This window comes from Zea mays, chromosome 2 (genome assembly GCF_902167145.1).
Source record: "Zea mays cultivar B73 chromosome 2, Zm-B73-REFERENCE-NAM-5.0, whole genome shotgun sequence".
Classification (NCBI taxonomy): Eukaryota; Viridiplantae; Streptophyta; class Magnoliopsida; order Poales; family Poaceae; genus Zea; species Zea mays.
This window is the reverse complement of record NC_050097.1, coordinates 192762770-192834691: the sequence shown is the minus strand read 5'-3', so window position 1 is coordinate 192834691 and position 71922 is coordinate 192762770. Positions and strand designations below refer to the sequence as shown.

At 47.3% G+C, this 71922-nt stretch overlaps 3 protein-coding genes across 3 annotated transcripts; all 3 read left to right on the top strand.

Moving 5' to 3' along the window:
* Positions 1-33538: 33538 nt before the first annotated feature.
* LOC100280705 (uncharacterized) lies at positions 33539-36405 on the top strand. The gene is made up of 2 exons (XM_008669672.4): positions 33539-34398; positions 35761-36405. The coding sequence occupies exons 1-2, from the start codon at positions 33577-33579 to the stop codon at positions 36100-36102; spliced, it is 1164 nt and encodes a 387-aa protein (XP_008667894.1). The 5' UTR covers positions 33539-33576; the 3' UTR covers positions 36103-36405.
* Positions 36406-38804: 2399 nt separating this feature from the next.
* LOC100857059 (uncharacterized) lies at positions 38805-42156 on the top strand. The gene is made up of 4 exons (NM_001254922.1): positions 38805-39136; positions 41286-41529; positions 41624-41803; positions 41926-42156. Exons 1-4 carry the CDS (start codon positions 38805-38807, stop codon positions 42154-42156), a joined length of 987 nt encoding a protein of 328 aa, NP_001241851.1.
* Positions 42157-45376: 3220 nt separating this feature from the next.
* Positions 45377-47072, top strand: LOC109944588 (zinc-finger homeodomain protein 1). The gene is made up of 2 exons (XM_023301678.2): positions 45377-45657; positions 45755-47072. The coding sequence occupies exon 2, from the start codon at positions 45854-45856 to the stop codon at positions 46712-46714; it is 861 nt and encodes a 286-aa protein (XP_023157446.1). The 5' UTR covers positions 45377-45657; positions 45755-45853; the 3' UTR covers positions 46715-47072.
* The last annotated feature ends 24850 nt before the right edge of the window (positions 47073-71922 follow it).

Below are 71922 nucleotides of genomic sequence, written 5' to 3'. Positions count from 1 at the left end.
TAACCGGTTGATGGCGTAGCAAGCGGTGTTGACCGTCTCGGCCCAAAACCGATCCGAAGTCTTGTACTCATCAAGCATGGTTCTAGCCATGTCCAATAGAGTTCTATTCTTCCTCTCCACTACACCATTTTGTTGTGGCGTGTAGGGAGAAGAGAACTCATGCTTGATGCCCTCCTCCTCAAGGAAGCCTTTGATTTGAGAGTTCTTGAACTCCGTCCCATTGTCGCTTCTAATTTTCTTGATCCTTAAGCCGAACTCGTTTTGAGCCCTTCTCAAGAATCCCTTTAAGGTTTCTTGGGTTTGAGATTTTTCCTGCAAAAAGAACACCCAAGTGAAGCGAGAATAATCATCCACTATTACAAGACAATACTTACTCCCGCCGATGCTTATGTAAGCAATCAGGCCGAATAGATCCATGTGGAGTAGCTCAAGCGGCATGTCGGTCGTCATGATGTTCTTGTGTGGATGATGGGCACCAACTTGCTTCCCTGCTTGGCATGCGCTACAAATCCTGTCTTTCTCAAAATGAACATTTGTTAATCCTAAAATGTGCTCTCCCTTTAGAAGCTTATGAAGATTCTTCATCCCAACATGGGCTAGTCGGCGGTGCCAGAGCCAACCCATGTTAGTCTTAGCAATTAAGCATGTGTCGAGTTCAGCTCTATCAAAATCTACTAAGTATAGCTGACCCTCTAGCACACCCTTAAATGCTATTGAATCATCACTTCTTCTAAAGACAGTGACACCTACATCAGTAAAGAGACAGTTGTAGCCCATTTTGCATAATTGAGATACAGAAAGCAAATTGTAATCTAATGAATCTACAAGAAAAACATTGGAAATAGAATGGTCAGGAGATATAGCTATTTTACCAAGACCTTTGACCAAACCTTGATTTCCATCCCTGAATGTGATAGCTCGTTGGGGATCTTGGTTTTTCTCGTAGGAGGAGAACATCTTCTTCTCCCCTGTCATATGGTTTGTGCACCCGCTGTCGAGTATCCAACTTGAGCCCCCGGATGCATAAACCTACAAAACAATTTTAGTTCTTGACTTTAGGTACCCAAACGGTTTTGGGTCCTTTGGCATTAGAAACAAGAACTTTGGGTACCCAAACACAAGTCTTTGATCCCTTGTGTTTGCCCCCAACAAACTTGACAATTACTTTGTCGGATTTGTTAGTCAAAACATAAGATGCATCAAAAGTTTTAAAAGAAAGACTATGTTCATTTGATGCACTAGGAGTTTTCTTCTTAGGCAACTTAGCACGGGTTGGTTGCCTAGAGCTAGATGTCTCACCCTTATACATAAAAGCATGGTTAGGGCCAGAGTGAGACTTCCTAGAGTGAATCCTCCTAATTTTGCTCTCGGGATAACCGGCAGGGTACAAAATGTAACCCTCGTTATCCTGAGGCATGGGAGCCTTGCCCTTTACAAAATTTGACAATCTTTTAGGAGGGGCATTAAGTTTGACATTGTCTCCTCTTTGGAAGCCAATGCCATCCTTGATGCCAGGGCGTCTCCCATTATAGAGCATACTTCTAGCAAATTTAAAATTTTCATTCTCTAAGTTATGCTCGGCAATTTTAGCATCTAATTTTGCTATATGATCATTTTGTTGTTTAATTAAAGCCATGTGATCATGAATAGCATTAATATCAACATCTCTACATCTAGTACAAATAGATACATGCTCAACAATAGATGTAGAGGGTTTGCAAGATTTTAATTTTACAACCTTAGCATGTAACATGTCATTCTTAGTTCTAAGATCGGAAATAGTAGCATTGCAAACATCAAAATCTTTAGCCTTGGCAAACAATTTTTCATTTTCAATCATAAGGCTAGTAAGCGAAATGTTCAATTCTTCAATCCTAGCAAGTAAATCATCATCATTATTTCTAGAATTGGTAATTGAAACATTACAAACATGAGAATCAACCTTAGCTAACAAATTAGCATTTTCATTTCTAAGGTTGTCTATTGTCTCATGGCAAGTGCTTAGCTCACTAGATAATTTTTCACATTTCTCAATTTCTAGAGCATAAGCATTTTTAACCCTAACATGTTTCTTATTTTCCTTAATTAAGAAGTCCTCTTGAGAATCCAAAAGGTCATCCTTTTCATGAATAGCACTAATTAATTCATTTAATTTTTCCTTTTATTCCATGTTAAGGTTGGCAAAAAGGGTACGCAAATTATCTTCCTCATCACTAGCATTATCATCACTAGAGGACTCATATCTAGTGGAGGATTTAGATTTAACCTTCTTCTTTTTGCCGTCCTTTGCCATGAGGCACTTGTGGCCGACGTTGGGGAAGAGGAGTCCCTTCGTGACGGCGATGTTGGCGGCGTCCTCGTTGTCGGAGGAGTCGGTGGAGCTCTCGTCGGAGTCCCATTCGCGGCACACGTGGGTGAGAGCACCTAGAGGGGGGTGAATAGGTGATCCTGTAAAACTTAAACTTATAGCCACAAAAACTTGTTAAGTGTTAGCACAATTGTTGCCAAGTGGCTAGAGAGAAGTCTCAACAAAACACAATACCACAAAAGATCAAACACAGAGATGACACAGTGGTTTATCCCGTGGTTCGGCCAAGACCAACGCTTGCCTACTCCACGTTGTGGCGTCCCTACGGACGAGGGTTGCAATCAACCCCTCTCAAGCGGTCCAAAGACCCACTTGAATACCACGGTGTTTTGCTTGCTTTTTCTCAATCCCGTTTGCGAGGAATCTCCACAACTTGGAGCCTCTCGCCCTTACAATTGAAGTTCACAAAGAAACACAGAGCAAGGGTGGGAATGAGCAACGCACACAAGACTTCAAAAGATCAGAGCAACAACACGCACACAAGCAGCAACAAGAGCTCGCAACACAACTCAAAGAGTTCACAACTCCACAAGAGCTCTATATGCTATCACAATGAAACGAATGTGTGAGATCGATGTCTTGGTGCTTAGGAATGTTGTAGGAATGCTTGGTATCCTCCTCCATGCGCCTAGGGGTCCCTTTTATAGCCCCAAGGTAGCTAGGAGCCGTTGAGAACAAATCTGGAAGGCCATCCTTGCCTTCTGTCGTCGGGCGCACCGGACAGTCCGGTGCACACCGGACACTGTCCGGTGCCCGATTTCTTTCCTTAACCGGCGCAGCCGACCGTTGCCGACCTTTGCAGATCTGGCGCACCGGACAGTCCGGTGCACACCGGACAGTCCGGTGCCTCCTTCCGACCGTTGGCCAGACCACGTGTCGCGCGCAGATTCCGTGGCCGACCGTTGGCTCGGCCGACCGTTGGCTCACCGGACAGTCCGGTGCACACCGGACAGTCCGGTGAATTTTAGCCGTACGCCATCGGCAATTTCCCGAGAGCGGCCTCTTCGCCCGAGGCAGCCTGGCGCACCGGACACTGTCCGGTGCACCACCGGACAGTCCGGTGCCCCAGACCGAAACAGCCTGTTGGCTGTACACAGCCAACATTCTCCCTTTCTTCTTCTCTCTGTTTCTAACACTTAGACAAATATATTAGTACACAAAACCAATGTACTAAGGCTTAGAAACATACCTTTACTTGTGATTTGCACTTTGTTCATCCATGGGCATAGATTCACATTTAAGCACTTGTGTTTGCACTCAATCACCAAAATACTTAGAAATGGCCCAAGGGCACAATTCTCTTTCAATCTCCCCTTTTTTGGTGATTTATGCCAACACAACATAAAGCAACTAGAACAAGTGCAAAATCACTTCAAATAGAACTCAAATCTATTTTGATTCATTTTTGGCATATATGGATCATCCTTTGCCACCACTTGGTTTGTTTTTGCAAATCAAACTCAAATCTCTATCTCTAAGTCAAACACACATGTTGAAGCATAAAGAGGGTCATTCCACAAGAGATTGATCAAAGATTTCAAAAACTCCCCCTTTTTCCCATAATCAATACTTCTCCCCACAAGAAGCCAACTTTTGAAAGAGATAATGCAAGAGTTTTGAACAAACCAAAAGCTCTATTCTACTATTTTCAAAATCTCTCAAGTGGTAGCTGATCCATTTATTGCTTTGGCCTTTATTTTCTCCCCCTTTGGCATCAAGCACCAAAACGGGATCAACTTTGGCCCTTTCAACCCCATTGCCTCACCAAAATCTTCAATTAAGAGCAAATGGCAATAAGAGTTCATGAGATGGACTTGGAATAAGTTACCCTCTCATCGGAGTGCAGTGGAAGTCTTTCATGGTCCAAGTCCACCTTTTCCCTTTCAATTCTCCTTTGAGACTCCTTTGTTGAGGTCGGTGTGTCCGTCGGTTCCCATCGGAGTCTTTGCGGGCTTGGCGTCCTTCATCCCAAACCGCTTTAGCAGATCTTGCGTGTACTTCGTTTGGGAGATGAAGGTGCCGTCCTTGAGTTGCTTCACTTGGAACCCAAGGAAGTAGTTCAACTCGCCCATCATCGACATCTCGAATTTCTGCGTCATCACCCTGTTAAACTCTTCACAAGAATTTTGGTTAGTAGAACCAAATATTATGTCATCGACATAAATTTGGCACACAAACAAATCACCATCACATGTCTTTGTAAAAAGAGTTGGATCGGCTTTTCCAACCTTGAAAGCATTAACAATTAGAAAGTCTCTAAGGCATTTATACCATGCTCTTGGGGCTTGCTTAAGTCCATAGAGCGCCTTAGAGAGCTTACACACATGGTCGGGGTACCGTTCATCCTCGAAGCCAGGGGGTTGCTCCACGTACACCTCCTCCTTGATTGGCCCGTTGAGGAAAGCGCTCTTCACATCCATTTGGTACAACCTGAAAGAGTGATGAGCGGCATATGCTAGCAAGATACGAATTGATTATAGCCTAGCCACAGGAGCAAAAGTCTCCTCGAAATCCAAACCTGCGACTTGGGCATAACCTTTTGCCACAAGTCGAGCCTTGTTTCTCGTCACCACCCCGTGCTCGTCCTGTTTGTTGCGGAACACCCACTTGGTTCCCACAACATTTTGCTTCGGACGAGGCACCAGTGTCCAAACTTCATTTCTCTTGAAGTTGTTGAGCTCCTCCTGCATGGCCAACACCCAGTCCGGATCTAGCAAGGCCTCCTCTACCCTGAAAGGCTCAATAGAAGAGACAAAGGAGTAATGCTCACAAAAATTAACTAATCGAGATCGAGTAGTTACTCCCTTACTAATGTCACCCAGAATTTGGTCGACGGGATGATCCCTTTGAATCATCGCTCGAACTTGGGTTGTAGGTGCCGGTGCCGCTTCTTCCTCCATTACATGATCATCTTGTGCTCCCCCTTGATCACACGCCTCCTGTTGATGAACTTGTTCATCATCTTGAGTTGGGGGATGCACCATAGTTGAGGAAGACGGTTGATCTTGCTCCAATTGTTCCCTAGGCCGTACGTCTCCAATCGTCATGGTGCGTATCGCGGCCGTTGGAATGTCTTCTTTATCTACATCATCAAGATCAACAACTTGCTCTCTTGGAGAGCCATTAGTCTCATCAAATACAACGTCGCTAGAGACTTCAACCAAACCCGATGATTTGTTGAAGACCCTATACGCCTTTGTATTTGAATCATAACCTAACAAAAACCCTTCTACAGCTTTGGGAGCAAATTTAGAATTTCTACCCTTCTTCACTAGAATGTAGCACTTGCTCCCAAATACACGAAAATAAGATACATTGGGTTTGTTACCGGTTAGAAGCTCATACGACGTCTTCTTGAGGAGGCGGTGAAGGTAGACCCTGTTGATGGCGTGGCAAGCCGTGTTCACGGCTTCCGTCCAAAAGCATTCGGGGGTCTTGAATTCTCCAAGCATCGTCCTTGCCATATCGATTAGCGTCCTGTTCTTCCTCTCTACCACACCATTTTGCTGTGGTGTGTAGGGAGCGGAGAACTCGTGCTTGATCCCTTCCTCCTCAAGGAACTCCTCCACTTGAAGGTTCTTGAACTCGGACCCGTTGTCGCTCCTTATCTTCTTCACCTTGAGCTCAAACTCATTTTGAGCTCTCCTGAGGAAGCGCTTGAGGGTCCCTTGGGTTTCAGACTTATCCTGCAAAAAGAATACCCAAGTGAAGCGGGAAAAGTCATCAACAATAACTAGACCATACTTACTCCCTCCTATGCTCAGATAGGCGACGGGTCCGAAAAGGTCCATATGCAGCAGCTCCAGGGGTCTTGAAGTTGTCATCACATTCTTGCTGTGATGCGCTCCTCCCACTTGTTTACCTGCTTGACAAGCTGCACAAGGTCTATCTTTTTCGAATTGCACGTTAGTCAAACCTATCACGTGTTCTCCCTTTAGAAGCTTGTGAAGGTTCTTCATTCCCACATGTGCTAAGCGGCGATGCCATAGCCAGCCCATGCTAGTCTTAGCAATTAAGCATGCATCTAGACCGGCCTCCTCTTTTTCAAAATCAACTAAATAAAGTTTGTCGTCTAATACACCCTTAAAAGCTAGTGAACCATCACTTCTTCTAAAGACAGACACATCTACATTTGTAAATAGACAGTTGTATCCCCTATTGCATAATTGACTAACCGATAGCAAATTATATCCAAGAGACTCTACTAAAAACACATTAGAGATAGAGTGCTTATTAGAGATTGCAATTTTACCTAACCCTTTTACCTTGCCTTGATTCCCATCACCGAAAATAATTGAATCTTGGGAATCCTTATTCTTGACGTAGGAGGTGAACATTTTCTTCTCCCCCGTCATATGGTTTGTGCATCCGCTGTCGATAATCCAGCTTGAACCCCCGGATGCATAAACCTGCAAGGCAAATTTAGGCTTGGGTCTTAGGTACCCAACTCATGTTGAGTCCTACAAGGTTAGTGCAAATATCCTTAGGGACCCAAATGCAAGTTTTGTCTCCCTTGCATTTTGCTCCTAACTTCCTAGCAACTATTTTCTTGTCCTTTCTACAAATAGCAAAGGAAGCATTTAAAACATGATATATTGTAGAAGGTTCATTAACTCTCCTAGGAACATTAACAACATTTCTCCTAGGCATATTGTGAACAACATTTCTCCTACCAACATTTTTATCATGCACATAGAAAGAACTAGAAGCAAACATGTCATGAGAATCAAAATCATCATTGTAACTCCTATAAGCATTTCTAGTTTGTCTCTTATCCTGGTACATAAACGCATGATTCTTTTGCACACTACTAGCCATAGGGACCTTCCCTTTCTCCTTGGCGGGAATGGGAGCCTTATGGCTTGTTAAGTTCTTGGTTTCTCTTTTGAAACCAAGTCCATCCTTAATTGAGGGGTGTCTACCAACCGTGTAGGCATCCCTAGCAAATTTTAGTTTCTTAAAATCACTTTTGCTAGTCTCAAGTTGGGCATTAAGACTAGCTAATTCCTCAGTTAATTTAGAAATTGAATCTAAATGATCACTACAAGCATCAACATCGAAATCTTTACACCTAGTGCAAATCTCAACATGTTCTACACAAGAGTTGGATTTATTTGCTACTTCTAATTCAGCATTTAAATCATTGTTGACACCTTTCAAAGTAGAAATAGTTTCATGACAAGTAGATAGTTCAAAAGAAAGCATTTCATTTCTTTTAACTTCTAAAGCATAGGATTTTTGTGCCTCTACAACCTTATCATGTTCTTCATATAAAAGGTCCTCTTGTTTTTCTAATAGCCTATTCTTATCATTCAAGGCATCAATGAGTTCATTTATCTTATCTATCTTAGATCTATCTAAGCCCTTGAATAAGCATGAATAGTCTATGTCATCATCATCACTAGACTCATTATCACTAGAGGAAGCATAAGTGGAGTCTCGAGTACTCACCTTCTTCTCTCTTGCCATGAGACAAGTATGATGCTCGTTGGGGAAGAGAGATGACTTGTTGAAGGCGGTGGCGGCGAGTCCTTCATTGTCGGAGTCGGAGGAGGAGCAATCCGAATCCCACTCCTTTCCGATATGTGCTTCGCCCTTGGCCTTCTTGTAATGCTTCTTCTTCTCCCTTTTGTCCCCTTTTTCCTGGTCACTTTCATTATCGGGACAGTTAGCAATGAAATGACCAATCTTACCACATTTGAAGCACGAGCGCTTCTCCTTTGTCTTGGTCTTGCTTGGCTGTCCCTTGCGACCTTTAAGCGCCGTCTTGAAGCGCTTAATGATGAGGGCCATCTCCTCATTATTTAGCCCGGCCGCCTCAACTTGCGCCACCTTGCTTGGTAGCGCCTCCTTGCTCCTTGTTGCCTTGAGAGCAATGGGTTGAGGCTCATGAATAGGACCGTTCAACGCGTCGTCCACGTATCTTGCCTCCTTAATCATCATTCGCCCGCTTACGAACTTCCCAAGAACTTCTTTGGGCGACATTTTGGTGTACCTGGGATTCTCACGAATATTATTCACCAAATGAGGATCAAGAACGGTAAAGGACCTTAGCATTAGGCGGACGACGTCGTGGTCCGTCCATCGCGTGCTTCCATAGCTCCTTATCTTGTTGACAAGGGTTTTGAGCCGGTTGTATGTTTGGGTTGGCTCCTCCCCCCTTATCATAGCGAATCTTCCAAGTTCGCCCTCCACCAACTCCATCTTGGTGAGCATGGTGACGTCGTTGCCCTCGTGAGAGATCTTGAGGGTGTCCCATATCTGCTTGGCATTGTCCAAGCCGCTCACCTTATTGTATTCTTCCCTGCACAAAGATGCTAAAAGAACAGTAGTAGCTTGTGCATTTCTATGGATTTGTTCATTTATAAGCATAGGACTATCCGAGCTATCAAATTTCATTCCATTCTCTACAATCTCCCATATGCTTGGATGAAGAGAGAATAAGTGACTACGCATTTTGTGACTCCAAAATCCGTAGTCCTCCCCATCGAAGTGTGGAGGTTTGCCAAGAGGAATGGAAAGCAAATGCGAATTCGAATTATGTGGAATACGAGAATAATCAAATGAAAAGTTCGAATTGACTGTCTTCCTGTAGTCGTTGTCGTCGTCCTTTAGGGAAGAGGAAGATTCGTCGCTGTCATAGTAGACAATCTCTTTGATGCGCCTTGTCTTCTTCTTCTTCCCATCTTTTCGTCTATGACCCGAGCCCGAGTCGTTGGAATTGTCATCCTTTGGCTCGTTGACGAAGGACTCCTTCTCCTTATCGTTGATCACGATTCCCTTCCCCTTAGGATCCATCTCTTCGGGCGGTTAGTCCCTTTCTTGAAGAGAACGGCTCCGATACCAATTGAGAGCACCTAGAGGGGGGGGGGTGAAAGGGAAATGTGCCCTTGGGCCATTTCTAAGTATTTTGGTGATTGAGTGCCAACTCAAGTGCTTAAATGTGAATTTATGCAATGGATGAATAAAGTGCAAATCAAGAGCAAAGGTATGTTTCTAAGTCTTAGTACATTGGTTTTGTATACTAATATACTTGTCTAAGTATTGGAAACAGGAAGAAAAAGAAAAAGAAAGAGGTGGCTGTATACAGCCGAGGGGCTGTTTCGGTCTGGGGCACCGGACTGTCCGGTGGTGCACCGGACAGTGTCCGGTGCGCCAGGCTGCCTTGGCCGAACAGGCCGCTCTCGGGAATTCGCCGACGGCGTACGGCTAAAATTCACCGGACTGTCCGGTGTGCACCGGACTGTCCGGTGAGCCAACGGTCGGCCAAGGCCAACGGTCGGCTGCGGATTCTGCGCGCGACACGTGGCCAAGCCAACGGTCGGAAGGGGGCACCGGACTGTCCGGTGTGCACCGGACATGTCCGGTGCGCCAACGGCTCCCGCATCTGCAACGGTCGGCTTCGCCATTTAAGGAAAGGAATCGAGCACCGGACACTGTCTGGTGTGCACCGGACTGTCCGGTGCGCCCGACGACAGAAGGCAAGATCAGCCTTCCAGATTTGCTCTCAACGGCTCCTGGCTGCCTTGGGGCTATAAAAGGGACCCCTAGGCGCATGGAGGAGTACAACCAAGCAACTCTTGAGCATTCTTGATCATCCACACTCAGTCTTTGCGCATCCGTTTGTGATTCTAAGTGATTCGAGCTCTGTTCTTGTGAGAAACTGTGAGATAGTCTTTGAGCTCGAATCTTGGCCGTGTGTGTGCGCGTTTCGCTGTGGATTTGTGTGTGTTGCTTCCCTCCCTTACTCCGTGCTTCTTTGTGAATCTTAAGTGTAAGGGCGAGAGACTCCAATTTGTGGAGATTCCTCGCAAGTGGGATAAAGATAAGCAAGGCAAAATACTGTGGTATTCAAGTGGGTCTTTGGACCGCTTGAGAGGGGTTGATTGCAACCCTCGTCCGTTGGGACGCCACAACGTGGAGTAGGCAAGTTTTGTACTTGGCCGAACCACGGGATAAATCACCGTGTCTCCTCTGTGTTGAATTCTCTGTGATTATCGTATTGTGCAAGATCTTCTCTTTAGCCACTTGGCAATTATTGTGCTAACCTCTAACAAGTTTTTGTGGCTATAAGTTAAGTTTTTACAGGATCACCTATTCACCCCCCCCCCTCTAGGTGCTCTCAATTGGTATCAGAGCCGTTCTCTTCAAGAAAGGGACTAACCGCCCGAAGAGATGGATCCTAAGGGGAAGGGAATCGTGATCAACGACAAAGAGAAGGAATCCTTCGTCAACGAGCCGAAGGACGACAAGCCTACCGACTCCGGCTCGGGGCATAGACGGAAGGAAGGGAAGAAGAAGAAGACAAGGCGCATCAAGGAGATCATCTACTACGACGATAGTGATGAGTCTACTTCTTCCCAAAAGGATGATGACAACGACTACAAAAAGACGGTCAATTCGAACTTTTCATTTGATTATTCTCGTATTCAACATAGTTCGAATTCGCATTTGCTTTCCATTCCTCTTGGCAAACCTCCACACTTCGATGGGGAGGACTACGGATTTTGGAGACACAAAATGCGTAGTCACTTATTCTCTCTCCATCCAAGCATATGGGAGATTGTGGAGAATGGAATGAAATTTGATAGCTCGGATAGCCCTATGCTTATAAATGAACAAATTCATAGAAATGCACAAGCTACTACTGTTCTCTTAGCGTCTTTGTGCAGGGAAGAGTACAATAAGGTGAGTGGCTTGGACAATGCCAAGCAGATATGGGACACCCTCAAGATCTCTCACGAGGGGAACGACATCACCATGCTCACCAAGATGGAGTTGGTGGAGGGCGAGCTTGGACGATTCGCCATGATAAGGGAAGAGGAGCCAACTCAAACTTACAACCGGCTCAAGACTCTTATCAACAAAATAAGGAGCTACGGAAGCACACGTTGGACGGATCACGACGTCGTCCGCCTAATGCTCAGGTCCTTTACCATTCTTGATCCTCATCTCGTGAACAATATTCGTGAGAATCCCAGGTACACGATGATGACGCCCGAGGAAGTACTTGGAAAATTCGTGAGCGGGCGGATGATGATCAAGGAGGCAAGATACGTCGACGACGCATTGAACGGTCCACTTCATGAGCCTCAACCCATTGCTCTAAAGGCAACGAGGAGCAAGGAGTCGCTACCTAGCAAGGTGGCACAAGTTGAGGCGGCCGGGCTCAATGATGAAGAGATGGCTCTCATCATCAAGAGATTCAAGACGGCGCTAAAAGGTCGAAAGGAACAGCCAAGCAAGGCCAAGACCAAGGGAAAGCGATCATGCTTCAAATGCGGTAAGCTTGGTCATTTTATTGCTAACTGTCCCGAAAATGATAGTGACCAGGAGCAAGGGAAAAATGGGAAGAGAGAGAACAAGAAGGTTTACAAGAAGGCCAAAGGCGAAGCACACCTTGGAAAGGAGTGGGATTCGGATTGCTCTTCGTCCGACTCCGACGACGAAGGACTCGCCGCCACTGCCTTCAACAAATCGGCTCTCTTCCCCAACGAGCATCACACTTGCCTCATGGCAAGGGAAAAGAAGGTAATCACTCGTAATGCAAATACTTATGATTCTTCTAGTGATGATGAATCTAGTGAGGATGAAATTGATTACTCTAGTTTATTCAAGGGATTGGATAGAACTAAGATAGCTAAGATTAATGAGTTGATCGATGCCTTAAATGAAAAGGATAGAACCTTAGAGAAACAAGAAGACCTCTTATATGAAGAACATGATAAATTTGTTAGTGCACAAAATTCACTTGCTCTAGAAGTTAAAAGAAATGGAATACTTTCTTGTGAACTTTCTACTTGTAATGAAACCATTTCTTCTTTAAAAGGTGAAATTAACGATTTAACTGCTAAACTAGAAGTAGCAAGTAACTCGTATGTTGAAAACATTACAATTTGCACTAGGTGTAAGGATTTTGATGTTAATGCTTGTAGTGAACACTTAGTTTCAATTTCAAAACTAAATGATGAAGTGGCTAGTCTTAATGCTCAACTTAAGACTAGCAAGAGTGAAGTTGATAAAATAAAATTTGCAAGGGATGCCTACACAGTGGGTAGACACCCCTCAATTAAGGATGGTCTTGGCTTCAAGAGAGAAGCCAAGAACTTAACAAGCCATAAGACTCCTATCTCCACCAAGGAGAAAGGGAAGGCTCCTATGGCTAATAGTGTTAAGAAGAATCATGCTTTCATGTACTATGATAGGAGATACTCTAGAAATGCTTTTAAAAGTAATGATGTTTTTGATTCACATGCTTATGACTCTTATGCTATGACTGCTTCTAGTTCTCATGTAATGCATGGTAGAAATGTGTTTAGAAGAAATGTTGTTCACCAAATGCCTAGGAGAAATGTAGTTCATAATGCTCCTAGGAAAGTAGTGAATGAACCTTCCGAAATTTATTGTGCTCTAAATGCTTCCTTTGCTATTTATAGAAAGGATAAGAAAATTGTTGCTAGGAAGTTAGGGGCAAGATGCAAGGGAGATAAAACTTGCATTTGGGTCCCTAAGAATATTTGTGCTAACCTTGTAGGACCCAACATGAGTTGGGTGCCTAAGTCCCAAGCCTAAATTTGCCTTGCAGGTTTATGCATCCGGGGGTTCAAGCTGGATTATCGACAGCGGATGCACAAACCATATGACGGGGGAGAAGAAGATGTTCACCTCCTACGTCAAGAATAAGGATTCCCAAGATTCAATTATATTCGGTGATGGGAATCAAGGCAAGGTAAAAGGGTTAGGTAAAATTGCAATTTCTAATGAGCACTCTATCTCTAATATGTTTTTAGTAGAGTCTCTTGGTTATAATTTGCTATCTGTTAGTCAATTATGCAACATGGGGTATAACTGTCTATTTACAAATGTAGATGTGTCTGTCTTTAGAAGAAGTGATGGTTCACTAGCTTTTAAGGGTGTATTAGACGGCAAACTATATTTAGTTGATTTTGCAAAAGAAGAGGCCGGTCTAGATGCATGCTTAATAGCTAAGACTAGCATGGGCTGGCTGTGGCATCGCCGCTTAGCACATGTGGGGATGAAGAACCTTCACAAGCTTCTAAAGGGAGAACACGTGATAGGTTTGACTAACGTTCAATTCGAAAAGGATAGACCTTGTGCAGCTTGTCAAGCAAGTAAACAAGTGGGAGGAGCACATCACAGCAAGAATGTGATGACCACCTCAAGACCCCTGGAACTGTTGCATATGGATCTCTTCGGACCCGTCGCCTATCTGAGCATAGGAGGAAGTAAGTATGGTCTGGTTATTGTTGATGACTTTTCCCGCTTCACTTGGGTGTTCTTTTTGCAGGATAAGTCTGAAACCCAAGGGACCCTCAAGCGCTTCCTCAGGAGAGCTCAAAATGAGTTTGAACTCAAAGTAAAGAAGATAAGGAGCGACAACGGGTCCGAGTTCAAGAATCTTCAAGTGGAGGAATTCCTTGAAGAAGAAGGGATCAAGCATGAGTTCTCCGCTCCCTACACACCACAGCAAAACGGTGTGGTAGAGAGGAAGAACAGGACGCTCATCGATATGGCGAGGATGATGCTAGGAGAGTTCAAGACCCCCGAGTGCTTTTGGACGGAAGCCGTGAACACGGCTTGCCACGCCATCAACAGGGTCTACCTTCATCGCCTCCTCAAGAAGACGTCGTATGAGCTACTAACCGATAACAAACCCAATGTATCTTACTTTCGTGTATTTGGGAGCAAGTGCTACATTCTAGTGAAGAAGGGTAGAAATTCTAAGTTTGCTCCCAAAGCTGTAGAAGGGTTTTTGTTAGGTTATGACTCAAATACAAAGGCGTACAGAGTCTTCAACAAATCATCGGGTTTGGTTGAAGTCTCTAGCGACGTTGTATTTGATGAGACTAATGGCTCTCCAAGAGAGCAAGTTGTTGATCTTGATGATGTAGATGAAGAAGATGTTCCGACGGCCGCTATACGAACCATGGCGATTGGAGACGTTCGGCCCCAGGAACAAGATGAACGAGATCAACCTTCTTCCTCAACTATGGTGTATCCCCCAACTCAAGACGATGAACAGGTTCATCAACATGAGGCGTGTGATCAAGGGGGAGCACAAGATGATCATGTGATGGAGGAAGAAGCGCAACCGGCACCTCCAACCCAAGTTCGAGCGGTGATTCAAAGGGATCATCCCGTCGACCAAATTCTGGGTGACATTAGCAAGGGAGTAACTACTCGATCTCGATTAGTTAATTTTTGTGAGCATTACTCCTTTGTCTCTTCTATTGAGCCTTTCAGGGTAGAGGAGGCCTTGCTAGATCCGGACTGGGTGCTGGCCATGCAGGAGGAGCTCAACAACTTCAAGAGGAATGAAGTTTGGACACTGGTGCCTCGTCCGAAGCAAAATGTTGTGGGAACCAAGTGGGTGTTCCGCAACAAACAGGACGAGCACGGAGTGGTGACGAGAAACAAGGCTCGACTTGTGGCAAAAGGTTATGCCCAAGTCGCAGGTTTGGATTTCGAGGAGACTTTTGCTCCTGTGGCTAGGCTAGAATCAATTCGTATCTTGCTAGCATATGCCGCTCACCATTCTTTCAGGTTGTTCCAAATGGATGTCAAGAGCGCTTTCCTCAACGGGCCAATCAAGGAGGAGGTGTACGTGGAGCAACCCCCTGGCTTCGAGGATGAACGGTACCCCGACCACGTGTGTAAGCTCTCTAAGGCGCTCTATGGACTTAAGCAAGCCCCAAGAGCATGGCATGAATGCCTTAGAGATTTCTTAATTGCTAATACTTTCAAGGTTGGGAAAGCCGATCCAACTCTTTTCACTAAGACATGTGATGGTGAATTGTTTGTGTGCCAAATTTATGTCGATGACATAATATTTGGTTCTACTAATAAGAAGTCTTGTGAAGAGTTTAGTAGGGTGATGACGCAGAAATTCGAGATGTCGATGATGGGCGAGTTGAACTACTTCCTTGGGTTCCAAGTGAAGCAACTCAAGGACGGCACCTTCATCTCTCAAACAAAGTACACGCAAGATCTGCTAAAGCGGTTTGGGATGAAGGACTCCAAGCCCGCAAAGACTCCGATGGGAACCGACGGTCACACCGACCTCAACAAAGGAGGTAAGTCTGTTGATCAAAAAGCATACCGGTCAATGATAGGATCGTTACTTTACCTATGTGCTAGTAGACCGGATATTATGCTTAGTGTATGCATGTGTGCTAGATTTCAATCCGATCCTAAGGAGTGTCACTTAGTGGCGGTGAAGCGAATCCTTAGATATTTAGTTGCTACGCCTTGCTTCGGGCTCTGGTATCCAAAGGGGTCTACCTTTGACTTGATTGGATATTCAGACTCCGACTATGCTGGATGTAAGGTCGATAGGAAGAGTACATCGGGGACGTGCCAATTCTTAGGAAGGTCCCTGGTGTCGTGGAAATCTAAGAAACAAACCTCCGTTGCCCTATCCACCGCTAAGGCCGAGTATGTTGCCGCAGGACAGTGTTGCGCGCAACTACTTTGGATGAGGCAAACCCTCAGGGACTTTGGCTACAATCTGAGCAAAGTCCCACTCCTATGTGATAATGAGAGTGCTATCCGCATGGCGGAAAATCCTGTTGAGCACAGCCGCACAAAGCACATAGACATCCGGCATCACTTTTTGAGAGACCACCAGCAAAAGGGAGATATCGAAGTGTTTCATGTTAGCACCGAGAACCAGCTAGCCGATATCTTTACCAAGCCTCTAGATGAGAAGACCTTTTGCAGGTTGCGTAGTGAGCTAAATGTCTTAGATTCGCGGAACTTGGATTGAATTGTAGCATACATGTATTTATGCTGTTGATCATGTTCCTTTTTGCATTTTGTTGTTTATTATGGTGCTCAAGTTGTACAACCACTCCCTGGACCTCACAAGTCCGTTGCAAAGTGATGCACATGTTTAGGGGGAGATGTGTTACAACTTGACCCTTTGAGACTAACCATGTGCTTGAGTTGATGATTTAGTCTCGGAGGAGGATTGAAAGGGAAAAGGTGGACTTGGACCATGAAAGACTTCCACTGCACTCCGATGAGAGGGTAACTTATTCCAAGTTCATCTCATGAAATCTTATTGCCATTTGCTCTTAATTGAAGACTTTGGTGAGGCAATGGGGTTAAAAAGGGCCAAGATTGATCCCGTTTTGGTGCTTGATGCCAAAGGGGGAGAAAATAAAGGCCAAAGTGATAAATGGATCAGCTACCACTTGAGAGATTTTGAAATTAGTAAAATAGAGTTTTTGTTTTGTCAAACGCTTTTATTGTCTCTTATTGTCTCTCTTGTCAGAAGTTGGCTTCTTGTAGGGAGAAGTGTTGATTATGGGAAATAGGGGAAGTTTTTGATCAATCTCTTTTGGAATGACTCTCTTTATGCTTCAACATGTGTGTTGGACTCAGAGATAGAGATTTGAGTTTAATTTGCAAAAACAAACCAAGTGGTGGCAAAGGATGATCCAAATATGCCAAAATTGAATAGAACTCAAATTTATTCTATTTGAAGTAATTTTGCACTTGTTCTAGTTGCTTTATGTTGTGTTGGCATAAATCACCAAAAAGGGGGAGATTGAAAGGGAAATGTGCCCTTGGGCCATTTCTAAGTATTTTGGTGATTGAGTGCCAACTCAAGTGCTTAAATGTGAATTTATGCAATGGATGAATAAAGTGCAAATCAAGAGCAAAGGTATGTTTCTAAGTCTTAGTACATTGGTTTTGTATACTAATATACTTGTCTAAGTATTGGAAACAGGAAGAAAAAGAAAAAGAAAGAGGTGGCTGTATACAGCCGAGGGGCTGTTTCGGTCTGGGGCACCGGACTGTCCGGTGGTGCACCGGACAGTGTCCGGTGCGCCAGGCTGCCTTGGCCGAACAGGCCGCTCTCGGGAATTCGCCGACGGCGTACGGCTAAAATTCACCGGACTGTCCGGTGTGCACCGGACTGTCCGGTGAGCCAACGGTCGGCCAAGGCCAACGGTCGGCTGCGGATTCTGCGCGCGACACGTGGCCAAGCCAACGGTCGGAAGGGGGCACCGGACTGTCCGGTGTGCACCGGACATGTCCGGTGCGCCAACGGCTCCCGCATCTGCAACGGTCGGCTTCGCCATTTAAGGAAAGGAATCGAGCACCGGACACTGTCCGGTGTGCACCGGACTGTCCGGTGCGCCCGACGACAGAAGGCAAGATCAGCCTTCCAGATTTGCTCTCAACGGCTCCTGGCTGCCTTGGGGCTATAAAAGGGACCCCTAGGCGCATGGAGGAGTACAACCAAGCAACTCTTGAGCATTCTTGATCATCCACACTCAGTCTTTGCGCATCCGTTTGTGATTCTAAGTGATTCGAGCTCTGTTCTTGTGAGAAACTGTGAGATAGTCTTTGAGCTCGAATCTTGGCCGTGTGTGTGCGCGTTTCGCTGTGGATTTGTGTGTGTTGCTTCCCTCCCTTACTCCGTGCTTCTTTGTGAATCTTAAGTGTAAGGGCGAGAGACTCCAATTTGTGGAGATTCCTCGCAAGTGGGATAAAGATAAGCAAGGCAAAATACTGTGGTATTCAAGTGGGTCTTTGGACCGCTTGAGAGGGGTTGATTGCAACCCTCGTCCGTTGGGACGCCACAACGTGGAGTAGGCAAGTTTTGTACTTGGCCGAACCACGGGATAAATCACCGTGTCTCCTCTGTGTTGAATTCTCTGTGATTATCGTATTGTGCAAGATCTTCTCTTTAGCCACTTGGCAATTATTGTGCTAACCTCTAACAAGTTTTTGTGGCTATAAGTTAAGTTTTTACAGGATCACCTATTCACCCCCCCCCCCTCTAGGTGCTCTCAGGGGGTGAATAGGTGATCCTGTAAAACTTAAACTTATAGCCACAAAAACTTGTTAAGTGTTAGCACAATTATTGCTAAGTGGCTAGAGAGAAGTCTCAACAAAACACAATACCACAAAAGATCAAACACAGAGATGACACAGTGGTTTATCCCGTGGTTCGGCCAAGACCAACGCTTGCCTACTCCACGTTGTGGCGTCCCTACGGACGAGGGTTGCAATCAACCCCTCTCAAGCGGTCCAAAGACCCACTTGAATACCACGGTGTTTTGCTTGCTTTTTCTCAATCCCGTTTGCGAGGAATCTCCACAACTTGGAGCCTCTCGCCCTTACAATTGAAGTTCACAAAGAAACACAGAGCAAGGGTGGGAATGAGCAACGCACACAAGACTTCAAAAGATCAGAGCAACAACACGCACACAAGCAGCAACAAGAGCTCGCAACACAACTCAAAGAGTTCACAACTCCACAAGAGCTCTATATGCTATCACAATGAAACGAATGCGTGAGATCGATGTCTTGGTGCTTAGGAATGTTGTAGGAATGCTTGGTATCCTCCTCCATGCGCCTAGGGGTCCCTTTTATAGCCCCAAGGCAGCTAGGAGCCGTTGAGAACAAATCTGGAAGGCCATCCTTGCCTTCTGTCGTCGGGCGCACCGGACACTGTCCGGTGCCCGATTTCTTTCCTTAACCGGCGCAGCCGACCGTTGCCGACCTTTGCAGATCTGGCGCACCGGACAGTCCGGTGCACACCAGACAGTCCGGTGCCTCCTTCCGACCGTTGGCCAGACCACGTGTCGCGCGCAGATTCCGCGGCCGACCGTTGGCTCGGCCGACCGTTGGCTCACCGGACAGTCCGGTGCACACCGGACAGTCCGGTGAATTTTAGCCGTACGCCATCGGCAATTTCCCGAGAGCGGCCTCTTCGCCCGAGGCAGCCTGGCGCACCGGACACTGTCCGGTGCACCACCGGACAGTCCGGTGCCCCAGACCGAAACAGCCTGTTGGCTGTACACAGCCAACATTCTCTCTTTCTTCTTCTCTCTGTTTCTAACACTTACACAAATATATTAGTACACAAAACCAATGTACTAAGGCTTAGAAACATACCTTTACTTGTGATTTGCACTTTGTTCATCCATGGGCATAGATTCACATTTAAGCACTTGTGTTTGCACTCAATCACCAAAATACTTAGAAATGGCCCAAGGGCACAATTCTCTTTCAGTGGGCATCGCCGCTCCTCTTCTTGTGGTACCTCTTCTTTTCTCTCCTCTTGCCCTTCTTGTCGTTATCCCTGTCACTGTCACTTGATAATGGACATTTAGCAATAAAGTGACCGGGCTTACCACACTTGTATCAAACCTTCTTGGAACGGGATTTGTAATCCTTCCCCTTCCGTTGCTTGAGGATTTGGCGAAAGCTTTTGATGATTAAAGCCATCTCCTCGTTGTCGAGCTTTGAAGCGTCGATTGGTTGTCTACTTGGTGTAGACTCCTCCTTCTTTTCCTCCGTTGCCTTGAAAGCCACCGGTTGTGCTTCGGACATGGAGGGATCATCAAGCTCGTTGATCTTCTTTGAGCCCTTGATCATACATTCAAAGCTCACAAAATTCCCGATAACTTCCTCAGGGGTCATTAGTGTATATCTAGGATTACCACGAATTAATTGAACTTGAGTGGGGTTAAGGAAGATGAGTGATCTAAGAATAACCTTAACCACCTCGTGGTCATCCCATTTCTTGCTCCCGAGGTTGCGCACTTGGTTCACCAAGGTTTTGAGCCGGTTGTACATATCTTGTGGCTCCTCCCCTTGGCGAAGACGGAAGTGACCGAGCTCCCCCTCGATCGTTTCTCGCTTGGTGATCTTGGTGAGTTCATCACCCTCGTGCGCGGTCTTGAGTAGATCCCAAATCTCCTTCACATTCTTCAACCCTTGCACCTTGTTATATTCCTCTCTACTTATAGAGGCGAGGAGTATGGTTGTGGCTTGGGAGTTGAAGTGCTCGATTTGGGCTACTTCATCCACATCATAGTCTTCATCCCCTACGGATGGTACCTGTGCACCAAACTCAACAACATCCCATATACTTTTGTGGAGTGAGGTTAGATGAAATCGCATTAAATCACTCCACCTAGCGTAATCTTCACCATCAAAAGTTGGTGGTTTGCCTAATGGGACGGAAAGTAAAGGTGTATGTTTGGAAATGCGAGGGTAGCGTAGGGGAATCTTACTATACTTATTACGCTCTTGGCGCTTAGAAGTGACGGACGCCGCGTCGGAGCCGGAGGTGGATGCCGATGAAGAATCGGTCTCGTAGTAGACTACCTTCCTCATCCTCTTTTTCTTGTCCTCACTCTGATGCGGCTTGTGGGAAGAGGACTTCTCCTTCTTCTCTTTGTGGTGTCAAGAAGATTTCTTCTCCTTCCCTTTGGAGGAGTCCTTCTTCTTCTCCTTCCTTTTGGAGGAGTCCTTCTTCTTCTCCTTCCTCTTGGTGCGGGACTCTTCCGATGAAATGCTCCCATGGCTTGTAGTGGGCTTTTCGCCGGTCTCCATCTCCTTCTTGGCGTGATCTCCCGACATCACTTCGAGCGGTTAGGCTCTAATGAAGCACCGGGCTTTGATACCAATTGATAGTCGCCTAGAGGGGGGGCGAATAGGGCGAAACTGAAATTTACAAATATAAACACAACTACAAGCCGGGTTAGCGTTAGAAATAAAAACGAGTCCGCGAGAGAGGGTGCAAAACAAATCGCAAGCAAATGAAGAGTGTGACACGCGGATTTGTTTTACTGAGGTTCGGTTCTCGCAAACCTACTCCCCGTTGAGGAGGCCACAAAGGCCGGGTCTCTTTCAACCCTTCCCTCTCTCAAACGGTCCCTCGGACCGAGTGAGCTTCTCTTCTCAAATCACTTGGGAATCAAACTTCCCGCAAGGACCACCACACAATTGGTGTCTCTTGCCTCAATTACAAGTGAGTGTTTGATCACAAGAAAGAATGCCAAAGAAAAGAAGCGATCCAAGCGCAAGAGCTCAAATGAACACTACAAATCACTCTCACTAGTCACTAAGGCTTTGTGTGGAGTTGGGAGAGGATTTGATCTCTTTTGGTGTGCTTTGCAATGAATGCTAGCTCTTGTATAGTGGTTGGAAGCTGGAAAACTTGGATGCAATGAATGGTGGGGTGGTTGGGGTATTTATAGCCCCAACCACCAAACATGACCGTTGGTGGAGGCTGTCTGTCGTATGGTGCACCGGACAGTCCGGTGCACACCGGACATGTCCGGTGCGCCAGCCACGTCACCAATGCCGTTGCGATTCGACCGTTGGAGTTCTGACTTCTGGGCCCGCCTGGATGTCCGGTGGCGCACCGGACATGTACTGTAGAGTGTCCGGTGCGCCAGCCTGGGCGTGCCTGACTTCTGCGCGCTTCTGGCGCGCATTGAATGCGCCTGCAGGTGACCGTTGGCACGAAGTAGCCGTTGCCCCGCTGTTACACCGGACAGTCCGGTGTACACCAGACATGTCCGGTGAATTATAGCGAAGCGCCCGCTGCAAAAACCCGAGGCTGCCAAGTTCCAGAGCCGCGTCCCTTTGGAGCACCGGACACTGTCCGGTGTACACCAGACAGTCCGGTGAATTATAGCGCGTCGGCCTCTGAAAATTCCCGAGGCTGAGGAGTTCTGCGCGAGGTCCCCTGGTGCACCGGACACTGTCCGGTGCGCCACCGGACAGTCCGGTGCGCCAGACCAGGGAGCCTTTCGGGATGCGTTTAGCTCTCTATTTTGAACCCAACTTTGGTCTTTTTAATTGGCTTGTTGTGAACCTTTGACACCTGTATAACTTATACACTAGAGCAAACTAGTTAGTCCAATTGTTTGTCTTGGGCAATTCAACCACCAAAATTATTTAGGAACTAGGTGTGAGCCTAATTCCCTTTCAATTTCAATAAATAAAATGAGAGTACAATTACTTAACATGATATCGACAACATCGCAAATAACACTAATGCTTTCTTTGTCCTCATCTATGTCTTATGTGTATCCATATAGATATGAAGATACCTTATTCATTAGAATAAAGATATAATATAGTATAGAAGATGTATAATAGTATGGCAAAAATAAAATATTGTACACACGCGACAATAGGATATGACAATATAATAACCCGTTCCTTTAGAGAATTAATTCATATTTATGTAATAATCTAGATGCTATGTCTGAATGGAGACCTCTCCGGACATGAACTATTGCATCGCCGCATCATCCAGGGCACAGGTCACATGGGCTAGGAAGCGCAAGCAATGGTAGAGGGAAGCTATTTAGAGAGCCTGAGCACACAATATATAGATAGTAGGGTTTTATATGTCTGGAATATTCACATCAGCATGGAATGAAAAAGAGGGGTAAAGGAATGATACATCATACCCGTGGGCATCACTGAATGAAACAAATGTCTAAAAATGGAACTTCATTCTCCTTTGAGGATGCTTTACCTCAAGACCTCTGTCCCTGTGAAGGATGATCGTCAATAATGGACTGTCGACTGTTTCTAGCTTCGGTGGAACAACCTGGATGTGATCGATATCTTCCCAAAGAGAGAAAAACTTGGTTTTCCAGCAAATATATTGGATAAAATCCATTTATTCTTGGGGAAAGAAAGGGACATCCCTATAAAAAACGATATTGTCTCAGTTTTTTATCTGACCAAAACTGGATGCAAAAATTCAAAATAAGATAATAAATTGTGGCAAGTACCGGTGTGCAATACATAATCAAAAGTGTCTGTACATCATATCATCAAATAAAAAAATGTTTAGAAATGGCACCTATGTACCATTAAACATGATAAAACATAGCACATTCGTTATGTTGTTCTTATCTTAATTTTTAATGAACTAACGTTCCAATGAGACAAAAAAGGAACTTCATATGCATAATGTACATGAGTACATTGGTTTATTTCACATGGAAGGTATCAAGTATGGCACTGTATATTGGACGATAAAAATAAAGGAACATATTTCAAAATACTATTAACTATTATGAGTAAATTTCAGTAGTACTATTAACTATTCAAGACATCGTAAAACTCTAAGTTAAATACCTAGTGAAGCCTGATTATCTGAAGTGGCTGTTTCTTTTTTAGGTGGCAGGTGAAATAGTACATGGGGAATTTTTTAGAGGAATCTTGAAGAGCATACAAAATGCAGAATTTGTCAGATGAGCGCAAGTGCATCTGAACATTACAGTTCGCTAAACAAATGTACTATGCAACACTTAGTCCGGTGAACGTCTGCCGAGACACCCGCGCAGAGAGCTTCAGTCTGCGGCTCGACGCCGACTCCACCGTGCCGGTGCGGATGCGGGCGCGGTCCATGCGGTGGTGTGAACTGCAGACGCGACGCGAACCAGTGGCGGCCAGGAGCGCCGGAGCCCGTGCGGTGGGGGGAGCTGGGAGCCAGATTCGAGTCCAGTAGTATGAGAGCAAGGAAAGACGTGGCGACGCAGCACCAGTCGGCGGTGCGTGGCGGCATGGCTACTGGGGCAGTGGGAGGAGTGGACATGGAGCGCTGACCATCCTCACCGGCGCGCACTGCTCTCTCTGTCTTCACTTTTACCCACCGCCTATCTGTTTGCTATCGCGAACCATCGCAGCTATTCGAGGAGTCATTCACTGAGACCTTTCACCTTTTCTGGACACCGCTCATCTGATACTTGGAGGGAGCACCACTAAAATATAATCGAACGGCTAAAAATTTTAGAGTAGACGTGGAAGCATAGGAGAGCAGCATTGCTCCCGGCTTTAATATATAGAAATATGGATATTCTGGTCAAAAATAAAAGGGAAAATGATACTAATGGCCATGTTATTGGAAAAGAGATTTGATTTGATTTGATTTGTGAGCACATTCCTACCACATGGAGCTTCAACTGTAAAACTCTGATTCTAGGTGCATGGTTTAGCAACCTCAAAATTCAGATAAACAACATACGAAAATGAAAGATGATGATTTTTTGTTAGCTCTAGTAGCAAAAAAAACTATCCATTCATACCATTATTTAATATGACTAAATCAAGGGGAGAAAGGAAATCATAGTGCAACAACATTGTGAGATTGCCCCTTTGGCTTCATCTTTATCTAGCAAAGTAATATCGTGATTGAAGCAAGTTTAACTAGAAGCCTCCCCAAAGAGAAGTGATGCCACCTCTAGAAAGCAGGGACATAGATCAGCTAAGCAGTTTTCCAGTTCATGCTTAGAGGAATTAATGTTGGAGAATATACTTGATTAGTCATGGTCTAAAAATTACATGTTTCGAAACCATAACTAAAAATGCAGAGTTAGTAGTACCTTACATAACTCTCAAACAGAAATAATCTGAGGCTAGCACCAAAAATTGTTATAGAGCCAAATCATCGAACATGTGGTGTGCTTCACTCATGAGTGAGGCATTCGTGAGTAGATGGAATTGGAGAGAGATAACCACCATGGTGTACAATGTTGGACCTTAGCAGTGACTTTGCTAGGGCGTAGCCTATGAAGTTAGACTCACCCATGATAAGACTTTCTGTCTTCGTTGCCATTGGAGGTGCTGCACGGGTGCGGCCACACCGAGACAAGAGAGGAGAGCAAAGCGAGCCGCAAGCAACATACCTGATCGTGCGAGCAGCAACGAGGACAATGCCGGTGTTGTCTCCGACGAAGCACTCGACGACTCGAGCTTGTAGAGAACAGAGCGGTACAGGGTCTTGGTGCCCGCGATTCTAGCTTAGCCCTGCAGCACAAGCACCTCACCGTCATCCGACACGCCGCCTAGCTCGGGCCCAGGGCGAAGATGAGGAGAAAGGAAGCTGAAGGCTCCTGTCTTGCAGATGAAGCTCCAACTAATGCAAGTTGCTTGGAGCTCGTCGTGCGCGTGCTAGCCTATGTGGTGCATCGCTGGAGAGGCTGGAAAGTAGAAGAAGAGAGAAAGAAATCACAGGCGACGCGAAGTGAATTAGCAAGAACCTTATGCGGTTACAGATGTTGCCGGCGGCGGAGAAAGATGGCATCGTTGGTGGAAAGAAAAGCGACGAAGCCGCTTCCAGAAGGAGCGAGGGCAGCCTAGCAGAAGTAAGCGGAAGAGTAGGAACAACCATCAGATTTTGTAAATCAGATGGCTGATATAAAAAAGGCGATGTGGTGTTACTGGTGAACATTTTGTTGCACGGCATTGTATATGTAAATAAATAAATAAACTAGACAGCTCGTGGAAGCTTCGCAGCGCGACACGAGAAGGTTGCCTCGGAGGTTTTCTGCGGAACCATTGATGCCTGATCGTACGACTGATGTTCTACGTCGTTCAAATTGAATATGACGGTTTGTGTTTTGTTGCCGACGTGGATAGGCTAAATGGCCACGTTTTGGATCCGCTTTCATATATAGGAAATGTTACGTAGTTCCCAAAAGAGAAAAACGACATGGGAAGGTCAGAGAATATCATTTGTTCTCGCGCGCTGATCTGTGACGGTCGAACGGCTTTATCGAGGTGGTGTACGCAGAAAATGGGTGGGCCATGTATAGCTGCGGATAAAAACGACGGAAACAAGCGGAAAACTCCCTCCCCTATTTTCGTTATCACAATTTTGCTGAAACAGTAACGGGATAACGGAAACAGTTGTGAGATATATGAGTGCACAAAAACGATTAAATACGGACGAGAATGTAACGAAAACGTAATATTAGTCTTGTTGTAGTTATGTGTCTGTGTTGTTGCGGTTGCATGCCGTTGGTTTAGTGATGTAGAAAAAAGGCTAATAAATGATATTGGTACTTAGTATAGTTGATCACATCTAACATAGCATCAAGATTTATTCTAGAAAGTGTTTGTATGGTAGCATCTGTTTTGGTCATTCCAACCTAACAAAATATATGAACCGAATATAGTCATGGTCCGATATGAATTACATCCTTGCAGTCATACAAAGCAGTGAACATAAGTACTTCAACATGAAAATTGTGTAGGCGTAAAACAAACAACCACAAGAGGTAAGACAAACACATAGCATATTGTCCTAAAAGCACACTTGTTCTAGACAAAAGAACAACCTATTCATAGGTTTTCTCCGAGTTGAACTTCCCCATCTGCATGTGCTAAATTATCTTTCCATGTATCATGTGATGAAGCTACAATTTGTCTTATGTTTTTCCACATATGACAATATAGCATATTAGTATATCATAAATTCACAATGCAAACATATCCTATCTAATTTAAAATGTGATGAAAACAGAAATATCCCCGGTCAAATATGGGATACCTCAAATATGGGCGGGAAACATTCTTAACCGTTTTCGCTCATGTTCCTTATCAACCTTGTTTTTGCATTTTCATCAACGAATAAGAGTTTTTTAGATAAATTAAGGGGGTGTTTGGTTGCTCCTGCTAAAGTTTAGCCCGGGTCACATCAAGTGTTTGACTTTTAAATAGGAGTATGAAATATAGACCTAACCAACTGGACTAAATTCGTCTCGTCTTTTAATCTTCGGCTGACAAATTAGCTTTATAATCCGACTACATTTAATACCCGGAACGGAGGTTCAAACATTCGATGGGACAGGGGCTAAATTTTAGCGGGGTGTAACTAAACACCCCCTAATTAGGCATAGGAGCTGATCTCACGCAGAAGGCCACCCACCAGTTAACGTGGCAAACACAGCAGAACCGACGAAAAGCGTAGATAGACGCTAGAACAGCTAGCTAAACAACCAGACAAGTTTTCAGTTTTGGCCATCATCCCTCGGGTCATCGAGTCCTGTAGTGCATTCCCATCCGTCCCGAATGTGCTAGCGTTATTGGGCCGCGTTTGGCGAACGATACGGCACGACAATATGGCCCACGTCCTCATACGCCTCACGTGCCCGGGGAGGCTGGAGCTGCTGACTGCTCCCATGACTGACATGTCGCCGCTACACTAAACACCCACCATGAAACAAAACGGCAGTCCAAGCGTCCACGGCAGATATTGCAGGAGCCAGCCTGAAAACAAAATTGCCGGCAGAAAACGCTCGAGTATATAATCAGCAAGTCGATCGGGTTGTAGACGAGTGGGACGCGCACGCTAAATCCCGGTACCCAAGACGTCAAAAGCAGAAAAGGCATATATATCCTTTCGTGCATCTCGCCGATCAATATATAATAACATGCTCGAAACTCGCACATCCGTCCGTGTCCATCCCGGCAATTAACGGCACACGTACATCCTTCATACGCCAGCTCGTCGTCTCATTCTCATGGAGGTGGAAACTGTTAGGATTTATGGGCTTGGCCCAATTAAGATATTCAAATAAATCCCAGGAAAATCTCAAAAGCCCATATAAGTGGATGGCAAAGGGATAGGTGGAACCAATAGCACCATATTGCTAGCTCTTGTGGAGTAGAGCTAACTTAAATATGGAAGCCACACTCACTCACCAAGTCATGGATGAGAGGAGAGAGTGTGGAGAGCCACACGCGCGCGCGCGCGCTCGCCCCGCCTGGCCTGGCCGGGCCGGGCCGGGCCGAATGGCGCGGGCGCACGACATGCGCGTGAATGGTCCGCCGAAATCCGGCCCCTCGCCTTGCGGGGGCGCGGCTACCTTTTGCCGTTTGATTTTTTGGTTTCTTGGCTGTTACGCTTATCCTAACCGATCCCTATAAAATCTCAACTGATTGCGAGATTTTCGTGGGCGGATAAGCACGGGGGTCGCGGACTCGGCCCTATAAAAGGAGCCCGGCAGCCAGCCTCCAAATCATCCCAGATCCCAGTTCGCTTTCGCCTCTCTTCATAGCTGAGCCGCCTTTTAGTTCCCTTCGTCCCGACCGCAGAGGTGCATCTGCGATCAGGAGAGCAGGTCTCCGGAACCCTTCGTCTTCTAGATCCTGCACCGGGAGAGGGCGAATAAGGTTTTTGGAAGCGTCTTCACGCGACTGCTCGTGATCTTCTGACATCGTCGACCCAGCTGATCCTGGCGCGCGCCAACAATCAGTAAGTCTAATCAGTACGCATCATCTGATTTGACTTTTATTTCAGTTCTTCTGATTTGGTCATGATTTACATTCGGAATTTAATTTGGAATTTGTCTACTTATTCAACAATCCAAAAACCTTATTGTAGACAATTTCCTAGTTTTTCTATGGCTGCTTTTGCCGATGCGCTCAAGCCAGAAAAGTTCAATGGTATGCACTTTAAGAGATGGCAAGTCAAGGCCACGCTCTGGCTTACTGCTATGAATGTCTTCCATGTTAGTAAAGGCAGACCTGAGGGTCCACTGACTCCTGAACAGGAGAAAGAGTACGACCATGCCAATACTATGTTCACGGGAGCCGTTCTTAGCGCCCTTGTTGACCGTCTGGTTGATGCAAATATGCAGTACACAGACGGGAAAGAGTTGTGGGATGCACTTACTACTAAGTATGGTGCATCAGATGCTGGCAGTGACCTGTATATCATGGAGAGCTTTCATGATTATAAGATGGTTGATAATCGCTCTATTGTAGAGCAAGCTCATGAAATACAGTGTATAGCCAAGGAGCTCGACCACCTTAAGATAGTCCTTCCTGACCGATTTGTGGCTGGGTGCATTATTGCAAAGTTGCCTTCTACATGGAGGAACTTCGCCACAGCTCTGAAACACAAGAGACAGGAGATATCAGTTGAAAATCTGATAGCGTCTCTGGATGTTGAGGAGAAAGCTCGGGCAAAGGACAAGGGATCTAAAGGAGGCGAGGGCCACTCCAGCGCCAACATGGTTCAGAAGAACCACAACAAGGGCAAAGGAAAGCCAAAATCTAACAAGCCCAACAAAACTACCAACTTCAAGAAGAAGAAGAACAAGGCTGAATTGACATGTTTCGCATTTGGCGAGGCGGGTCATTTTGCCAAGGATTGTCCTGATCGAGCGGATCGCCGTGGCAAAAAGGGCAATGTCAACACAGTGATCGCTAGCAATGAGGAAGACAAAGGGTATGGTAATCTACCTTTCATCTTCTCAGTATTTCAATCACCTAGTTGGTGGCTTGATACTGGTGCTAATGTTCATGTGTGTTCTGACATTAACTTGTTCTCTTCTTATCAGGGCGCCCGGGATTCTTCCGTGCTAATGGGGAATGGGTCACATGCTTCTGTTCATGGCACTGGCACGGTGGATCTGAAGTTTACTTCGGGAAAGATCGTGCAGCTGAAGAACGTGCATCATGTCCCTTCTATACATAAGAATCTCGTTAGCGGAACCCTTCTATGTAGAGATGGGTTCAAGGTAGTTTTGGAGTCCAATAAATTAGTTGTGTCCAAGTCTGGACAATTTATTGGTAAAGGCTATGATTGCGGAGGCTTGTTCCGCTTTTCTTTGTTAGATTTCAATAATAAGTCTGTGAACCATATTTGTGCTAATGTTGATGATCTTGCGAGTATTTGGCATTCTCGTTTGTGTCATATTAATTTTGGCTCTATGTCTCGGCTTGCAACCATGAGTTTAATTCCGAATATCACCATAGTCAAAGGTTCTAAGTGCCATAGTTGTGTGCAGTCGAAGCAACCTCGAAAGCCTCATAAGGCTACTGAGGAGAGACACCTGGCACCGCTAGAACTCATACATTCTGATCTTTGTGAGATGAATGGTGTGTTGACAAAAGGTGGTAAGAGATACTTCATGACATTGATTGATGATGCGTCTAGATTTTGCTATGTATACTTGCTTAAAACTAAAGATGAGGCTTTAGACTACTTTAAAATCTATAAGGCTGAGGTTGAAAACCAATTAGAGAGAAAGATCAAACGTCTTAGATCAGATCGTGGTGGCGAGTTCTTTCCCAAAGTCTTTGATGATTTCTGTGCAGAACATGGCATTATTCATGAGAGGACTCCTCCCTATTCACCCGAGTCAAACGGGATTGCTGAAAGGAAAAACCGTACGTTGACTGACCTGGTGAATGCCATGTTAGACACTTGTGGTTTATCTAAGGCATGGTGGGGGGAGGCAGTCCTGACTTCATGTCATGTTCTGAATAGAATTCCTATGGGCAAAGAAGAGAAAACCCCTTATGAGAAGTGGGTTGGGAGAAAACCATCACTTTCATACTTGCGCACTTGGGGGTGCATGGCGAAAGTCAATGTACCAATTAATAAAAAGCGCAAGCTTGGTCCAAGGACAGTGGATTGTGTCTTTCTTGGATATGCTTCGTGTAGCATAGCTTATAGATTTTTAGTAGTTAAATCTGAAGTTCCTGATGTGTATGTTGATACTATTATGGAATCACGTGATGCTACTTTCTTTGAGCATATATTTCCAATGAAAGACATTCATAGCAATTCTAGATACTCTTCTGAGATAATTCCTGAACATAATACACCTACTGAGAGTTTTAAACAGCCACATGAAATTGTCCTAGAGGAGGATGACAATGATGCTCCTAAAAGGAGCAAGAGACAAAGGGTTGAAAAATCCTTTGGTAATGATTTCATTGTGTACCTTGTGGACGATACTCCTACTACCATTGCAGAAGCATTTGCATCTCCAGATGCAGATGATTGGAAAGAAGCAGTTCATAATGAGATGGACTCCATTCTTTCAAATGGTACGTGGGAAGTCACTGATCGACCCTATGGATGCAAACCCGTGGGTTGTAAGTGGGTGTTTAAAAAGAAGCTCAAGCCTGATGGTACAATTGAAAAGTACAAGGCTAGGCTTGTGGCTAAAGGCTATACTCAGAAAGAAGGAGAAGACTTCTTTGATACTTACTCACCTGTTGCTAGAATGACCACTATTCGAGTACTACTTTCTTTGGCTGCCTCGTATGGTCTCCTTGTTCATCAGATGGATGTAAAGACAGCTTTTCTTAATGGAGAGCTGGACGAGGAAATATATATGGAACAACCTGATGGATTTGTAGTAAAGGGTCAAGAAAGCAAGGTGTGCAAGTTATTGAAATCTTTGTATGGTCTGAAGCAAGCACCAAAGCAGTGGCATGAGAAGTTTGACACGACTCTAACGTCTGCAGGCTTTGCCATTAATGAGGCAGACAGGTGTGTATATTATCGCTGTGGTGGGGGCGAAGGAGTTATATTGTGCTTATATGTTGATGATATATTGATATTTGGCACAAACATTGATGTGATCAATGAAGTCAAGTCTTTTCTATCAAAGAGTTTTGATATGAAAGATCTGGGAGAAGCTGATGTGATTCTAAACATCAAGCTGATTAAGGCAGATGGTGGGATTACTCTCTCGCAATCTCACTATGTTGAAAAGGTTTTGAAGCGATTTGGCTTCTCTGAGTGCAAACCTTCTCCAACACCTTATGATCCCAGTGTGACACTGCGAAAGAACAAGAGAATTGGTTTAGACCAATTGAGATACTCTCAGATTGTCGGTTCACTCATGTATCTTGCTGGTGCAACAAGACCCGATATCTCGTTTGCTGTGAGCAAATTGAGTAGGTTCATGTCAAACCCCGGGACTGATCATTGGCATGCACTTGAGCGGGTTATGCGCTACCTGCAAGGTACAATGAGTTATGGGATTCACTATTCTGGTCAGCATGCAGTACTTGAAGGATATAGTGATTCGAACTGGATATCTGATGCAGACGAGCTTTATGCCACCAGTGGTTATGTCTTTACTATTGGTGGAGGTGCGGTATCATGGAGGTCATGCAAGCAGACCATTTTGACGAGGTCAACCATGGAAGCCGAGCTAGCTGCACTTGACACAGCAACCGTTGAGGCAGAATGGTTGCGTGAACTCTTGATGGACTTGCCGGTGGTTGAGAAACCAATACCAGCTATCCTTATGAACTGTGACAATCAGACAGTGATTGCTAAAGTGACGAGTTCTAAGGATAATGGAAAGTCATCAAGACATGTCAAAAGACGATTGAAGTCTGTCAGAAAGTTGAGAAACTCCGGAGTTATAAGTGTGACTTATATTTCAACAGATAAAAATCTGGCAGATCCTTTTACCAAGGGACTACCACGTAATGTGATAGAAATCGCATCAAGAGAGATGGGTATGAGACCCGAATAAAGTTGCCATGGTGGAAACCCAGTCTATGTGATCGGAGATCCCGTGAATTAGGTCCTGGGAAGAACAAGCCATTGGTGAACTGAGGAGAGTAATCTTTGACCCTCTCTAAGTAAAGATGCAATACTCTCAAATGCTGTAAGGCAGGTTGGCTTTGTGCCTTAATGTGTTCTGTTGGCTTGTATTAGCGAAGATGTTGTCCTGCAGAACATTCTTTGAAAGAACACACCTATATGAGTTAGACTGTCTAACGTCGCAGTCTATGAGATTTGGGTGATCTCTAGTAAACTTATGAAGAGACCTTGGAGTACGACGTATATGCTCCACCCGAGAAGGGGACTACTGGTAGCCAAGTACTGGTCATGACTTCAAGTGAAACCCATCCACGCAAAACTTGCAATTCAAGGCATAGTCCATTGTCCAAGTTGTGGGTTGGTGTAACTTGGAGTTCTAGGCGGAAGTTCAACTTAACAGTCTCTGCTGAAAAACTAGTATATTAAACAGTAGTGAACAGTGGCGAAAACTGCAGATGGGCATTTGAGATCTGGTGGGGGATTGTTAGGATTTATGGGCTTGGCCCAATTAAGATATTCAAATAAATCCCAGGAAAATCTCAAAAGCCCATATAAGTGGATGGCAAAGGGATAGGTGGAACCAATAGCACCATATTGCTAGCTCTTGTGGAGTAGAGCTAACTTAAATATGGAAGCCACACTCACTCACCAAGTCATGGATGAGAGGAGAGAGTGTGGAGAGCCACACGCGCGCGCGCTCGCTCGCCTCGCCTCGCCTGGCCTGGCCGGGCCGGGCCGAAGGGCGCGGGCGCACGACATGCGCGTGAATGGTCCGCCGAAATCCGGCCCCTCGCCTTGCGGGGGCGCGGCTACCTTTTGCCGTTTGATTTTTTGGTTTCTTGGCTGTTACGCTTATCCTAACCGATCCCTATAAAATCTCAACTGATTGCGAGATTTTCGTGGGCGGATAAGCACGGGGGTCGCGGACTCGGCCCTATAAAAGGAGCCCGGCAGCCAGCCTCCAAATCATCCCAGATCCCAGTTCGCTTTCGCCTCTCTTCATAGCTGAGCCGCCTTTTAGTTCCCTTCGTCCCGACCGCAGAGGTGCATCTGCGATCAGGAGAGCAGGTCTCCGGAACCCTTCGTCTTCTAGATCCTGCACCGGGAGAGGGCGAATAAGGTTTTTGGGAAGCGTCTTCACGCGACTGCTCGTGATCTTCTGACATCGTCGACCCAGCTGATCCTGGCGCGCGCCAACAATCAGTAAGTCTAATCAGTACGCATCATCTGATTTGACTTTTATTTCAGTTCTTCTGATTTGGTCATGATTTACATTCGGAATTTAATTTGGAATTTGTCTACTTATTCAACAGAAACACCGGCGCAGGCGCAGGCGCAGGGCACCACTCATGTCGCCGGCACTACGACTACGAGGACACTCCGCAACCCGCTCCTCGTCGTCAACTTCGTCCTCATGGTCGTGGGCTCAGCGGGCGGCCCGCTGTTCCTCCGCGCCTACTTCCTCCACGGCGGCGCCCGCAAGTGGCTCTCGGCCTTGCTCCAGACCGCCGGCTTCCCGCTCCTGCTCGTGCCGCTCTGCGTCTCCTTCTCCCGGCGCCGCCGCCGGCGCGACGACGGCGCGCCGGCGAAGGCGCCGTTCTTCCTCATGACGCCCCGCCTCCTGGCGGCGTCCGCGGCCATCGGCCTCATGACCGGCCTCGACGACCTCCTCTACGCCTACGGCCTGGCCTACCTGCCGGTGTCCACGTCCTCCATCCTCATCTCCACGCAGCTGGCCTTCACGGCCGCCTTCGCGCTGCTGCTCGTGCGGCAGCGGTTCACGGCCTTCTCGGTGAACGCCGTGGCGCTGCTCAGCGCCGGCGCCGCCATGCTCGGGATGAACGCCGGCGGGGACCGCCCCGCGGGCGTGTCGCCGGCGCAGTACGGCGCCGGCTTCGCCATGACGCTCGGCGCCGCCGCGCTCTACGGCCTCCTGCTCCCCGCCATGGAGCTCAGCCAGGCCCAGGCGCGCGCCGGTACTGCCGCGGCTGTCACCTACACGCTCGTCATCGAGATGCAGCTCGTCATCGGCCTCACCGCCACCGTCTTCAGCGCCGTCGGCATGCTCGCCAACCATGATTTGCACGTAAGCTCTATTTTGGCTGCCAGCTAGCTCTTTGTTTCGCGATTCCCGGGCACACCCCAGCGCTCTCTCCATCACTACCATATCTGCACTGTACTACGACGTTTGCGGGCACAGCAACCATCTTTCTTTCTCGGAAACTTTTGCCACTCATGAGCCCCCCACCTAGCATTTTGCATATCCACAGTCGGCGATGCCCAAAAATCACCTAGACAGACAAGACAGTTGTGCCAAAATTTGCAAAAAGTTGAAGTAGCGTTTCTTGGAACAGTACCAAATGGTGCCTCGGCCCTTGGCAGCAGCTAGGAACGGTCATCGAGATAGTTTCCGCGTTTTCAATGAAGTAATGGAGTGAGCTCCTTTTGTCATCCTCAGTGATCTCATCAGTAGACTACACGTAGTAAAAAGTTTAGTCCACAAAAGACAGATATTGTAAACTACTGGTCCACTTAGGAATTGAACCTTAATTATAAGCTATCCATATAAAGCTACCTGTGCTTGTTGAGAGCTTGTGTGCACCATTGAACGCTTTTGTTAAAAAAAACAAGAAACGTGTGGAGATCAGAGCACGTTTTTGAAAGACAGACACTCAAACAGTGACATAATATATAATCAGTTCCTAACAGCAGATGTAAATAGAGAAAAAGACAAAACAATAAACCCCCTCATTGGATATTGCAGATTTTCTCTTTGGATTCAGCAAATTGTATGCATATATATAGGCTAGCATAACGCAGTCATGGATCGATACTGCTAGAGTATATATATATATATATATATATATATATATATATATATATATATATATATATATATATATATATATATATATATATATATATATATATATATATATATATATATGCTTGTATTCTTTCTCGAACCGGAAAGCTTAGCCTTAGGCTATCCGCAACGGTTACCTCTAAATTTTTCCCCCTATATCACTTTCCCCCCTATTTTTCCCCATATTTTTTCATCTCCCGCAGCGGTTCCCCCTAAATACTCCCCCTATACCCCACTACCACTATAAAATATCATTTTCTATACCAACTATTAATTTTTTATCTACTAACAATTACTCGTGGACCCACAACACAGTGTTTAGGGTGATGAACAGTGACACGCTAGATCTGGGGGGAGAGAGAAGGGGACCGACACGTAGGGGGCGCTGTAGGGGGCACCGCTGCGGCCGTAGGGTGCCCCCTACGCGTCGCATGCAAGGGGAGGGGGAGAGGCAGCGGTAACCGCTGCGAACAGCCTTAGGAGGGAGTGTAGAGCTGAAAAGGTTCTTGCCAATCCATAGCTCCAGTTGTCAGATCGCTACGACTGCAGGACTGCTCGCTCACGCTGAAAAAAAAAACGCAGGCAATCCCCGGAGAGGCGCGGGAGTTCGATCTCGGCCGGTCAGGCTACTACCTACTGCTGGCCGGGTCAGCCGCCACGTACCAGTGCTTCTTCCTCGGCACCATCGGCGCCGTCTTCTTTGGCTCGGCGCTGCTCGCCGGAGTGGTCATGACCGTGCTTATCCCGGTCACTGAGGTGCTCGCCGTCGTGTTCTTCCACGAGCCGTTCAACGGCACCAAGGGCGTCGCCCTCGCGCTCTCGCTCTGGGGCTTCGTCTCCTACTTCTACGGGGAGGTTCAAACATCCAAGGCGCACCACCACCTGCCTGACAAGCCAACAAATGTCGAGCGTTTGGACCCATAGATGATGGTGATATGGCGTTCCCGGGAGTAAGTTTTCACCCCGTATTTGAGGAATAAGCAAGCCATATCAAATCATATTATACAACAATCTATATAGGGGAGTATGAATTTTCTTGTACAGTCTAATGTCTCCCATGCATGGACCTATAGAGCATACTATGTATATATGTTGGTGTATATGTACTTAAACAAACTTGACCATGCAAAGGTAAGATTAATCCTAGCCATTGCATCAAAAGGATGACTTTGAAGGACCGGATCAAGCAACCGGAAAGGGGTGAATGGAAGTCAATAAAAATATTTACACTCGGTGTAACTTTGGCTCGTTTCCCAATATTATACCCTAACCTTTAAAAATTCAAATGACACACAAGTGATGTGGAAAATTTTCTAGGACATACACGACTCCAACGAAACAAATGGATCGCAGGACAAACATTGAAAAATCCGAAACGACCTAAAAATATGTCACTAACTCAGATTGTTTTCAACATCTCGAATTTTAGTTTTAGAATAAAAAATCATAAAATTTTACATACACCTTCAGAAGGGAGTTTCTAAGGTGTACACAAAATTTTGAACTCAAACGGGTTTAAACTTCAAAGTAAGACCAGAAAACTCAAACTTGCCTTGGAGTTTTGTCAAAATAACATCTATTAGAAAAAATATCCATGAATTGGATCGACTCATACCAAAAGGTTGCAACGAATCCAGGACGATTTCTAAACCATAAATTAACCCCAACACACTTCCCAAACAAGTGAAGACAAGGATCAACTCAAAACTCAAAGTAGAGGGGTTGGGAGTAGAAGAAAACAAATCAAAAGCAAATACCATCAGATGTGATACGAAATGAAAAACCAAGATGGCAACATGTGGTTATGGCCACACTTCCTCAGAACTCTATAAACTTAGATGACGAGGTTCAAAACATCTAAAGATCTCTTAGCTAAAATGAGAAAGACTAAGTGATGGAAATGAAAATGGTAAAAGAGATAGCTAAATGATCCGGCCCTCCCCTCCTTTTATAGAGGGTTGTTCATTATTCCTAAACTATTCCTAGATATAGAGTTGTGATGCCAGATTCCATGAGTCGTGGCGTAATGCCCCAACACAATGCAATCTCTCTAACTCTCCCTCAGCCCAACAATAGTACCATGTCTAGTCCTCATTCTATTTCGGTCGATCTCTCATAGTCGCACAAATGGGCAATGGGACAGACGGTGAGTCAATGTTAAGGATCGCAAAATTTCCTACAGGAACGAGGCCTATGGGGAACCTCTCCGTTCGAGACGGGGACATGACTAGTTTCTCATTTGTGAGGCTAGTCGAGCGGGGCCCGTAAATAAACACGGCAGGGATGGGGAATAATTTTCCCCTTGGGAACCCGAATAGCCATGAAATCAAGGTTCAACCTAACTATATTTATAGACACACACAATTACATGTCTTTTATTTTTGTCTTGTTGTTGCCTCTTAATAATTGATATAACTATAATTGTTATGATGCAGTGATGCCCTTATTGTCCCTGTATTAGAGAACAATTTTTGGGGTGCAGTGTTCTCCACGGGACAGAGATGGGGATGGATTTGTCCCTGTTAAGGCTTCCGAGGCAGGACAAAGAATTGGTTTTCGAGAACGGGACATTCTCTGCTCGTCCTGCTCCATTGCCATCCTTATTCATTGATGTTTAGTGACTACATGAGGAATGAGGAATTGTAGCCCCGATGCTCGTTGAATGGTTTGCGCCTAGGCCATCGGACTCTAACTTTGAATAATAGAGGACTCTGGATTATAACTTTTTCTTTAAATAGATCTTAAAGATAAAAATAAGAAAATATATGCATAGAAATAAAACCGAATTAATCCAGTAAAATAAATTTTTAGTGTCAATAGTGTTAATAGAGTTAGTCATGTGTAACAAATACTCGCTCCTTTCTAACTTATAATTCATTTGACTCTTGTCTTATTAAAAAATCATAAATACTTTTTATTATTACGGTGGTATCATTTAGCATATAATATACTTGAATATTTTTATTTTCGCGTTTTTTTGAATTGCAACGAATTATAAATTGGAACTGAGGGAGTATCTTGTACGTTGTATTGCTTTCTTGATGGTATTGAAGGGAATAAATTGGCTATATAGATGTCAATGAAGGAAATAGAATAGAACCTGCCTATGCAACACTGGTTGCAACGAGAGAACAAAAAAAACTAAATGAATGATAATGAGATAAATGTATAGTTTTAGATATTAACAAAGAGATTTTTATAGATTTTGGTTGGCAAAAGGAGCAATTTGCTCTTGGATCTCAAACTCAGTTTTCGGGCACTTCCACAACACTTGTGTCAATTTTCGGCATCAACTCCGAGCGATCAATCACATCTGGACAGTTGACAAGTGTGATCGTTCCCTTCCACGCGGCGGCTCACACAGTCACACTAGCCTTTCTATACACAATAATCACACGGAGTAGTTGTATCGTGAGGCCACCAAGAATCCACGCCGGTTAGCCGGCCGGCCGGCTCTTTCTAGAAGATCGTTACGGCTTATTATTCCCTCCGATCCAACCGAGTCGCGCGGGTCAGCTGTTTACAAAAATCTCGCTGTAGCGGCCGACTCGTCCGACGTGACCACACGTCAGTGCAACTGAAGCCCAACTCCGCCGCTAAGCCTCAAGCGACCGCGACGCAGAGCCATGGCCGCCACGAGGAGCACGACGGCGGTGCCGGAGCTGGCCCTGCCCTCCGGGAACGCGAGGCCAGTGCCGGTGATTGGCCTGGGGACAGCGGTAATGTTCCAGCCGCCGGAGACTACCAAGGACGCGGTGCTTGCGGCCATCGAGCTGGGCTACCGCCACTTCGACACCGCCTCCTTGTACGGGACGGAGAAGCCGCTCGGCGAGGGCGTCGCGGAGGCGGTGCGGCGCGGCCTCATCGAGTCTCGGGAGGAGGTGTTCGTCACGTCCAAGCTGTGGTGCACGCAGTGCCACCCGGACCTCGTCGTCCCCTCCCTCCGGCAGACCTTGGAGTAAGGAATCCGATCACGTACTTACATGGAGTACTGTATATGCAGACGCATGCGAAATAATATTTACTATTACAGATTTTAACAAAGCGTAGGAGTTGACAGTTGAGTGAGCCCGACAAGCCTATGTCTTAACCTCCGTCTTAGCCTCACTTCTGGAAGAGTGAAAGTGGAGTAAAGAAACCTAGAGGTAGAACCCATTTGAAACTATGAATATTCAATCTGAATGAGCAAGCCCTCAAAAAGGCTAGTTTGAGGAGTCTAGAAATACAAAAAGAAATCAAGCTAAAACGCACATGATCCTTCACAGTACAGTTTTCAAGGACTAAATTTTAGAGGGTTCTTGATTTCTAGGACTAAATTTTAGTTCATCTATTTTATTTCATTTGTCCCTAAATTGTTAAATATGGAAACTATAACTTTATTTTAGTTTTTGTATTTGTCAATTTATAGACTAAAACAGCATAAAATGAAGGGACTAAAAATTAGTCTCTAAAAACCAAACGAATAAAATAAAGGGACTAAAAATTAGTCCCTAGAAACCAAACACCTCTTTAGACCCTGTTTGGTTTCTTTAGTCACTAGACTAAACTTTAGTAGTCGTTAAATTACCCCGTTTGGTTCCATTGACTAAACCAGACTAAATAACATTAATTGTTGTGAATAATGACTGTATTGCCCCTATTAATTAGTGAATGTTTGCTGCAACCAGAAAGTAGAGAAGACAAATAAGGTATAAATCTTACTTTAGTCCTTTTTAGTCACTCCCTTGGTGACTAAAGAGTTAAAGTTTAGTTAACTCACTTTAGTCGTCATGTTTGCTTCTTTAGGGGTTAAAAGTGACTAAACTTTAATCACCCTAAACTAAATGGGGTCTTAGAGCAACTCCAAGAGTTAATGTATAAATCCTAGTTAAATGTAGAGTTTAGAGAGGACTCTTTAAAATAAACAATATCCTATTAAGGGTGGAGTACCAATAGTCTCTCTACATTTAGCCTTTGACCAGTGTTTGTGCGTGTTGACTCGAACAAGCAGGCAAGTTGTGAGGGCTGAACGCTAGGAATTTCTGCATGCTTCCATGGGATGTGTCTTAACGCCAGTAGGAGCGGGAGGGGAAGGGCTAGCAAAAAAAATAGCTAGAAACATGGAGGCGATGCCGAGCCAAATACAATGGCAAGGCAGATGGCAAGGCTGTTGCAAGCTAATTTTATGAGGTTTTTCTTTTCTTTAGCGAGTGCATGCTCTTTAGCTAGCTTGTTGGTGTTGCTCTTAGTCTCTATATTTTATTCTATTTTAGTCCCTAAATTGCTAAATGGAAACTAAAATATAGTTTTAGTTTTCATATTTGACAATTCAGAGACTAAAATGGAATAAAATGTAGAGACTAAAAATTAGCCCCTACAAACCAAACATCCCCTAATTAGTCACTTCACATACTGTATAATGTAGGAATGAAAAACCCACAATACTGACTCTTAATTTGTTCAAACTAACCCTGAGGAAAAGACTGAAGTCAATCACTCACCGTTCCCAATTCTGAAGCAGCAAGAGCACTCTTAATTAGGGTTTGTTTGGATACATATGGATCGGAGGGAAATTGAGGGATTATGTGTCCATGCATCCAAACTTGCATTTATTAGTAAGGAAAATATCATATTTTTTGTCCAACCCTGTGTAAGCCTGTAGATAAGAAAGGAAAAAATAGCTGCAATCTGTACGTAGTGCAAACATGTGGCTGTAGAAGACAGACTGAGTCATCGCGGATTAGGAATTAAATTTTGGCAACAAAAGATAGGTCTGAGCAAGTCTTGGGGCAGGAGAGGGAGGTGGTGGAGGTGGCAAGGGTGACCACAGACAGAGAAGGAGCATGACTTTTTGTGGAGAGTCAGCACCACGCTTTGTCATCAAAGAAATCCATTCACCCATGAAGATTATCAGTTGTATTAAAACGATCTCTCTTTCTACAAAAGTTTGAACCAAAGACACCATAAACATTGCACATTGGTACACTTATACGTACTATATATGTTAGAAAGTAAACAGAGCGCATAAAGATATATATGTGTATTTTTGTTAGCTATAGACATGTATTAAATATGAAATTCTTGTTTTCTCATGACTTCTGTTCATCTGTCGTGGCTCGTGCGAGTAGAAACCTGCAGATGGATTACCTGGACCTGTACCTAATCCACATGCCCGTCTGCCAGAAGCCCGGGCCGCCTGTGTTCCCGGCCAGGAGAGAGGACGCCCGCCCGTTCGACTTCAAGGGCGTGTGGCAGGCGATGGAGGAGTGCCAGCGGCTAGGGCTCGCTAGGGCCATCGGCGTCAGCAACTTCAGGACCAAGCACCTCGACAAGATGATGCCTTTTGCCACCATCACCCCTGCGGTGAACCAGGTTGCCGATCTAATTACCAGCCGCCGAATGATCACGCGAACGAAGGTGTTTAATTCGTCTTGCTTGCTCCGTGCGCGCACGTGCATGTTTGCAGGTGGAGGTGAACCCGGTTTGCCAGCAGCTGAAGCTGAGGGGGTACTGCGCCGAGAAGGGCATCCACGTCCAGGCGTTCTCGCCGTTGGGAGGCCAGAGCTGGGCGGCGGAAAGAAACGCCGTGCTCGAGTCCGAGGTCCTCGCGGAGATAGCCAAGGCGAGAGGGAAGACCGTGGCGCAGGTTTTTATTCTGACAACAACACACAGCTGCTGCCTTTGTACTCCTGACGGACGTCCAAGTGTTGATGATGTCTTTGGTTTGATGCTTAGAGTCATGGATCTGCTCTCCTCTCCCTTTATCAGGTGTCGTTGAGATGGGTATTTGAGCAAGGGGTGAGTTTTGTCGTTAAGACCTACAAAAAGGAGAGGCTTAAGGAAAACCTCGAGATCTTCGACTGGGAGTTGACTGACGAGGACAGGGTCAAGATCAGCCGGATCCCGCAGAAGAAGCTTTCTGGCTTCTCATTCATGTTCAAGCCGGAAGGTGAGTTCACATCGGTTGATGTCTCGGAGATCAATCCTATAGAGGAGTAGGCGCTAAAGAAATGCCTTGATTCTCAATAAGCCAATTTCGCTTGATGTAGTACCTGTATATATTTGAATAAGGCAGCATTGACTGTCCGTTGTTGAACTCAATCGTTTTTTTACATCCGAAATCCTGTCATGTAAATCAGTATAAAAGGACGAATTTTTTGGGAACTCCCTCTGTCTCTGGTTCATAACTTCATATACATATTCAGAAACATGCATAGTGGAATTTTGGGAATTTTCTTTCGAGGATTGATGGTCCCGATTCAAGAAGGTGTAACGTATTACGTTGTCGAGAACATACGGAACAATCATGATGAAACGCAAAACGTATAGAATTTGAGTTCCTAACTTCCTATGCCAGAATCGCGCTACACATGCAATGCAAGCCAAGGTCATGCAGCAGTGCGCACGAAGTGGTACCACACACAGCTAAACGGCTAAACCGGCCATTCCTCGTTACGGCATAAAGATTTACACACGATGCGTTAACTGGATAACGAAATATTAGGATAAGCGTAACAGCCAAGAAACCAAAAAATCAAACGGCAAAAAATCAAACGGCATCAGATATCCAGTTCGAATCACTATATCCTTCAAGTACTGCATGCTGACCAGAGGATGCTCCCATGCAGGGCGTTCGCCATTCGATTCCCCGCTGCATGTTGCCATGTCTTCGCGACGCGCCATGCAATCGAACGAAAAGCTACAGCTGCGAGAGGCGCGCACAGGCAATGCGAAATTCTTGCATTGATTGGAGTTTTCACTTTTCATAGCTACAACTACATTACATTTTGCGTTGGTAGTGTGGAAACTATCTGAACCACTTTGTATTTCTGTTATGACAATAATAGAAATGGGGTCCTCCTCTCGTCAAAAAAAAAACTACATTACATTTTTTTGGATTACCTTTTTTTTACTGCTCCAAAAACTCTAAAAAGCAACATAGAAGTGGAGTTTGGAGTTATTTACTTACCACTGCTACTGGAGTACTGGCTATGATTTACGAGAAAACAATTTAAACTCTGGAGCGGACATGCTCCATCCACCTAAAGTTTTGGAGTGGAACAAACACACCTTAAAATATAATATGCCATCTCCTTTTATTATTTTAACTAAGGTAAAATGATTTGAGATGTATTTAGCTAAGATCTAAACAGATCCAGCTAAGTTTCCTCGTTGCTGTTCGCTCAGCTTCAGCTCCCGCGCGCCTCCGGGCGACCCCCTGCCGACGGAGCTTTCCATGCAAGCATGAACGCATGGCGAGGATGGCGCCATCCATCTCTTCTTCACTGCACCGCGGCATGCGGCAGCCGGCAGACGCAGCAGCGGAGCGGCCGGCCGGCCAGCGGCCCGGCGAGCAGCGTATGCGCGCAGTTGGAATATTACGAGAGTCGGCGGTACGGGGCCGCGTACGTGCCTCGCTTTTGTTCCCTTCCGCGCTTGTCCCCCAGGCCTGCCCACCTGAAAGGCTGATGCAAACGCAAGGCCGGGCTCTGATCTGCGCTGCTGCTGCCTGCTGCCTCCGTCCGTCTCCATGCATGCATGCGCCATTTCCGTGATCCCGTCCCTTGTCGCATGGCATTGGCATGCAATGCATGAGAACGTGGCCCGTCTTTTCAGGCTCTGCGCGCGTGGCCAGCGCCCAGCGGTGCCGGTGCCGGTCCATGCACACAAGAGTCTGGCCGGCTTTGCTAGCTAGCTAGCTAGTACGAGTAGAGCGATCGAAGTGCGTGTGTGACCCTGTTCGCGGACCGTCGGCCGGCCGTGGGAGAGAGACACGGAGGGAATGTGTACTATAGCTAGTTTCCTGTGGTCCTGACCGTTCGATCTAGAATTCTAGATTTCGTTTGCGTACACAAGTGCTGTAGCAGTACTAGTACCGCCGTACGTTTGTTTGGGGGCATGTAGATGGGTATGTATTGGTTGACCGTGGCAGACCAAAGGGGCCGCGGGGGCCGGCCTACCGGAAACCAACGCGTACGTACGTGACGGCCATGCATATGCTAACACGCCGGCGGCAGACCACCGCTACATACACAGAGGCACAGGCCCACCACGTACGGAAAAGATCGACGCGTCGGACTGGATCTCCGGCGGTGGTGCCGGCCGGACCGATCACGTACGCACGGACCCGAGCGCGGCGGACCGCTGTACGTACCCTCCCAAACTGGCACGGAAAGCAACCGGCCGGCGGCTCCACGCCGCTCCTGGACCACGCATGCACCACCAGCACCGCTCTCGGTAGGTCGACGGAGACCGGCGGCGGATCGATCCGGGAAAGGATTAGCAGCCTGTGGCGCTTAAGCTCTGACCCGCTTCTTATCACACAAGATAAGGCTCTCTAGCTAGGCCAAGACAAGGCCGGCCGTAATCCCACTCCGCCGCCGTCGTCGGCTTTCAAATTTCCTCCCTGCTACTTCTTTTTTTCTCCGCCGCGCACCCGTTATATCGCCAGAATTAACGTGTACTACGTACTTCTTCATAAGTGGCGCGCAGTGACGTTCGCGGCTTCATAAGTGGCGAGACATGCAGGGCCGAGCCGCCCGAGCGTGCAGGCCTTAACACGTGTGTTGAGGCCGCGAACCACCTGGCACAAGCCCGCGGGATTATTACGTAGAATGCTAGCTAAGCTAGCTACTACCCCGAGGCGGGGTGACGTGCTCCCGCATGGAACAAATAACGGACGCTGGATTGTTAGACGACGACGACGCCACGACGGCCGGAAGATTAGCTAGGGCCGGTTATTGATCCGAGCGGGTCCGCGTCACCCAGGGAGGACCAGATGGCCGAACATACACGCACTGCACGTAGTAGGGTGGGTCAGTCACGTGCGTGTGTAAGCTAGACTATATATGCTAGAGAGGTAGCCCATCTGTTGCCATTTCCGATGCCTTCACCATCCGACATTAATTCCGTCATTTGGACTCCATTATTCCAAATGACGGCTGTGTGTGTATAAGCTAGACTATATATGGCTGGACGGGCCAAATATACACGATTAGGCGACAGCGTTGTTTTGCAGGTCAAATTTGTACTTGATCAAGACACACCGTATGGATTTGGGCCTCAAGTGTCTTTGTTAAGACAGAGAAGTTGCCACACATAGATTCGACCATAAAGGCGAGAGAAAACAAAGACCGGGCCGGTGTCGCGATCGCATATTCTAAACCGCAATTTTAAAGGCGGTGGAGGCCTTGGAGTGGAGCCAGACGACCACTTGGAAAACAGCAGCCGGGAGGGAGAGAGACAAGCATGCACCAAAGGCACGAGCGCGACCGGCGGCGTCGGCTCGGCCCTGAGCTGCCGCTGGGTGACCATGGTGAATTCGATGAGGGAAGCGGTGAGAAAGCGAGCGCAGATACTGTTGTTAGCTACTAGTAGAGTGAAACCAGGGTTAGTAAGCAAGGCCAACGCCAAGGCAGCTACGGCCAACGGCAGCGGCTTGCATCCAGCCTTCATTCCTGCAGCAAAGCGGCGCGTCAAAACTGGCAGGCAGCCCAGACGGTGTCCACACTCTCTCCCCATAGTCCATGTCTCTTATCTCTTCATCCCCCTCTCTTAACCTTCCTAAGCCGCTCTTAACCTTCTTCGCCTGCCACAGCTCGAGAACACATCAACACACCACACACAGGTCAGGCACGCACAAGAAACACCTGCCACCGCCGGCGGCCGCCCGGTCGCTCGCTGCCGATCGACGGCCATGGACTTCGACGACCACGACGACAGTGACGAGGAGATGGCGCCGATGCCGATGCCGATGCCGATGCCGGTGAGCTCCAGCTACGACGCCCCGCCTCTGGCAGCTGGGTTCGGTGGCGGCGGCGTGGAGCCGCTCAGCGTTCGCGCCAAGGCCCCGGCGGGCGGCCTCGGCGGCGGCGGCGGCGGCGGCGGGAGGTACCGAGAGTGCCTCAAGAACCACGCGGTGGGCATCGGGGGCCACGCCGTGGACGGGTGCGGCGAGTTTATGCCCGCCGGCGAGGAGGGCACGCTCGGCGCGCTCCGCTGCGCCGCGTGCGGCTGCCACCGCAACTTCCACCGCAAGGAGCCCGCCGCGGGCTCGCTCGTCTCCCCCGCCGCGCTGGCCGCCTACGGCAGCGCCGCGCCGCACCACCACCACTTCTCCCCGTACTGCCGCACCCCGGCCGGGTACTTCCACCAGCAGCCGCTGCAGATGGCCCCGCCCGTGCCCGTGGGGCACACGCCGCGGCCGCTGGCGCTGCCGTCCACGTCCCACGGCTGGCGCGACGACGGCGACGGCGACGACGACTTTTCCGGGATGGCCGGGCCGCTGTCGTCGGCGGTGGGGCCGCTGGGCGGCATGTCCCTCGGCGGCACCACCGGGCCTTCCGGCTCGGGCGGGTCCGGCAAGAAGCGGTTCCGCACCAAGTTCAGCCAGGAGCAGAAGGACAGGATGCTGGCGTTCGCGGAGCGCGTGGGGTGGCGCGTCCAGAAGCACGACGAGGCCGCCGTGCAGCAGTTCTGCGACGAGGTCTGCGTCAAGCGCCACGTGCTCAAGGTGTGGATGCACAACAACAAGCACACCCTCGGCAAGAAGCCGTAGCGCGCTAGCACCATCACCTGACCTGACCTGACCCCCGGACGCGTGTGTACTCCCATCCCATCCGTACACGGAAGAGCCACGTACACGCTTGCATTTTGTTGATCGCAGATCGATCGGGGGTGGCCGGGGCCAGCCCCTCCGGCCGGTAGGTACACATGTGCATCTTCTTTGTCAGCATTCTTGTTTCGGCTCCGGCGCCTTCGTGGCGGCGTAGGTTAGTTGCAGTAACTCGTAGCGAGCTGCATATGCTCCATCGATCTTCTTGCCGGCGGTTCTTTCAGTTCTCATTTACCCGTACTTGTTGGTGTTGTTTATTAATTAATTAATTCGGCATGGCCATTTGCCGGTTTGCTTGGTTTCTTACTACTATTCTTCAACGGGAAATGTACGTGGCCTTGCGACGATGGGATGCGCTGCCGGCGAACAGAGTGTGTATCTGGGGATTGCGGCCGCATGGATTCTGTCATTCTGTGTGTTTATATGTCTCGTGCTCGTGCCCTGCCTTCTTATATTTTTTGTGGTTGGACCTGCGCGCCGGGATCAGCTCCGATGATGATCTTTTTTTTTCCTCTCTTGCTCATGTTTTGCTTCCTAGTTAGATGCTGCATGCTGCGCCTAAAGAAGATAGGAGTATATAGGTCACACTGTTCGTCCATTATCTATACTCCTCTTTGCATTGTACAGTATATTCTCTACAAAGTCGTTGCCACGCACGAGTCCTCCAGTGCTTCTTCTTGCTCAAGCCATGGAGGGGTGTGTGCGTGCGTGATCTTCTCGCGACTTGATTTACATTTCCTGATCACACTATGGAGGTGGGTGTAAGTTATTTTTACCATGCTGGATTGCTGGTCTGTAGTGGAGAGTAAACTATACTGCCCCTTGGTAAATTCTCCCCTCAATTTTTTTTACTTGATCCATGCATGCATGCATCATGTATGTACAGACGACTACAGATGCAATGTGTACTGTACACGCTTGTAATTTTGGCCTCTTCAGCTTGGGTCATCAATGCCCTTGAAACGCGTTTAATAACCCCGCGCGAGGGAGATCAGCTCCATCCGTGTGTCCCGTTTCGCGAGCTTGTCGTGGCACGAAAGCCGAACGCGACGGCATGCATGGAGCGCAGCTGCCTGCTAGCGCTTGCATGTCTATTAACAAATGTCTATTAACAAGTTAGCTTAATTTGTGATAAATTGACGTGGACAAAATAATCGTGGCCGGAGACGTTTCAATTTTGTGATAAATTGAGGTAGCATTTTAGATCGGTTTATTAACAAGTTAGCTTAATTTGAACGAGCTAGCATTTTATCAATAAATTAGAGCTTTCATTTAGATAAATAAATAAAGTGATGAACTATGTTGATTTGTTGTTAAATCGATGTGGTATATAAAACTATGAGTATTATTGCACTGTTTAGTTAAATGGATCTAAAATTAATTAGCAAATGATTATATATATATATATAGTTTTTTTTCCAGGACCTAATTTTCTAGGTCGATTGTTTTATAAATCGAGCCAAATCAGCTCATTACATTAATAAGAGCCAGTTTGAGCTCGACCGACCCGACTCTCCATATCCAGCCAGTGTCCACCAGTCTCTCCGGCGCTCCGCCAGGCCGTGCGCCATCTCCGTCACGCTTGCTGCCAGAGCCTGCCATGCCATTGCGGCATTGCCATGCCACGCCACGCCACGCTTTCAGTGGCCTTTGCACTTCTACCCTTCCTCGGCCTCGCCTTCAATTCTCCTATACGCCGCCATGCCAATGCGGCTTTGCATACATGGCGCCTCGCCGTGGATTTGCACTTAGCCGGAGTAGCGGACACTCTCTCGCACCGAGTGCAAGAAAGGAAGACGACAACGACGATGGCCGCCGTAGTGCCGTACCGGGAGAGAGGCAGACTTGACAGTTAAATCCGGGGCGGCGCGCTACATGGAGGTCCGCGAACGAAAGGACAAAGGAGGGCCCGAACACGCCATAGTCTGCGACCTTTGCTTCGTGCAGCGTGCCATTCCTCGCGTAACAGGAAATGCAGCGGCCTTCCTTCTTTCATTGGGCCGGCAACCCTTCCCTGAGTCCCACCCTCTTCTCCAAGCTGTGGATGGAAGCCAACTCCGACAACTCGTCGGCTCGGTCGTACGATAACAGTGGCTAGCTAAAGCTAGGATCTGACCACCTGGGTCAGGCTATAGGCTATGCATTGGGCGGTGGCAGGGAGGGAGAATCTGAAAGTTGAATCGTACCCTGCCTTAACGTGCTGTGTTTGGGGCTAATCATTTTTTTTGACAATCACAACACAAAATAATTTCGGGCCGGTTCGTATGGTGCCTACGTATTAAAAGCTAGACCCGATCCAGTCCGGTCGAGCCGATGGTAAATCTTATATATTACACCTGGGTGCATTCAATATAGAGAATGCACCCAAGTCGAACCTACGCGCCAGGAGCACCTGGTCCGAGCTAACCGTCCCACCCAGACCGAACCGACGCTTCGTCTTCGTCCCTCCCGCACGCTCCCGACAGAATGCTACAATTTTCGAACCAGACCAGCAGTTGCATCTAGTTATATAGAAGTTGCAATCACACCAGACCAACAGTTGTAATAATATTTTTTAACAAAATTTCCCAGAGTTATTCAGTACTTGCAATCACATCAGAGCAACTCAGCAGTTGCAATCACACCACACCAGTAGTTGCAATTACAACACACCAGCAGTTGCAATCATTTTGTTTACATTTTTTAACAGATATTTGGGTAGAATTATACAGCAGTTGCAATCACACCTAATGCGGGGTTGCAATCACACCACACCAGCAGTTGCAATTACACCTCTTTGTCCTGACACTTAAACCAGCCAACTTTGCATAGTCAAGGTAAAAGAGGTAGGCTTCTTCCCTTGTATCAAATGTTTGCCGCACCCTGGGGACAAACACATCAAGTATGTTTGCATCTACAGAACAACACGCAATCATGAGTTTGCAATTAGCGGATACCCATAGTTGCAATCAACAAGCAACAAACGTTGCAACTGGAGTAACAACACAACATGCAATGGTAATCAAGGAGTAAAAACAGAGACTCAAGTTTTCAATTAGATGATACTCGCAGCGGGAGACAGGGAGGCGCGCGTACAGAAGGGCCAAGGGCGTGCTCTTATGGGGAGGCGTGCTCGGAGTGTTATTGCACCCTGGGTGCATTCAATATAGAGAATGCACCCAGGTGCATTTTAGTGCCACCGTATATATATATATATATATATATATATATATATATATATATATATATATATATATATATATATATATATATATATATATATATATATATATATATATATATATAATTTTTCATAACTTGTTATAGACTAAAAAATTATATGAGAAAGAGAAATCAATGTTTTCTATAATTTCGTGAAGAGATAAAAAATATTAGAGCATAAAATAACCATCTAAACACTAGTTTTCTGATTCGTATTTCACTTGGTACCATGTGAGCCCAAACAAAACACATCTAGTTGTGTCGTGTCGTACTGTCCATCGTTCATAAGATTTGAGGCACGGCACGTCCTAACTACTAGTAACGTGCGCGAGCTTTGCGCGCGTAGTAAATATTTTGTAATATAAATAGTTAAAATTTTATATCTGTGTAAGCTAGAAATTCGTATATAGTGCAAATATTATATTTATGCATTATACAGAAGTTAAAACAGCTAGATAGATCCATTAGTTGGTTTTGGAACAACTAAATTCATCTAAAACAAAGAGTTATGTGAATTATCATGAGAGTTAGTTTTTTCTATTTCAACATGTGCTATTAGGTCGTTATATATGTGCACAAATTATATGCAGCGGGCTGAGTATATATAATTATACATACCATACAAATATAATCATTATATGACTTAAAAGGCTACTGATAATAGATGTCAATGTTCAGTTCTTGGAAGATTTTTCTTCTTTGATGCTCAGGGGTCCTTATTAGATGTGCTATATATTTTCACGTATAGGGTGACCGGTGCTTGTATCTTTCTATTCACAGATGGAGTATAGTATAGGAACGCACATGGAGAAGTTTAATCAAATTCATAAGCAAAAGCTTCCATCCTTGTCACTTAATTTTATCTAACGCTATCTGATAAGCAGAACCTTTCACCCTTCCCATTTGATTCTATTCAACGCTATTTAAAAAATGTCGTCCGTGAACTTCACGGATGTTAACAATTGTCGTATATATATTATTGGTAAGTCTTATTAGGTGTACATTTGTAGACGTTTTCAAGGGTGAAAATAATTTGTTCACAACTTTAGAACCCAAAGATCTATCATGCATACCTTCTAGCGCTAAGATTATCAAGATACTGAGAAAGCAAACAAATTGGCAGGAAAATCTTAACATGTGAATTATAGGGAGACCTTCATATTAACATAATAAAGTAGTACTTATCATAGGCAGCATGCATTTTTTTGTCTTTCTTTATTCTGTTCGATTCATTCTTATTTATCAACTATTTGTGAGACAATTCATGTCCATAACGATGTTGCTCCGATATCCTCTAACCTTTGACAACTATCTGCAGATTGCAGCATCTCATGTGGATCCACTGCACTTGAAATACTTCACTTTTGCGAGAAGAATGATTGGATTAGCATTGATGCATAAAGTGTAAGTTGGAGTTGTGGTAGGTCGTACTCTGTTCTTGCATCTTGCTAGGAGAAATATTACATTGAAAGATATTTCGGTTGCAGATACTGTCAAATATGCAAGCTGTAAAAAGATTCTAGACAAGGATGTTGTTGAAAATTGATAATCTATACCTGGTATTTTGCCGAGGTGCTCATGAGTTAGGTACTGTAAAGGTTATTATTGATCTTTGGCCAGGAGGACAAAATATCAGTGTGAATAATCCTAGCCTCACGTGAGCAATTCAGCAAACATACACCCAGACTGTGAACGAAAAAGTAAGGCTCCAGCGTTCGCGTCTGTGCCCCAGTCTTCCGTGTGGCCAAACTAACTAAGCAACCATCATAGCGCACCCCTATCCAGATTCAGAACATAATAGGAAGCATGAAATCGAGATCTGCAGACCAAAGGCACAGAACAGAACAATTACTCACCATAGTGCTACGTTTGGGCAACCTGGTGGCGAGCTCCTGGACGACCTAGTCGCCACCGCAGCCCAGGCGTACCGACGGCTTGACGGAGAACGCCACCTATATATGGTGCGACTGCATGCTCTCAGCATCTCCAATGTCAGGGACTGCCTCATGGCTGGCCGGCGTTAGCTTCTTTGTGGGCTTATTCGATGCCACCGTGACGGTGACCTCGAGACCGAGAGGAAGACGTTGGTTTCATCCAGAAGCATCGCGGTTTGTCGTGTAATGGAGAGGTCGGTTGTTGCGAGAGAATGTAGCAGATTTCGTGTATCCATTGAAGAGAGATCTGACGGCTGAAAAATTAAGGACGACGTGGACCATCTGGGAAACCGCGTTTGCGTCGAGCTTTAATATCCTAACTATTTGGACAGTACTGGTTCGACTTTTTTTATTCGTGTTAAGCTATATTTTAAACTCTTATTGTATTGTGTCGCGCCGACCTCAAATAAGTCGGCAAGTTTAGTTCTAGTTCTGAGGACGCTGTCGCCGTGTTTTGTTCTCCTATCTAGTCCATCGCAGAGGGGCAGGACCAGGGGCAGGACCAGCGAATAGTCCATATATGTCACGGCACACTCTAAGATTACATAAGATTAGTTAGCATAGTGATATAAGTGTTAAATCTTGAACTTGTTTTTTTCTGTTTTTTATATTTTTTTCTGGCAGCCTTGTTTAACCCTGTTTTTTGTTTGTATTTTTTATATTTTTTCTTGCATACACTAAACATAGCAGCCGACTGATGTCTGACGCCCACTTGTCTGGGGCTGCCAGGTGGGGACCGGGGCATTTGGTGTCCACCTGGCGCCACGAGAGCGTGCGATGAATCGGTGATGCATGCATGGAGGATTTGAGGATTACAGTGCTGGTGCAATAGCGCAGGCGGGCAGGGTGCAACCCATGCATGCCCTCGGGACATCGTCTAGCCGTGCTGCTGAGTGTGAGCGAGCGGTATAGATTCTCGCAAAAAACATTTAGACGGTTTTAATAAATACAAAATATTTCAATTGCTGAATCAGAATTGTTTTATAAATTTTTTTATTTTATGAAATTGTCTGGCTCGTAAAAGTATTTTAGATGGTTTCAATGAATATGAAATGTTTCAGCTGTTTAATCAGATTTACCATATAAAATTACCTTATAAACTGTTTGGTTATCAATCTAGAATCTATATGCCAATAAATGTTTTCAAAGAATCATATAAATTATTATTTTGTGATTATGTTTATATACAAATAAAAAGTAAATGCGATATATTTTAACTTGTTGCGCTAAAAAGAATAATTAGAAAAACTAATTACCATTGCATGCGAAAACTAGAAATCGAATCACTTGAAACTTACTACTCTAGAGGTGATTTTGATCTCCGGTAAAAAAAAGAAGTATAAACGTTTCTATTCAGATTTAATATTGCCGTTCTGTTTAGAGTTATTATTATTATTATCTTTGATTATTTGGAAGTGTTAGTAGTAATTCTGCCAAGAATCAAAATGGATTATCGCATCTACAAGGACCCACTAGTAGAAAAAGCACTAGTAGAAAAGAGCTCAAAGCATGCGGCACGTTCAACTTTTCACTGGCGGTTTCCGTTATCAAACGTCAGTGAAAGAAACAGGTGGGCCCGGTTTTAAAAACCGCCAGTGGAAACCAATTTCCACTGGCGGTTGTCTTAACGCAACCGCCAGTGGAAATAGGATGTTTCCACTGGCGGTTGTGTAACACCAACCGCCAGTGAAAATTGATTTACACTGGCGGTTGTCTTAACTTAACCGCCAGTGGAAACATCCTATTTCCACTGGCGATTGTGTTAAGACAACCGCCAGTGTAAATCAATTTTCACTGGCGGTTTCTTAAGCCAACCGCCATTGAACTGTCTGTTATAAATACCTCTCTTCTTCCCCCGACAGTGAACTGTATGCTCGCAGCCAACTTCCATTGAGGCGATTTTGGAGGTCCAGATTTCACAGAATACATGGGGAGAGGTTTTGATCTTCATTTTTTGGAAGAAGATTGCTAAGAAAGGTTGGTTTATGTTGCTAATGTCAATTTTTATTCATTTTTGCTCAATTTTAGCCACATTTTGGATCTAGGGTTTCACCATTTGAGAGAGAAAGTGTGTAGCTAGGTTATTTTCTCTATTCCCTTAAATAAAGTTGTTTAATATGGTTAGATTTTGTCTATCCTCTCTCCTTTTTCATGGTTAGTTCTCAAATCCAGTTTATCCATGACATATTAAGTTGTTTAATGAATGGTTCATGTGTTGTGTGGAGAGAGAAGAAGATAGGTTTGGTAATTAAGATTGTTTTTATTAGTTGCTATTAAAGGTTGGTTTAATTATGTTTTAATTGCCAATTATTGTTCATCTTTGCTCAATTTTGGAACTAGGCCTTCACCATGTGTTAGAGAGAAGAGTATGGCTAGGAAAATTTGGTTTTATGTTCCTCTTCCAATTTTTGTTCATTTTCCTCAAATTTAGCCACATTTTGGATATAGGGTTTCACCCCTTCATCCTTCCCGACAATAACTATAGCTAGGTTATTTTCTCTATTTGGTTCTTGTGTGTTTATGTTACTTTTTTACAGGTGGTGATGGAGAGGACATCCTGGATGTATAACTTATCAAGGCTAGATCCATCATACATATCCGAGGTCCATAGGTTTATTGATGTCGCTACAAACCATGCTTGGAGAACAAAGACAAAACACATATATTGTCCATGCATGGACTGCAAAAATGCTGCTGTATTTAATGACACAGAACAAATCATATCTCATCTGGTATGCCGAGGATTTATGAAGGATTACACAATTTGGACAAAGCATGGAGAGGGTAGCTCTTCGTCTTATACGACTGGAAACCCTGAGAACATCGACGACAGATTTCAGTTCGTTCACGAGACACACCAACCTCTTCCACAGAGCGAACATGTAGTGCAAAATGTTACTGATCATGGTTACGCTGGAGGAAATGAACATGATAGACCTCATGTTCTGCCAAGTGTTACGGATGAGGAAGATGCAGAGTTGCTAGAGGCAATGTTGCGTCGTCATACAGATCAATCGATGTTCTTAATGAAAGGTATGGAGTCCCTGAAGAAGGCAGCAGAAGAGCCTTTGTACGACGAGTCTAAGGGTTGTACCAAAGAGTTCACGACGCTCCGGTCTGTGCTAAAGCTGTTGATGTTAAAAGCTAGATATGGTGTGTCTGATGCTGGCTTCGATGCGTTCTTGAGTATTATCGCAGACATGCTTCCAAAGGAGAACAAAGTGCCTGCTAACACGTACTTTGAACAAGACATGCTTCCAAAGCAGACATGCTTCCTTAAGAAAACCGCCAGTGAAAATGCCCTTTTCACTGGCGGTTCCAAAATAACCGCCAGTGGAAATGCTGATTTCCACTGGCCCCTAGCACTGGCGGAACTGAGAAACGCCACTATAAATACGTTTTCAACCGCCACTACAGAGCTTCTGTGTACTAGTGAAGGCTCAACGACTGCGAGACGATATATTTTTACAGACGGATCCGGTTATCCATCGACTGTGCTATTTTTAGTGGCGGTTTCTTAAGAAAACCGTCACTAGAAATCGATTTCTACAGGCGGTTCCTTAAGAAAACCGCCACTAGAAATCATTTTAAGGAACCGCCTGTAGAAATACGATTTCTAGTGGCGGTTTTCTTAAGAAACCGCCACTGGAAATCATTTTTATCCTTAATTTTTCGAGTTTTTCAAACGACCTCGTATGACAAAACCACCAAAATAAAAGTTGTAGATCTCTAAAAGTTATGAAACTTTGTAGTTGACAACTTTTTTATTTGAACTCATTTCGGGTCTCAAAAATTGAATCTAAGTATGTCAAATTTAAAATTCAAATTTTGCAAACTACCTCGGATGAAAAAAGTGTCAAAATAAAAGTTGTAGAACTTCAAAAGTTATTTAACTTTGTAGTTGACAACGTTTTTATTTGAATTCGTTTAGGGTCTCAAATAAGCAATTTACACTCAAATGGTTGTAATATGTGGAAAAAACAACTACAAACTAGACACAAACCATGTCATAGACGGAGTGGTAGTAGAGGGTACACGCGAGGGTGAGGTCGACGGTTCGATTACTAACAAGCGTGTAGCGCGCGAAAAGTGCTGCGACTTGCAACTTCGACGGAGACGGGTGGGGTGGGCCTAATAAAAATAATTTTTTATTATTTTTAAAATCTGTTTTATGTTTCCTGAAAACTATTTGCACTGGCGGTTTTATTACGTCGACCGCCAGTGAAAATCGATTTTCACTAGCGGTATTCAGTTACCCGCCTGTAAAAATGATGATTTTTATGGGCCCCTAGCACTGGTGGTTACGATAAACGCCACTAAAAATAGGTTTACGACTGCCACTAATGAGCTTCTCTATGCTAGTGACCCTTTAAATAGTTAAATGGTGCCAGGTCTCCACCAATGTGGTCACAGGCTCAACATACCTGGTCCAAGATTGTCCAAGATCGAAATCGATTATCGCATCTACAAGGACCCTTTAAGCTGCTACATGTTCACTGGTATTTTTGAAATCCAAATGTTGTGGTCCTTGGACACCGTGGTTCCGAGACTGAAATGGCATTATGTTCAGGTATTCAAAAACGCAAGTCTAGTCTGGCTGCCTCGCGTTTGTGAGCACACGCGCACACGCACATTCTAAATTATAAGTTATCTCTTTTACCGGAACAACTTAATATTAAATAAATTTATATAATTAAAATACACAAATTATAATAATAAATAACTTTATTAGTTTTATTAGTTAAATTTTATAGTATATCTATTTAACGTTCAAACCATCTTAGACTTCGAGTGGATTTTGATGACTAGTCAAATTAGGGATGACAATGGGTACGGGTATGGGTAAATAACCGCGGATAATTATCCATTGGATATGGGTATGGTGGAATTTGATATCCGCGGGTACGGTTATGGATATAACAAGGTATCCGCGGATATTTTTTTCGCGGGTATGGATATCCAGTATCCATACCCGTTACCCAATGGATATCTAACATGTGGGCCATTCAGATTTATATATTATCATAAATTCTTATTTTTCAATTTTTATCCATAACATATTGTTTGGTGCTCAAATTCTCATTTAGTGCTATTGGAATGATAATTATTTTGAAATGTAATAAATTTGTTGTTTGGTGTTTAATGTTAAAATTGTAGTGGGCGGGCGGGTAACAGGTATTCACTGGATAGCGAATACCCAGCGGGTACGGGTATGGATACAGATCCATACCCACGGACGTTTATGGGTACAGGTATGGGTTAAGTTTTATCTCGTGGGTATGGATTCGCGAACTATATATCCGTGTAGTACCCGCCCGATTGCCATCCCTAAGTCAAATGCTGGTCAGGGGAGGTGCTCACTGTGCCACCGTCTTCGCATATCCCCGCAGAGAGACTGCGCACCCCCTTCCCAGTCACCGCCGTCTCTTGGGGTAGTGCTTGTCGTGTCGTTGTCTTCACACCATCCTAGATACCGAAGAAACAATTTCTTGCGTTGAGAATTTCAAAATGATGTTGGCACCCTCTCCACTCCCTCCTCATCTACCCCTATTCCCACGTCAATGTTGGACCACTCCACTAGAGTACACAGATCCACAATCTTCGGTTATCCATCATGCTCGAAGTCGAATGATCGGGGGAGTGTGCAGCAGGCGAGCAGTGGCAACTTTTGTGTCATATTTAGCCTAGTAGGCCACCTAACTATTCTGCTCCCGCTTGGCCACCCAGCACCTTTGTTGTAGCCGCGGGGCTGACGCCGACTTCACATGGGCCGTAGAGGTACCATGCGTCACCCCCCGAACACGTTGTGGATTTGGTGTAGGCTCATTTTGGGCCACGTAACTCTAATGCAGCCGACAGCATCGCCATCCGCTAAGGGAGATCGTGGGGGCGCGTCGGTGTTTGTCTAGGCGAGGCGGGCACACGAGGTTGGGGCGGTGGCGGTGTTGATCGTCTAGGCGAGGCGTGTGCGATCGCAGGGCTGAAGTGTTGGCGCGAGTTGGGCAGGCTAGAAGCTAGGGAGGGATGATCCAAAAACGTTGACCGTTGGATGCGATTGATCAAGATAATTGAGTAAATGAAGTGATCTAGAGCATTGGTTATCCTATTGTCTTCACTTGACTCTTCTCTTGGACACTTACATGACTTGGGCAAATGTTCTTTGTGTATATTCATACCTTCTAGGTCATCTCATTTATTTGCTTCAAACAGTCCTTCAACTCATTGGGCATGTTTTCATCACCCTTTTTGCTCTAGTTGGTGCTTGGAACCTCAAAGACCAAATCTGATCAATTCTTTTATTCAATTGAGTTCCACTGTGATGTAATGGTCAACAAGAACTTATTCAAACACTGGAATGACCCAAATTCCAATAACTTCTTGATTTAACACTTTTGCAGCTAGAGTTCAATTTCTTCGTGTGTATCGGTGTATCCGTTCGTGTATCTAAATAGAGTTCAAACTAATTAACCTAGTATATTAATTAAATAGAGTTCAATTTCTTCAAATAAAATAAAAAGATCCTGTTTGGCACCAAAAGGAGCACGCCGACGGTCCGGCCAGTCGCGCCCATGGGCCGGACGGTCCGCGCGTGCGCAGAATAGATTAGAGTTCTGAGTTTTGTGCTATGTTTGTTAGCTATATTCGCGGAATTAGCTTGGAATCCGGTCGTGTAAAGGGTCCAGCCCCCCTCCTCTATAAAAAGAGAGGTCTACGGCCGATTTGTAATCATCATCAATCGAATCAAACACTTCTATTTCGCATTTTATCCTAGGAGTAGTTCTAGTCTAGTTTAGGTTTAGCCTCTCGATCCCCAATTTCTCGCTTCTCTTCGACTCTACGTCGATTAGAAGAGTCTAGGTCGGCCTGCCGAGCCTAGACATCACCTAGGATCTCTCCTCCCCGATGGGGTCCCTCCCGGGAACGAGATCCAGGCCGCCGCCGGCGACTTCCGCCGCCGGCGACTTCCGCCGCCTCTGCGTACGCGCGGACCGTTCGGCCGTCAGGCAGAGGACTCAGCCCCTGCGCCAGGTCGCGGACCGTCCGGCCCCAGGCCGCGGACCGTCCGCGCCTGACCAGAGAGCACTGCCACGGTTCTTATTGAGTGTTTGGCGCTCCAAAAAGGCGTCAACATACTTTTTGGCGACTCCGCTGGGGAAGACATATTTAGACCTATCAAATCGGTCCTCAATGGCCGGTTCGAGGGATAGTTCTGAAGTCTCTCCAAGCAACATCATAGAGCCGACTTGGGAAACCTTGCCGGCTGACGAACAGCTCCAGTTCGAGGAGCATAAGGAGCAGATGACCCAGGAGGCAAAAGCAAGGTTCTTGGCCAACTTCAAAGTGGACAGGAACAACAAGGTCGTCCGACATCGGGCGACGGATCCGGCTTCACTACGACCCACGCCAGATATCCCCAATGTAAGTAATACAAACGAGCTGCAATCTCTTAAGAATTATGTAGATGAACAGCGTGAACAAATGTAAAATATCATAGGGGATATGCAAAACGATTATAGGAGACTAGTACGTGCATTTGATAAATCTAGTATAGCAAATTTTCCTTCACACGAGGTTGAATTAGGGGATAATGCACGTAATACATCGACTAGAGGTTGTCACGACCAGTCACAACCCCTTTATGAGATGCCGATGGACACGTACCCTGAGCAACCGCAAATCGGCAGCAAAACAACCGATCTGCACATGTCCGGACCGTCCGTACGTGAGCGCGGACCGTTCGGGCCAGCCACGGTCGGGCCCATTTTTAATGAGTTACCTAAACATGCACCCGAGCCACCACATACGTCACAGAACCCAAACTACCCAGTCGGACGGTCCGCATACAACGACGGACGGTCCGCATACAACGACGGACGGTCCGCATATAACCACGGACGGTCCGGGTACATATCCAGACAGTCCGCGCATGAGTCTTTTGAGGAAGATTATTACCCGAATCCTCACCCGTCCCAGCAACACTTCCCATCACACTATGTAATGCACCAGCCCATTAATTCAAGATCCAGAGCCCAGGAAAGCTTTCCGGCCCCACCTAGAAGGCCGGAAAGAAACGATCAAACCTATGAGCCATATAGGGCAAACGGAAATGCACCACGTAGCTCAAACCAATGGGGGGAAAGACAACATACTAACATCCAACCAACCCCACCTATGTTTGACCAGAGAGCCGGTGGTCTTGCACCGGCTGCCATTGATATAGTAATGGAAGAAATAGCCGGGGCGTTCCGAGATAAGCTCGGAGTAAGCATGGTCCCTGGGGGGCAATCATATCGGAGACCTTATGACAGCCGATTTGATCACCACCCATACCCACAGGGAACCAGGATTCCCGAATTCACAAAATTTTCGGGTGATCAAGGAAAGAACACGCGCGAACACATAGGACAGTTTTTAGCACAATTAGGAGAATTGGCCGACATGGAGGCATTTCGCGTACGTTTGTTTTCATTATCTCTAACAGGAACCGCGTTTGCATGGTATGCCACTTTACCTCCTAATTCCATTTCATCATGGGGGGATCTAGAACAAAAATTTCATGATCATTTTTTCTCCGGTGACTACGAGTTGGATTTGGTAGATTTAGTGTCATTACGACAGGCAAAAGATGAATCGGTAATGATTACATCCGGAGATTCCGAGATACAAGAAACCGATGCTTCCAAATTCATTTAGCAGAAAAACAGCTAGCAGGATTAGCCTTTAATGGTCTACGATATTATTTAAAAGAAAGATTAGAAGGCATCTAATTTTTTACACTGGCACAGTTACACCAGAGAGCTTTGGCTTGTGAAAGCCGGATCAAGGAAACTGCTAAAACAATTCGTCACAATGTACATATAGTAGAATGCGACCAAAGTAGCTCAGATGACGAATCAGCAGAAGTGTATGCTGCTGAAATGGTTTGGCCAAAGCAGGCCAAATCTTTGGCTTGTTCCTCCTTACAGCCGGTTCAAAAGAAACGGCAAGAGGAGGTTAAGTTTACGTTTAATGTTGGTAAGTGTGATAAAATATTTGACGAATTACTCAAAAATGGCAACATTAAAATAAATCACACTGTTACATCCGCCGACGAGCTAAAACGTCGTGCGTACTGCAAGTGGCATAACTCATTTTATCATGCCACTAATGATTGTAATGTGTTTCGGTGACAGATTCAATCGGCCATTAACGAGGGACGATTGAAATTTCAGGAAATGCAGGTGGATATAGAGCCCTTTCTGATGAACATGATCGACTTCGAGGGCAAGAAAGTCCTGGTTCGGCCAAACACAGCCGATAAAGACAAAGGCAAAGAAACAATCATCGACGATGCTAAAAAGGCCGATGGGGATTGTAAAGTTTCTTGCAGGAAAGTGGTGACCGAGAAGACTCCCAATGGAGGGGAGACTCTGAAGGTGACCATCACAGCCTCTAGCACTGGGGGGCAAGCGCAGACAGGGAGACAGTTGCGGGAACCCGTGCTGCGCATCGCGGACAGTCCGCCATTCAAACGCGGACGGTCCGACGCTTCTCCGGACGGTCCGGAGAACTCCAGCGGACGGTCCGGCCATGCTCAGGACTCACAGCGGCCACGTACCTTCAAACCACGACGACCAGAGATAGGTACGTGGAAAACAAATACATTTAAAGCAGCTGGTCGGCTGGTCAAGCCTGGCCCGACTTTCGATCAATTGTTGTCTAAATACGTGAAAAAGAAGGCCGACCCCAGCGACCGGCTAGCAAAGCGACCCCGCTCACCCATTCATGAGCAACGTCAGGTCAGGCCGATTGGACCACCCCACCAATCGGAAGAAATGAAAGGTCATATTGTACAATTGAGACCTAACATGACGACATGGACACCTCCACCCCCTTATCCGTCTATGCCATATCCATACACATACTTACCTCCACCATATGTCCCAAATCAAATGTGGGGCATGCCACCATATCCATTTGGGATGCCACAGTACCCTGTCTGGGGGGCACCCCAAACATCTGTTTTTGACAGGTTGGCGCCGCCAGTACAAGACCGATTGAGCGCTGCTGAATCCGGTCACCAGGCACATGCCCAACAAGATTGCCGGACTACTCGGCCTCCAAGGCCGACCAATCCGGCAGGGGGGCATATGCCTGTAGCAACTCAAAGAACAACAAAAAAGGACATCATCAAAATAGGCACTGCAGATGTTGTCATACAGGGAGACAATAAAGGTCCGATGATTTTTGGCGAATCGGCCAACACAACAGGATACGGCTACCATCAAAACAACCGATCCAAAATACTCCATGCCTCGATGGTGCCCAGCGGGATTGACACGGTCCCAAAAGAGAAAATTACAGCGCCTAAGAGCAAAGGAGAGCCAGGAGAAGGAGGCGGAAAAGACATTTAATGACACACATCCACTATACCCGCCACCGCAAAAGAAATAGAGACCAAAGGCCGTTGCTAAAAAACAAACGACCACAAAAATAGAAAGTCAATCTGCACCAGGCGCGGACCGTCCATCTTCTGCGCGCGGACCGTCCGTCCTTCACTAGGAAGCCTCTGGACAACCTGCACCAGGCGCGGACCGTCCGGCCCCCGCGCGCGGACCATCCGCCGTTCACCAGGAAGCCTCCAACGACACGACAACATCAATGGAAGAGGACGACCTGCTGGGAGAAGACCTGGTCGACTACGAGGCTTCTCCAGAACGCCCAGGTATGGATGTAAATATTATTACATTTTCCGCCGATTGTACTATTATCGGCGACGATGAACCTGTTGTTGCCCAGTTTGATTTTGGTCCTAAAGAAGTCGCCTTTACTAAACCAAAGGAATCGGTAAATCATTTAAAGCCGCTCTTCGTGCGCGGCCACATTGATGGGATACCGATTGCTAAGATGTTGGTAGATGGAGGGGCGACTGTAAATCTAATGCCTTATTCATTGTACAGAAAATTAGGTAAACAAGATGACGAACTTGTCAAGACCAACATGACCCTCAGCGGTGTTGGAACTGATAGTTCGATCAAAGCCAGGGGAGTCATGTCCGTTGAATTAACCATCGGGACTAAGACCCTTGCTGCTGCATTCTTCGTCGCTGATGTAGAAGGAAATTACAGTTTAATCCTAGGCAGAGATTGGATTCACGCCAATCAATGTATACCTTCTACATTACATCAAATGCTAATACAATGGGTAGGCAACGACATAGAACAAGTACATGCTGATGTATCAGCCTGCATCGCTGTGGCCGATGCCCCTGTACTCTGGACTTATGAGACTGCTACATGTCTCACGGGAGTATATTTTTCTGATTATCAATTCATAAGTATAGATAAGAAAGGTTTCATTCCTGTAATGCTAGAGCCGATGGAGAATCGGCTAAATCCTAAATAAAGTTTAAATGATGAATACACACAAAGTTCATGAGTCTTTGGTCACGGACAATTCGGCTTCCAAGGCCGGATGGCTTGGTCTTTCACAAAAGGGTTCGGACTTTAAGACCGAACATATATCACAGCAAAAGGACAGTATTACGGATGATCCGGTCCCCGAGACCAGAAAGTCCGCCGTCACACAAAGATCATCTAATTCCTCTGTGGGGAGCATGATAGAGGAATTCAGAGATCTTGATAAACTAGGACAGGGGTTTACATCGGCCGATCCTTTGGAGGAGATTGACATAGGAGATGGTAAAACTCCAAGGCCGACTTTTGTAAACAAGACCCTGGAGACCGATCCTAGAGATGAGATGATCGGTCTATTGAAGGAATATTTAGATTGCTTTGCTTGGAATTACACTAAGATGCCTAAATTAAGCCGAGAGATCGTAGAGCATCGGCTGCCTATTAAATCTGGTTTCAGACCTTTCAAGCAGAGAGCTAGAACATTTCGTCCAGATCTTCTCCCACGCATCAAGGACGAAATCCACCGGCTGCTAGAAGCTGATTTTATCAGACCTTGCAGATACGCAGAGTGGGTCTCCAATATTGTGCCGGTGGAGAAGAAGGAGTCAGGTAAGCTTAGAGTATGCATTGATTTTCGCAATTTAAATAGAGCAACTCCTAAAGATGAATATCCCATGCCCATAACCGACACATTAATCAATAATGCATCAGGAAATAGAATTATTAGCTTCCTTGATGGTAATGCCGGATATAATCAGATTTTCATGGCCGAAGAAGATGCGTCTAAACCGGCCTTTATATGTCCAGGCTTCATTGGTTTATTTGAGTGGGTTGTCATGACATTTGGTCTAAAAAATGCTGGTGCTACTTATCAGAGGGCTATGAATTTGATCTTCCATGAATTATTAGGAAACACTGTGGAAGTTTACATTGATGATATTGTAGTCAAATCGGCTGAGTTTAGTTCTCATATAGCTGATTTGCGCAAAGCCTTTGATAAAATGCGTCAGTATGGTTTGAAAATGAACCCACGTAAATGTGCTTTTGGAGTGTCGGTTGGTAAGTTTTTAGGATTTGTCATCCATGAACATGGTATAGAGATAGACCCTGACCGAATCAAGTCTATTCGGAATGTGGGACCTCCGACCTGTAAGTGTCGGGGACCATAATTAGGCGTACCCCCAAGACTCCTAATCTCAGCTGGTAACCCCCATCAGCACAAAGCTGCAAAGGCCTGATGGGCGCGATTAAGGTCAAGGCTTAGTCCACTCAAGGGACACGATCTCGCCTCGCCGGAGCCCAGCCTCGGGCAAAGGCAGCCGACCCCGAAGGATTCATGTCTCGCCCGAGGGCCCCCTCAAGCAACGGACACACCTTCGGCTCGCCCGAGGCCCAGTCTTCGCAGAGAAGCAACCTTGGCCAGATCGCCACGCCAACCGACCGTATCGCAGGAGCATTTAATGCAAGGATCGCCTGACACCTCATTCTGACGCGCGCTCTTCAGTTGACAGAGCTGAAGTGACCGCAGTCACTTCGCCGCTCCACTGACCGACCCGACAAGAAAGCAACGCCGCCTGCGTCGCTCCGACTACTGTGCCACTCGACAGAGTGAGGTTGACAGCAGCTAATTCCAGCCTCGGGCGCCATAGGAAGCTCCGCCTCGCCTGACCCCAGGGCTCGACCCCCCGTCTCAGCCTCGGAAGATGGACTTCGCCTCGCCCGACCCCAGGGCTCGGACTCAACCACGACTCAGAAGAGGACGGACTCCGCCTCGCCCGACCCCAGGGCTCGGACACAGCCTCGACCTCGGAAGACGGTCTCCGCCTCGCCCGACCCGGGGCTCGGACTCGACCTCGACCTTGGAAGACAGACTCGACCTCGACCTCGGAGGAGCCTCCGCCTCGCTCGACCTAGGGCTCGGACCGACCTCGTCACAGGGGGGGCCATCATTACCCTACCCCTAGCTAGCTCAGGCTACAGGGAACAAGACCGGCATCCCATCTGGCTCGCCCCGGTAAACAAATAATGATGGCGCCCCGCGTGCTCCATGACGATGGCGGCTCTCAGCCCCTTACGAAAGCAAGGAGACGTCAACAAGGATTCAACAGCCCTGGCAGCTGTCCTTCCACAGGGCTCCAGCTCTCCTCCGACGGCCACGACATCACATGAACAGGGTGCCAAAACCTCTCCGACTGCCACGACGGCATGTACTTAGGGCTCTAGCTCCTCTCTGCTAGACACGTTAGCACACCGCTACACCCCCCATCGTACACCTGGACCCTCTCCTTACGCCTATAAAAGGAAGGTCCAGGGCTCTCGTACGAAAGGGTTGGCCGCGCGGAAGAACGGGCCGGCGCGTAAGGCTCTCTCTCCCACGCGGACGCTTGTAACCCCCTACTTCAAGCGCACCCGACCTGGGCGCAGGGCAACACGAAGGCCGCGGGTTTCCCCCTTTGCCTGTTTCTTCCCCCCTTCGTGCTCCGTCTCGCGCCGACCCATCTGGGCTGGGGCACGCGGCGACAATTTACTCGTCGGTCCAGGGACCCCCTGGGGTCGAAACGCCGACAGTTGGCGCGCTAGGTAGGGGCCTGCTGCGTGTTGACGAACAGCTTCCCGTCAAGCTCCAGATGGGTAGTCTCCAGCAACCTTTCCAACCCGGGACGATGCTCCGTTTCGGGAGTCTTGAGTTCATGTCCCTCGACGGCAGCTACAACATGATACTCCTTCCTCCGCCGCACGATAGCGACAATGGCAGCCGTCAGCCCGTCCACCGGCGGTGGAATCGACGACATCTTTCCCACGTGGCGGAAGAACAACATCCGGGTTTGTCCCGTCACCTCCCCCACCGACGGAGGAGGAGGCGGGGCAACCATGGCCAAGCAGGAGGCGGCACCTTGTCGGCTGTCGAGCAAGTCGATGACGCCGGCGCCCCAGCGGGGGACACGTCGGGCTTTGACCTTGCGTCTGAGACGAAGACGAGCGTCGTTTCCCCGCAACACGCCAACCCCAAGCAGACGAACGACGCCAGCACGCTCGCGAAGGACTTGCTGGGCGTCGCCCTCGTACCTGAGACAACGATGCAGTCTGCCCCTAACGCGACTTCGTCACCGCCTGTCGATCAAGAGGTACCGACCGATTCCCATCTCGTGCCTTTTGGATTCAGCTTCGACTCACCAAGCGACCTCGCTTCGGTGGAAGCCTTCATAGAGGCATGTACCAACCCTCCGGGGTACCATATGCGGTCGCCCTAGGACAGACTGACGACCGTCTCGACCTACGGGCCCTCGGGTTCCGAGGAAGATGACGAGCCCGACTTTTGTTGGGATTTCTCCGGGCTCGGTAACCCCAGTGCCATGCAGGACTTCATGACCGCATGCGACTACTGCCTCTCCGATTGTTCCAATTGTAGCCGCAGCTTCGGCGACGAGGACTGCGGCCCAAGTCGTGAATGTTTCCACGTCGATCTAGGGGGTCCCGGCGAAGGCAACCATCTTGGTATGCCGGAAAACGGCGATCCCCCTAGGCCTGCGCCTCGCGTTGGCATCCTTCGGGAGCTAGCTGTGGTCCCAGTCCCTGCGGGGGGTCAGGACGCACAGCTCGAGCAAATCCGCGAGATGCAGGCCAGGCTCGATGAGGGAGCAGGAACACTTGAGCAGTTCCGACGGAACATCGGGCAGGAATGGGCAGATCGAGCTTCGGCCGGAGAGGTGCGTCATCTACCCCAGGGCATCCAGCACCGCATTGCCGATGACGTCAGGGCAAGGCCGCCACCGGCTTCCAGTGGGGTCGGCCAGAACCTGGCTGCAGCAGCAATACTACTCCGCGCGATGCCGGAACCATTGACCACCGAAGGGCGGCATATCCAGGGAGAGCTCAAGAATCTCCTGGAGGATGCCGCGGTCCGACGGGCCGAAAGCTCTGCCTCCCGAAGGCAGGGGTACCCCTCGGAGCATCGCGTCACGACTTCCCGATTTATGCGGGAAGCCTCGGTCCACACCGGGCGCACGCGCAACACAGCGCCTGCGGCCCCGAGTCGCCTCGGCAACAAGCACCACCACCGCAACCGTCGAGCCCACCTCGACGAGAGGGTGCGCCGAGGCTACCACCCCAGGCGTGGGGGACGCTACGACAGCGGGAGGATCAGAGTCCATCGCCCGAACCACCCGGTCCGCAGGCTTTCAGCCGGGCCATACGACGGGCGCCGTTCCTGACCCGGTTCCGAACCCCGACTACCATCACAAAGTACTCGGGGGAGACGAGGCCGGAACTGTGGCTCGCGGACTACCGGCTGGCCTACCAGCTGGGTGGAACGGACGATGACAACCTCATCATCCGCAACCTCCCCCTGTTCCTCTCCGACACCTCTCGAGCCTGGCTAGAGCATCTGCCTCCGGGGCAGATCTCCAACTGGGACGACCTGGTCCAAGCCTTCGTCGTCAACTTCTAGGGCACGTACGTGCGCCCTGGGAACTCCTGGGATCTCCGAAGCTACCGCCAGCAGCCGGGAGAGTCTCTCCGGGACTACATCCGGCGATTCTCGAAGCAGCGCACCGAGCTGCCCAACGTCACCGACTCGGATGTCATCGGCGCGTTCCTCGCCTGCACCACCTGCCCCGACCTGGTGAGCAAGCTGGGTCGCAAGACCCCCACCAGGCCGAGCGAGCTGATGGACATCGCCACCAAGTTCGCCTCTGGCCAGGAGGCGGTTGAGGCCATCTTCCGAAAGGACAAGTAGCCCCAGGGCTGCCAGCCGGAAGACGTCCCCGAGGCGTCCGCTCAGCGCGGCGCGAGGAAGAAGGGCAAGAAGAAGTCGCAAGCGAAACACGACGCCGCCGACGCAAACCTTGTCGCCGCTGTTGAGTACAAGAACCCTCGGAAACCTCCCGGAGGTGCCAATCTCTTCGACAAGATGCTTAAGGAGTCGTGCCCCTATCATCAGGGGCCCATCAAGCACACCCTTGAGGAGTGCGTCATGCTTCGGCGCCACTTTCACAAGGCCAGGCCACCTGCGGAAGGTGGCAGGGCCCACAACAACGACAAGAAGGAGGATCACAAGGTAGAGGAGCTCCCCGAGGTCCACGACTGCTTCATGATCTACGGTGGGCCAGTGGCGAACGCCTCGGCTCGGCACCACAAGCAAGAGCGTCGGGAGGTCTGCTCGGTAAAGGTGGCGGCGCCAGTCTACCTAGACTGGTCCGACAAGCCCATCACCTTCGACTAGGGCGACCACCCCGACCGCGTGCCGAGCCCGGGGAAATATCCGCTCATTGTCAACCCCGTCATCGGCAACGTCAGGCTCACCAAGGTCCTCATGGACGGAGGCAGCAGCCTCAACATCATCTACGCCGAGACCCTCGGGCTCCTGCAGATCGATCTGTCCTCGATCCGGACAGGCGCGACGCCTTTTCACGGGATCATCCCCGAGAAACGCATCCAACCCCTCGGACAACTCGATCTGCCCGTCTGCTTCGGGACTCCCTCCAACTTCCGAAGGGAACCCCTCACGTTCGAGGTGGTCGGGTTCCAAGGAACCTACCACGCAGTGCTGGGGAGGCCATGCTACGCCAAGTTCATGGCCGTCCCCAACTACACCTACCTCAAGCTCAAAATGCTGGGCCCCAACGGGGTCATCACCGTCGGCCCCACATACCGACACGCGTACGAATGCGACATGGAGTGCGTGGAGTACGTGGAGTACGCCGAGGCCCTCGCCGAATCCGAGGCCCTCATCGCCGACCTGGAGAGCCTCTCCAAGGAGGCGCCAGACGTGAAGCGCCACGCCGGCAACTTCGAGCCAGCAGAGACGGTTAAGTCCGTCCCTCTCGACCCCAGCAACGACACCTCCAAGCAGATACGGATCGGCTCCGAGCTCGACCCCAAATAGGAAGCAGTGCTCGTCGACTTTCTCCGCGCGAACGCCGAAGTCTTTCCGTGGAGTCCCTCGGACATGCCTGGTATATCGAGGGATGTCGCCGAGCACTCGCTGGATATCCGAGCTGGAGCCCGAACCGTGAAGCAGCCTCTGCGCCGATTCGATGAAGAAAAGCGCAGAGCCATAGGCGAGGAGATCCACAAGTTGATGGCCGCAGGGTTCATCAAAGAGGTATTCCATCCCGAATGGCTTGCCAACCCTGTGCTTGTGAAAAAGAAAGGAGGGAAATGGCGGATGTGTGTAGACTACACTGGTCTAAACAAAGCATGTCCGAAGGTTCCCTACCCTCTGCCTCGCATCGATCAAATCGTGGATTCCACTGCTGGGTGCGAAACCCTGTCTTTCCTCGATGCCTACTCAGGGTATCACCAAATCAGGATGAAAGAGTCTGACCAGCTCGCGACTTCTTTCATCACACCTTTTGGCATGTACTGCTACGTTACTATGCCATTTGGTTTGAGGAATGCGGGTGCGACGTACCAAAGGTGCATGAACCACGTGTTCGGAGAGCACATTGGTCGAACGGTCGAGGCTTACGTCGATGACATCGTAGTCAAGACGAGGAAAGCCTCCGACCTCCTCTCCGACCTCCTCTCCGACCTTGAAGCGACATTCCGGTGTCTCAAGGCGAAAGGCGTAAAACTCAATCCTGAGAAGTGCGTCTTCGGAGTCCCCCGAGGCATGCTCTTGGGGTTCATCGTCTCCGAGCGGGGCATCGAGGCCAACCCGGAGAAAATCGCGGCCATCACCAACATGGGGCCCATCAAGGACTTGAAAGGCGTACAGAGGGTCATGGGATGCCTTGCGGCTCTGAGCCGCTTCATCTCGTGGCTCGGCGAAAGAGGCCTACCTCTATACCGCCTCTTAAGAAAGACCGAGTGCTTCACTTGGACCCCCGAGGCCGAGGAAGCCCTCGGGAACCTGAAGGCGCTCCTTACAAGCACCCATCCTGGTGCCCCCGCTGCCGGAGAAGCCCTCTTGATCTACGTCGCCGCTACCACTCAGGTGGTCAGCGCCGCGATCGTGGTTGAGAGACGAGAAGAGGGGCGTGCATTGCCCGTCCAGAGGCCGGTCTACTTCATCAGTGAGGTACTGTCCGATACCAAGATCCGCTACCCACAAATTCAGAAGCTGCTGTACGCAGTGATTCTGACGCGGCGGAAGTTGCGACACTACTTCGAGTCTCATCCGGTGACTGTGGTGTCATCCTTCCCCCTTGGGGAGATCATCCAGTGCCGAGAGGCCTCGGGTAGGATTGCAAAGTGGGTGGTGGAAATCATGGGTGAGACAATCTCGTTCGCCCCTCAAAAGGCCATCAAGTCCCAAGTCTTGGCGAACTTTGTGGCTGAATGGGTCGACACCCAGCTTCCAGCAGCTCCGATCCAACCGGAACTCTGGACCATGTTTTTCGGCGGGTCGCTGATGAAAACAGGGGCAGGCGCGGGCCTGCTCTTCATCTCGCCCCTCGGGAAGCACCTCTGCTACGTGTTGCGCCTCTATTTCCCGGCGTCCAACAACGTGGCTGAGTACGAGGCTCTGGTCAACGGGTTGCGCATCGCCATCGAGCTAGGGGTCCGATGCCTCGACGCTCTTGGTGACTCGCAGCTTGTCATCGACCAAGTCATGAAGAACTCCCACTGCCGCGACCCAAAGATGGAAGCCTACTGCGACGAGGTTCGGCGCCTGGAGGACAAGTTCTACGGGCTCGAGGTCAACCACGTCGCCCGACGATACAACGAGACTGCGGACGAGCTGGCTAAGATAGCCTCGGGGCAGACAACGGTTCCCCCGGACGTCTTCTGCCGAGACCTACATCAACCCTTAGTCAAGACAAACGACACACCCGAGCCCGAGAAGGTCTCGGCCCTGCCCGAGGTGCCCTCGGCTCAGCCCGAGGCACCCTCGGCTCAGCTCGAGGCACCCTCGGCTCAGCCCGAGGCACCCTCGGCTCAGCCAGAGGCACCCTCGGCCCCCGAGGGTGAGGCACTGCGCATCGAGGAAGAGCGGAATGGGGTCACGCCTAATCGAAACTGGTAGACCCCGTACCTGCTGAAAGTCGCCTAGAGGGGGGGGAATAGGGCGAAACTGAAATTTACAAAAATTAATCACAACTACAAGCCGGGTTAGCGTCAGAAATATAATCAAGTCCACGAGAGAGGGTGCAAAACAAATCGCAAGCAAATAAAGAGTGTGACACACGGATTTGTTTTACCGAGGTTCGGTTCTCGCAAACCTACTCCCCGTTGAGGTGGTCACGAAGACCGGGTCTCTTTCAACCCTTTCCCTCTCTCAAACGGTCCCTCAGACCGAGTGAGCTTTCTCTTCTCAAATCAACCGGGAACAAAACTTCCCCGCAAGGACCACCACACAATTGGTGTCTCTTGCCTTGGTTACAATTGAGTATTGATCTCAAGAAACAATGAGAAAGAAGAAAGCAATCCAAGCGTAAGAGCTCAAAAGAACACGGCAAATCACTCTCACTAGTCACTAATGCTTTTGTGGAATTTGGGAGAGGATTTGATCACTTGGGTGTGTCTTGTATTGAATGCCTAGCTCTTGTAAGTGGTTGGAAGTTGGAAAACTTGGATGACTTGAATGTGGGGTGGTTGGGGGTATTTATAACCCCAACCACCAAACTAGCCGTTTGGTGGAGGCTGTCTGTCGCATGGTGCACCGGACAGTGTCCGG

What these genes read in the sequence shown, in the direction of transcription:
- LOC100280705 (XM_008669672.4), top strand. Translation starts at nt 33,577, where the DNA reads ATGATTTACATTCGGAATTTAATTTGGAATTTGTCTACTTATTCAACA. An exon ending in TCGCCAACCATGATTTGCAC is followed by an intron (nt 34,399 to 35,760) that starts GTAAGCTCTATT and finishes AAAAAAACGCAG; the next exon opens with GCAATCCCCGGAGAGGCGCG.
- LOC100857059 (NM_001254922.1), top strand. Translation starts at nt 38,805, where the DNA reads ATGGCCGCCACGAGGAGCACGACGGCGGTGCCGGAGCTGGCCCTGCCC. An exon ending in TCCCTCCGGCAGACCTTGGA is followed by an intron (nt 39,137 to 41,285) that starts GTAAGGAATCCG and finishes TCGTGCGAGTAG; the next exon opens with AAACCTGCAGATGGATTACC. An exon ending in TCACCCCTGCGGTGAACCAG is followed by an intron (nt 41,530 to 41,623) that starts GTTGCCGATCTA and finishes GCATGTTTGCAG; the next exon opens with GTGGAGGTGAACCCGGTTTG.
- LOC109944588 (XM_023301678.2), top strand. Translation starts at nt 45,854, where the DNA reads ATGGACTTCGACGACCACGACGACAGTGACGAGGAGATGGCGCCGATG.